General features: G+C 39.7%; 5 protein-coding genes across 9 annotated transcripts; 2 read left to right on the top strand and 3 right to left on the bottom strand.

Moving 5' to 3' along the window:
• Positions 1-27,624: 27,624 nt before the first annotated feature.
• LOC135673917 (uncharacterized) lies at positions 27,625-28,134 on the bottom strand. The gene has a single exon (XM_065183317.1). The coding sequence runs from the start codon at positions 28,132-28,134 to the stop codon at positions 27,625-27,627; it is 510 nt and encodes a 169-aa protein (XP_065039389.1).
• Positions 28,135-38,210: 10,076 nt separating this feature from the next.
• Positions 38,211-39,035, bottom strand: LOC135673916 (uncharacterized). Its single transcript, XM_065183316.1, has one exon. The coding sequence runs from the start codon at positions 39,033-39,035 to the stop codon at positions 38,211-38,213; it is 825 nt and encodes a 274-aa protein (XP_065039388.1).
• A 938-nt stretch (positions 39,036-39,973) lies between these two features.
• On the top strand, positions 39,974-41,433 carry LOC103985276 (33 kDa ribonucleoprotein, chloroplastic). Its single transcript, XM_009402928.3, has 4 exons — positions 39,974-40,426; positions 40,500-40,601; positions 40,704-40,976; positions 41,127-41,433. The coding sequence occupies exons 1-4, from the start codon at positions 40,040-40,042 to the stop codon at positions 41,178-41,180; spliced, it is 816 nt and encodes a 271-aa protein (XP_009401203.1). The 5' UTR covers positions 39,974-40,039; the 3' UTR covers positions 41,181-41,433.
• A 1,512-nt stretch (positions 41,434-42,945) lies between these two features.
• Positions 42,946-50,888, top strand: LOC103985277 (uncharacterized). Of its 4 annotated transcripts, none has more exons than XR_671712.3 (11): positions 42,946-43,238; positions 43,326-43,385; positions 43,459-43,506; positions 43,654-43,786; positions 43,870-43,946; positions 48,622-48,717; positions 48,801-48,871; positions 49,089-49,179; positions 49,283-49,415; positions 49,845-49,981; positions 50,552-50,888. XR_671712.3 is itself a non-coding variant. In XM_009402929.3 (10 exons), exons 1-9 carry the CDS (start codon positions 42,981-42,983, stop codon positions 49,391-49,393), a joined length of 945 nt encoding a protein of 314 aa, XP_009401204.2. In that variant the 5' UTR covers positions 42,946-42,980; the 3' UTR covers positions 49,394-49,415; positions 49,845-50,066. The 4 variants fall into 4 exon arrangements, 1 of the variants encoding a protein (XP_009401204.2); XR_671711.3 differs by having other exon boundaries at positions 50,545-50,888; XR_010513489.1 differs by having other exon boundaries at positions 50,145-50,888.
• Positions 50,889-52,088: 1,200 nt separating this feature from the next.
• On the bottom strand, positions 52,089-55,695 carry LOC135674054 (uncharacterized). 2 transcript variants are annotated; one of them, XM_065183484.1, is made up of 2 exons: positions 54,170-55,695; positions 52,089-52,423 (listed from the first exon to the last, which is right to left on the bottom strand). In XM_065183484.1, exons 1-2 carry the CDS (start codon positions 55,601-55,603, stop codon positions 52,397-52,399), a joined length of 1,461 nt encoding a protein of 486 aa, XP_065039556.1. In that variant the 5' UTR covers positions 55,604-55,695; the 3' UTR covers positions 52,089-52,396. The 2 variants fall into 2 exon arrangements, with proteins under 2 accessions (XP_065039556.1, XP_065039557.1); XM_065183485.1 differs by lacking the exon at positions 52,089-52,423 and adding an exon at positions 52,470-53,287 and having other exon boundaries at positions 54,170-55,694.
• Positions 55,696-71,786: the final 16,091 nt, after the last annotated feature.

Below are 71,786 nucleotides of genomic sequence, written 5' to 3'. Positions count from 1 at the left end.
TTAGACAAACAATTGACAATTGACTTTATCATCAAAATCCGAGATTCAACAATCTCCCCCTTTTTTATGATGACAATCAATTGATAATGGAGTTAACCTTAACTCCCCCTGTCTATATGCCATACTTCTTGAATTTAAAACCTTTATAAATTCAAGAGACATATTCCCATCATGATTCCTATCAAGATGTATCTCTTTGAAGATGATGTCAAGGCTTGACATTCATTTTCAAATATAACAAGTTTGAATGATGGTAATTGTAGCAATTCATCATATTGTAAGATATCGACATGTAAAGCTGTGAAGCAAGATTTTGATATCATTACATGATATACACATTTCGAATATTTTAGCAAGTGTAGCATTGCATCACATGGTAAGATATCAGTTCGTACGATGCAAATTTTTGTTTGATATCTTGATACAGGGCATATAGCAATCATATATTTCTTGGTGATGCAAGTATAGCCTAATCATAGCAATGATAGCAATCATATATTTCTTGGTGATGCAAGTATGGCCTAATCATAGCATCAGAGATAGCAACCATATCAACATCAGTGATAGCAAACATATCAGCATCAGTGATAGCAAACATATCAATTCATATATTTCTCCCCCTTTGTCATCAAGAAAAAACATGGTAGATGTGATTCCAAGAGAACAATATAAGCAGGTTATCAAGCACATAAAGGAAGGCATGACACGTATAATGCTTTGAATACCTCTTCTCCTTGTATGTTATAATTCTTTGTGCATGAAAGAGGAAACGCATTTTTCCAAAAAAAAATTTACATAAGAGTGTACAGGAAAATTCGATTTTTAGCATTCAAATTGTTAAGCAAATCCGAAAATGAAATAAACTTTTCCATGCATTCGGACATAATTTCCAACATGTTATTTGATCAAGTGATACCAAGGCATGTAATAGTAATCAAGTAATTTGATCATTCAATAAAGTCCGAAAAATAATTTTAACTAGTTTAAGTATTCGGACACATCAACATTCCTAATTCTCTTCTTAAAAAATCAAATTGTTCTTCACTTAGAGGTTTTGTAAAGATATCAGCTAGTTGATGTTTCGTATCGATGAACTCTATGATTACATCATGATTCGTAACATGATCTCGTATAAAGTGATGTCTAATATCAATATGTTTTGTTCTTGAGTGTTGTATAGGGTTCTTTGTTAAGCATATTGCACTTGTGTTATCACATTTAATGGGAATATTTTTAAGATGAACTTTATAATTTTCTAAGGTGTTTTTCATCCAAACAACTTGTGCACAGCATGCACTTGCTGCAATATATTCAGCTTCGGTTGTTGATAATGCAACCGAGTTTTGTTTCTTAGATGACCAGGAAACAAGGGCATGTCCTAAGAATTGACATGTTCCTGATGTGCTTTTTCTATCTAATCTACAGCCAGCGAAGTTCGCATCAGCATAAGCAATTAACTCAAGATTCTCTGATTTTGGATACCATAATCCTAGATTTGTGGTACCATTAAGATATATGAGTATTATTTTAACTGCTTTGAGATGAGATATCTTAGGGTTTGATTGAAATCTTGCACAAAGTCCTACACTGAACATGATGTCTGGTCTTGTTGTAGTGAGGTAAAGTAAACTTTCTATCATACCCCTATAAGTTTTTTGATCGAAGCTTTCTCCACTTTCATCAATTTCTAACTTAGTGGAGGTGCTCATAGGAGTGTTAATGGCTTTTCAGTTCTTCATATTAAACTTCTTTAGTAAATTCATAGCATATTTAGTTTGACTAATAAAGATGTCATTGCTTAGTTGTTTGATTTGTAAACCTAAGAAGAATGTTAACTCTCCCATTAAACTCATTTCAAATTCAAGACTCATAGTTTTAGCAAAAGATTCACAGAGAGATTCATTCGTAGAACCAAAGATAATATCATCAACATAAATTTGAACAATGAGAAAATTATTTTCAAGATTCTTGATGAATAATGTAGTATCAACCTTGCCTTTTATGAAATTATTTTCAATAAGAAAAGAACTAAGTCTCTCGTACCAAGCCCTTGGAGCTTGTTTTAAACCATAGAGAGCTTTAGTTAATCTAAACACATGATTAGGGAGACTATTATTTTCAAATCCAGGAGGTTGTTCAACATAGACTTCTTCGGAAATAAAGCCGTTAAGAAAAGCGCTTTTAACATCCATTTGAAACAACTTAAAATTATTACTACTAGCGTAGGCAATGAGCATCCTTATGGCTTCTAATCGAGCCATAGGAGCGAAGGTTTCTTCATAATCGATACCTTCTTCTTGGTTGAAACCTTTGGCCACTAATCTAGCCTTGTTTCTAACCACGATACCATTTTCATCTTGCTTGTTTCTAAAGACCCATTTAGTACCAATAACTAAATGGTCATTTGGCCTAGGAACAAGCATCCACACCTCATTTCTCTCAAATTGATTCAATTCATCTTGCATTGCGATACTCCATGAATCATCTTTCATGGCTTCATCAACACATTTGGGTTCAATTTGGGAGAGAAAAGCGGCGTTGGCACAAAAATTTTTAAAATAAGATCGGGTTTGAACCCCCTTTGATGTGTCCCCTAAGATTAGGTCCTTAGGATGAGCATCTACATACTTCCAATCCTTGGGTAAGGAAATCTGGGAAGTGGATGCATCCAAGTTGCCAGTTGGAGACGGGGTTTCATTTAAATTCAAGGAATCAAAATTAACATCATCATCAAGGTCATTTTTCCTAATTTTGGAAATCTCATTGAAAGCAACATGAATGGATTCTTCAATAATTAAAGTTCTTTTATTGAAGATACGAAAAGATTTAGAAACCGAAGAATAACCAAGAAAGATTCCTTCATCGGATTTAGCATCAAATTTTCCTAAGTTATCCTTTTCATTCAAGATAAAACACTTACACCCAAATACTTTAAAATATGAAACATTAGGTTTTTTGTTATTCCATAACTCATAAGGAGTTTTAGTGAGTAGGGGTCTTACTAGAACTCTATTCAAAATATAGCATGTAGTTTTTACGGCTTCGGCCCAAAAATATTTGGGTAGGCTATGTTCATTCAGCATGGTTCTTGCCATTTCTTGTAAATTTCAATTTTTTCTTTCTACTACCCCATTTTGTTGAGGATTTCTTGGAGTAGAGAAATTATGGTTGTATCCATTGAGTTCACAGAATTCTTGGAAATCATGGTTTTGAAATTCTCCACCATGATCACTTCTAATTGATGAAATCATAGAACCCTTCTCATTTTGAACAAGTTTACAAAATTTGGTAAAATATCTAAAGCATTCATTTTTCTGTTTTAAGAAGTAGGTCCATGTATATCTGCTATAGTCATCAACAATGACAAAGGCGTATTTGCTACCTCCTAGACTTGATGTAGAGATTGGTCCGAACAAGTCTATATGGATCAATTGTAAGGGCCTAGAGGTGCTTATTTGATTCTTAGTCTTGAAACTACCCTTAATTTGTTTACCTAATTGGCAAGCATCACATACATTATCTTTGATGAACTTGATATGAGGAATTCCTCTTACAAATTTTTTAGATGATATTTGAGTGATTAGTTTCATGCTAGCATGACCTAATCTTCTATGCCATAGCCAAGCATCCTCATTCAAAACCGAAAAACACATTTCATTACACAAATCATTTATGTCAATAGTGTATACGTTATTTTATTTTAATGCAATCATGGACATGTTTTTATGTGGTTTTTCAATGATGCAAGCATTAGATTTGAATTTGACAGTGTATCCTTTATCACATAATTGACTAATGCTCAAGAGGTTATGTTTTAAACCATCAACTAACAAAACATCTTCAATAAAGAAGTTGGATTTGTTACCTATGGTTCCTTTGCCAATGATTTTACCCTTGTTGTTGTCTCCGAAGGTGACATAGCCTTCGTCTATGCTAGTGAGCTTAGAGAATTGAGATGGATCTCCGGTCATATGCCTTGAGCATCCACTATCAAGGTACCATCTCTTGCTCCTAGCTTGCGATGGTGTGGGTTTCTATAAGAAAGGATGATTTTTAGGTACCCATTTGCTTTTGGGTACCTCAAAGATAGATCTACATTGTTTATCATGTTGCATAGACATTATCATGGTTCCTTTAGGAACCCAAGTCAGTTTGTTTGGACTTATTTTCTTGAATGGACAATAATGCGTCTTGTGTCCAAATTTGCAACAAAAGTAGCATTTGGTTTGGTGTTGAACATGTAAGATGGGGCCTTTTATGAAGGTGGTTGGATTTAGGTGAGGACTTCTCACAAATCCAATTCCACTCCTTTTTGGAACGTGACCCTTGTTTGCAAGGATCATGTTCAATGACTTGCTACCAACCTCGAATTTCTTCAAGGTGTCCTTAAGTAGCAGGTTTTCTTTTTGGAGAGTTTCTAGATCATGGCATTTAATACATGAATTTAAACTATCATGATATTCAGTTTTTAACTTATCAAAATCATAAGTAAGATTATCATGCTCCTTTTTTAGCAATTTGTATTTTCTATTGATAATCTTGCATTCATCAAATAAGTCATGGAAGGCATTTAATAATTCATCGAAAGATAAATCAGCATCTAATAAATTCGTTACCTCATCTCCGATGGCCATTAAGGCGTAATGAGCAACTTGCTTGGTGTTGGACTCCTCTTCTTCGGATGCGCTCGAATCATCCCATGTTGCTTTGAGCGCCTTCTTCTTTGTTGTTCTCTTTTTGGCTTGGGGACAGTCACTCTTGTAGTGTCCTGGCTTTTTGCACTCATAGCAAATAACTTGGTCCTTCTTGGGTTCAAGTTTATTTTTAGTGTCATTTTTAAACATGTTTCTTTTAATGAATTTTTTAAATTTTCTTGTTAGAAGTGCCAAGTCAGCATCACAGTCCTCATCACTTGAGTTTTCTTTCAAGTGGTCTTCCAAAGTTCTAAGTGTCATATCCTTCCTGTTCTTTGGAAGGATGTCTTCTTGCTCTTCATGAGCTTTGCAAGTCATCTCGTAGGTCATTAATGACCCAATTAGTTCTTCAAGAGGGAAGTTGTTTAGATCTTTTGCCTCTTGAATAGCAGTGACTTTAGGATCCCAACTCTTAGGAAGGGATCTTAAAATCTTATTTACGAGCTCAAAATCCGAAAAACTTTTTCCGAGTCCTTTTAGACCGTTGACGACATCCGTGAAACGGATAAACATGTCGCCAATAGTCTCACTCGGTTTCATTCGGAAAAGTTCGAAGGAGCGTAATAGAAGATTGATTTTTGACTCTTTCACTCTACTTGTGCCTTCATGAGTCACATCGAGTGTGTGCCAAATATCAAATGCAGTTTCACAAATCGAAACACGATTAAACTCATTTTTATCAAGTGCGCAAAATAATGCATTCATAGCCTTTGCATTGAGAGCGAAAGCCTTCTTCTCCAAATCATTCCAATCGATCATTGGAAGAGAAGACTTCGAAAAACCATTTTTGACAAGATTCCAAAGTTCAACATCTATAGAGATAAGAAAGATCCTCATTCGGGTCTTCCAATAGGTGTAGTCTGTCCCATTAAACATGGGTGGACGTGTAATCGAATGGCCCTCTTGGTTTCCGGCGTAAGCCATCTCTCTTGGGTTTTAATCCGTTTGAGAGTTAACTGGGCTCTGATACCAATTGTTAGGATCGAGAGCACTAAGAGGGGGGGGGGGGGGGGTGTGAATTAGTGCAGCGGAAAACTTTCTGCGATTAAAATCGAAAGCTGCATTCGAACGATAAAAACAATTTCTGTATGAAAGTTGATAATAATCAAGGTTAAAGTCAAACTAAGCAGCCAGTTTGCAGCTATGATGAAAACCAGAATATCGGCGCAAACTGAAATCCGACGTTCATACGAAGAAACTGATTTACGTCTAAATGCTGATTCGTAAATCACTTGATTAGATAAGACGCAGTTTAAGCAGGAGTATAAAGGCAGTGTGCAGTATTGGTAAAGCTCAAAACGTAAATGCAATCTGCAATATGATGATCATACGAAAAAGCAGATTTACGTCTAAACGTAGATTTACGTCAAAACGTAGATTTACGTCTGAACGTAGATTTACGTCTAAACGTTGAAACTTATTCGTAAAATCATAGAGGGCAGTAGCTATTGAGAAGTTTACAGTGAAGGTAAAATGCTCAAAGGAAATGCAAACCGAGATTTAGAGTGGTTCGGTCAATCTTGACCTACTCCACTTTTGGCTTCCTCCACCGATGAGGTCACCGACGTCAACTAGAGGCCTTCCTTCAATAGGCGAAGGCCAACCACCTTCTTATAGATTCACTCCTTTTGACGGGCTTAGGAGACAACCCTTACAGAAGTTTTCTCTCCTCTCTTTACAACTCAAACTTTGAAGAACAGAAAGAGGAGAACTAGCAGTTTTGAGCTCCAAGAACCACAGAAAGACAGCAAGATTTCGAGTGTGTGTTCTGTGTTTTCAGTGCTGAATGGGTTGGGTATTTATAGGCCCCAACCCAGTTCAAATTTGGAGCTCAAATCTGTCAATTCCCGGAATTCCGAGATTAGGCGATTGCACCTCCTGACTGGGGCGGTTGCACCGCTTGGCAGAGCTCGAAGACTAAGCCTCTGGGCGGTGCCACCTCTGTCAAGGGCAGTTGCACCTTTATGCCAGAGCTCGAAGACTAAGCTCAGGCAGTTGCACCGCCTGACTGGGGAGGTTGCACCTCCTGGCAGAGCTCGAAACTTGAGCTCTGGCGGTGCCACCTCTTGACAAAAGAGGTTGCACCGCCCAGTCTCGCTCGGAGACTGAGCCCGGGGCGGTGCCACCTCTTGGCTGGGGCGGTTGCACCGCCCAGTCTCGCTGGGAGACATAGCCTGGGCGGTGCTACCTCCTGGCTTGGGCGGTTGCACCTTCCACAGCAATCAAGGTCCGAATGGGTTAATCCATTCAGCCCAATTTGATTCTTTCAGGGGCCCAATTGCCCCAAGATTAAGCTAATGGGATCACCTCCCATTTCTAACTTAATCAATGTGCTAACTACGATTATTTCCTAAGACATATTCTGCAGCTTGTTCCGGTGCGTCAATCGCTTCTTTCGGTGCGTCAATCGCTTCTTCCGGCGAGTTTCCGGCGAACTTCCGTCGATCATCCGACGAACCCTCGGTGATCCTCCTGCGGACTTCCGGCAAACTCCTGGACTTGCAACGATCCACTTGGCAAGTTCCGACGAGCTCCTTTGGCAAGCTTCTGGACTTCTCGGATTTGTTCCCGCAGAACCTCCGACGACTGTCCGAACTTCCGTCGAGCTCTTGAACTCCCAACGTGATCATTGTCATGACTCCGGCCCAACTCCTACCGCATGTCTTACTTTCATTGTAGTTAATCCTGCACACTTATCTCAACACACAGATTAGACAAACAATTGACAATTGACTTCATCATCAAAATCCGAGATTCAACAGTTTGCAGTTAAGATAGAAATCAAACGTAAACGCAAACTGAAATATGATGATCGTACGAAAAACAGATTTACGTCTAAACACTGATTCGGAAAGTGCAAAGCTTGAAACCCGATAGTATATGCCCAGAAAATAGTAAGCTTTAGAGGAGGTTTGCAGTAAAGATAATATGCTCAAAGTAAATGCAAACCGAGATTTAGAGTGGTTCGGTCAATCTTGACCTACTCCACTTTTGACTTCCTCCACCGACGAGGTCACCGACGTCAACTAGAGGCCTTCCTTCAATAGGCGAAGGCCAACCACCCTTTTACAGTTTCACTCCTTTTGACGGGCTTAGGAGACAACTCTTACAGAATTTTCTCTCCTCTCTTTACAACTCAGAACTTGGAAGAACAAAGGGAGAAGAACTTTTGGCCTTTACAACATTTTTGAGCTCTAAGAATCACAGAAAAAGAACAAGATTTCGGTGTAAGTTGATTACCTTTCAGTGCTGAATGGGTGGGGTATTTATAGGCCCCAACCCAGTTCAAATTTGGAGCTCAAAACTGTCAATTCCTGAAATTTCGGGATCAAGCGGTTGCACCTCCTGACTGGAGCGGTTGCACCGCCTAGCAGAGCTCGAAGACTGAGCCTCTAGGCGGTGCTACCTCCTGTCAGGGGTGGTTACACCTCCTGACAGAGCTTGAAGACCGAGCTCAGGCGGTTGCACCGCCTGGCAGAGCTCGAAGACTGAGCTCAAGCTGTGCCACCTCCTGTCAGGGGAGGTTGCACCGCCCAGTCTTGCTTGGAGATTGAGCCCCAGGCGGTGCCACCGCCTGGCTGGAGTAGTTGCACCTCCCAGTCTGGCTCGGAGACTGAGCCCAGGCGGTGCAATCTCCTACCTTGGACGGTTCAACCGCCTGATAGAAATCAGGGTCCGAATGGGTTGATCCATTCGGCCCAATTTGGGTTTTTCAGGGGCCTAATTGCCCCAAGATTAAGTTAATGGGATCACCTCCCATTTCCAACTTAATCAATGTGCTAACTACGATTTTTCCTAAGACATTTACTGCAACTTGCTCCGTTGCGTCAATCGCTTCTTCCGGCGAGTTTCCGGCGAACTTTCGTCGATCATCCGATGAACCCTCGGTGATGCTCCTACGGACTTCCGGCAAACTCCTGGACTTGCGACGATTCACTTGGCGAGTTCCGACGAGCTTCTTTGGCAAGCTTATGGACTTCTCGGATTTGTTCCCGCAGAACTTTCGATGACTGTCCGAACTTCCGTCGAACTCTCGAACTCCCAACGTGATCATTGTCTTGACTCCGGCGCAACTCCTGCTGCATATCTCACTTTCATCGTAGTTAATCCTGCACACTTATCTCAACATATAGATTAGATAACAAATAACAATTGACTTTATCATCAAAATCCGAGATTCAACAATCTCCCCCTTTTTTATGATGACAATCAATTGATAATGCAGTTAACCTTAACTCCCCCTGTCTATATGTCATACTTGAGATAAGTCATTCTTGAATTCAAAACCTAAGAATTCAAGAGACATATTGATAAGTTAAAATCATTTGAACTTATCAATACTCCCATCATGATTCCCATCATGATGTATCTCTCTGAAGATGATGTCAAGGCTTGACATTCATTTTCAAATATAACAAGTTTGAATGATGGTAATAGTAGCAATTCATCATATAGTAAGATATCAACATGTAAAGCTGTGAAGTAAGATTTTGATATCATTACATGATGTACACGTTTCAAATATTTTAGCAAGTATTGCATTTTTTCACATGGTAAGATATCAACTCAAGGCATAATACAAATTAATGTACGGCATCTGTTCATATATCTCTTGGTGATGCAAGCATGGCATAATCATAGCATCAGTGTTTATAGCATTAATTCATATATTTCTCCCCTTTTGTCATCAACAAAAAGCATGGTAGTTGTGATATCAGCAAATTATCAAGCATATAAAGGAAGGCATGATACGTAGATTGCGTTGAATACTTCTTCCTCTTTTCTGTTATAATCCTTTTTGCATGAAGAAGGAAAGTCATTTGTGATACCAGCTATTTGTGAATTTACTTTGAGTCAAGATGTGTGTGAAACAACTTTTTGCAAGTAAAAATACTATAATCCATATTTCAAGATGGAATTCATAAGCAGGAATTATTTCATCAAATTAATTTCAGAAGAAATATTTTTCATAAGAATGTATGAGAAAATTCGATTTTTAGCATTCCAATTGTTAAGCGAATCTGAAAATGAAATGAACTCTTTCATGCATTCGGACAAGACTATGCTACAGATTTTCAAATACAATCATGAAGACAAAACATTTTTGTATTCAACACATAATTTCCAACATGTTATTTAGGCATGTAATGGCAATCAAGTGATTTGATCATTCAATAAAGTCCGAAAAATAATTTTAACTAATTTATGTATTCGGACACATCAACATTCCTAATTCTCTTCTTATGAAATCAAATTGCTCTTCACTCAGAGGTTTTGTAAAAATATCAGCTTCTCAAATTATATTTATCATGGAAATCAAGGCACAAGGTTTTCAAAACATTTAGTTTCAATATAAAATCCGAGATAAACAATGAGAGATGTTTGTAACTCTACATATGCTCACAAAATAAATCAGGTAACCATATCAAGGATCAAGGCAAAGCCTATCATGGTGAGTAACATAAGGAGTTTACAATAACAACAGATGATTGTGTTCATACAAGCTCATTCATGAGGTGGAAAATTAAAGTGCCTAAATAAAGAGTCAAATTGTCGATGAATTTGTTGCAGCTCAGATAGGATTTGATCTTGTCGATGTTCAAGTCGTTCTTGTATTTGTTCGAATCGGTCCATCCGAATCCCAATATCTTCGACAGATGATGTATGAGTTTGCTTAACTGGATGTGTTTCCTCAAAGGGACGGATCGGAGGAGATTGGGTACCCCTAAATACTGGTGTTTCCAGTTCTGGTTCAGATTGAGGGGGATCGGTTCTTCTAGGCATTCTAACCCAGTTACCGTTTCTATGAAAACATCTTAATCGATGAAGTAGTTTTTTATTTATTATGCTAAACCTATCTACTTTTATTACTTCTTCTTCCGGTGGTATCAGAATATCGTAGGCTTTCATTATTCTAGTGATTATACCACCATATGGGAGCATCATGTCTTTCTTAGATAGTTCTAACATGTTTTATTGGATAAGATAACCAAGACAGATGTCATGTCCTTTCATGATCAAATACATAGTTCGTAATTCTAATTGGCTTACTTCATCAAGATGGTATTGTTTAGGGAGAATGATGCTAGTTAGGATATGATGAAGTACCTTAGTGTTTAGAGGTAGTAGATGTTCACAACTTTTAGGAACAAATGTTAAGTTGGGATTGGCAAAAATTGTTCCTAAGGCTTCAACATATGTTGTTCCAACAGTTTCATCATCCCATGATCCTCTAAAGTAAAGTCTTCTACTTTTTATGAGAATGCCTATCATGTCGCAAATGAATTTATCCGTAATGGAGATGTGTTGTCATAAAAGATAGGTAGACATTCTTTCTTCTTCATCTATTTGTATGTTGTTGTAAAACAATCTAACAAGTCTTGGATAGATGGGTTCATTAATTTACAAAATAGGGAGTAGATCTAAGTTTGCAAACCATTGGATTGTCTCTAAGTCTCTTAGTTCATTTAAATCTACATATTTTCCCTTATTGACACTCCTAAGTTCGAAAGAGGAAAACTTTTCAGCATGGTATTTTGAATCGAAAAGGGTGAGATCAAAATCTTCTACTAATCTCCTCTTTCCTTTGTCCCTTAAGGATCTTCTAGATCCCATAACTACTGCTGTTTAGAAGAATAGTGATGAGCAAGAGTAAATGAATCAAAGACAGAATTTAAGGGCTTCTTAGAGAATACCTTAGTGAGATCTTCAAGAGAGGGAAGGATTGTTGATGTTTTGCTCCGAAATGAGGGGTATTTGGATGCTATGAGGGGAGAAATGGGGATGGAGGAGCTTTGGAAGAGTAAAGAGGGGAAGGGAGTGAGTTGGGGTCGGTTTCACCACCGGCCCTAGCTTGGGTTAAAAAGGGTAGAGTTGCGGGCGGTTGCACCTCTGGCTGGGGCGGTGCAACCGCTTGCAACACATGACAGACAGAGGTGCTACCTCCAGCTGGGGCGGTGCCACCACCTACAGGCGGTGAGCACTTGTTCTGATCGCAGTGTGATCTGATTTGAGAGTTTTTGTCTTGAGAAGAAATTTCATTCAAAGCAATCAATTTTACTTACGTAATTACGTAAGAGTTTTCTTTTTAAGACGAGGACTTTTGCACGATCAAGATAGATCTTTTAACGTGCATACTCTCAATGTCGTACACATGTTTGTGACAGTTTGTTCAAGTTGGTAAGCCTTGCAAGTTCATGACAAACTTAGTTAGTTCATGATATAGAGTTGGATTCGAAAGTTATGAACGGATGAAACTGATGGGTTCGAAAATCCAAAGGATATGTGAATTGAGAATCATGCGTTTCTAATTCTGAAAAATCAAATAGAATTGTATCTAAATCGCATTTGTGATTTCTAATCTTTATCTGTTATGTAGGCCAGAGAGCATTGCGAGTTATTTTTGGATCTTGGGTCATGAATATCGAGAATCCAAGGAGAAGAATATTATGTCTTGCTCCAGCTTATAATTTTTTATGTCTTTATAGGAAAGGATGATTTTTAGATACCCATTTGCTTTTGGGTGCCTCAAAAATAGATCTACATTGTTTATTATGTTGCATAGAATTTATCATGGTTCCTTTAGGAACCCAAATTAATTTATTCGGACTAATTTTCTTGAATGGACAATAATACGTTTTGTGTCCAAGTTTGCAACAAAAGTTACATTTGCTTTGGTGTCGAACATGTAAGATGGGGCCTTTTATGAAGGTGGTTGGATTTTGGTGAGGACTTCTCACAAATCCAATTCCACTTCTTTTGGGAACGTGACCCTTGTTTGTAAGGATCATGTTCAATGACTTGCTACCAACCTCGAATTTCTTCAAGGTGTCCTTAAGTAGCAAGTTTTCCTTTTGGAGAGTTTCTAGATCATGGCATTTTGTGCATGAACTTAAACTATCATGATATTCAGTTTTTAACTTATCAAAATTACAAGTAAGACTATCATGCTCCTTTCTTAGCAATTTATATTTTCTACTAATAGTCTTGCATTCATCAAATAAGTCATGGAAGGCATTTAATAATTCATCAAATGATAAATCTGCATCTATTAAATTTGTTACCTCCTCTTCGATGACCATTAAGGCATAATGAGCAACTTGCTCGGTGTTGGACTCCTATTCTTCGAATGCGCTCGAGTCATCCCATGTTGCTTTGAGCGCCTTTTTTTTTATGTTCTCTTCTTGACTTGGGGACAATCACTCTTGTAGTGTCCCGGCTTCTTGCACTCATAGCAAATAACTTGGTCCTTCTTGGGTTCAAATTTATTTTTTGTTTCATTCTTAAACTTTTTTATTTTAATGAATTTTTTAAATTTTCTTGTTAGAAGTGCCAAGTCATCGTCATAGTCCTCATCACTTGAGTTTTCTCTCAAGTGGCCTTCTGAAGTTTTAAGTGTCATATCCTTCTTGTTCTTTGGAAGGATGTCTTCTTGCTCTTCATGAGCTTTGCAAGTCATCTCGTAAGTCATTAATGACCCGATTAGTTCTTCAAGAGGGAAGTTGCTTAGATCTTTTGCCTCTTGAATAGCAGTGATTTTAGGATCCCAACTCTTAGGAAGGGATCTTAAAATCTTATTTACGAGCTCAAAATCCAAAAAACTTTTTTCGAGTCCTTTTAGACCGTTGACGACATCCGTGAAACGGGTAAACATGTCGCCAATGGTTTCACTCGGTTTCATCCGGAAAAGTTCGAAAGAATGTAACAAAAGATTGATTTTTGACTCTTTCACTCTACTTGTGCCTTCGTGAGTCACTTCGAGTGTGTGCCAAATATCAAATGCGGTTTCACAAGTCGAAACACGGTTAAACTCGTTTTTATCAAGTGCACAAAATAAGGCATTCATAGCCTTTGCATTAAGAGCGAAAGCCTTCTTCTCCAATTCATTCCAATCGATCACTGGAAGAGAAGGCTTCGAAAATTCGTTTTCGACAAGATTCCAAAGTTCAAAATCCATAGAAATAAGAAAGATCCTCATTCGGGTCTTCCAATAGGTATAGTCCGTCCCACTGAACATGGGTGGAAGTGTAATAGAATGACCCTCTTGGTTTTCGGTGTATGTCATCTCTCTTGGGTTTTAATCCGTTAGAGAGTTAACCCCGCTCTGATACCAATTGTTATGATCAAGAGCACTAAGAGGGGGGGGTGAATTAGTGCAGTGGAAATCTTTCGACGATAAAAAACGTTCGAACGATAAAGATGATTTCGGTGTGAAAGCCGATTCTAAGATTACTTTAACTTAAGATCAAGCGAGATGATGTTAAAGTTAATCTATGAAGGCAGTTTGCAGTTATAATGAAAACCAGAATATAAGCGCAAACTGAAATACGACGTTCCTACGAAAAAACTGATTTACGTCTAAATGCTGATTCGTAAATCACTTTGATTAGGCGAGATACAGCTTAGGCAAGGATATAAAGGTAGTTTGCAGTTAAGATATAAATCAAACGTAAACGCAAACTGAAATATGATGATCGTACGAAAAACAGATTTACGTCTAAACGCTGATTCGGAAAGTGCAAAGCTTGAAACCCGATAGTATATGCGCATAAAGCAGTAAGCTTTAGAGGAGGTTTGCAGTAAAGATAATATGCTCAAAGTAAATGCAAACCGAGATTTAGAGTGGTTCGGTCAATCTTGACCTACTCCACTTTTGGCTTCCTCCACCGACGAGGTCACCGATGTCAACTAGAGGCCTTCCTTCAATAGGCGAAGGCCAACCACCCTTTTACAGTTTCACTCCTTTTGATGGGCTTAGGAGACAACTCTTACAGAATTTTCTCTCCTCTCTTTACAACTCAGAACTTGGAAGAACAAAAGGAGAAGAACTTTTGGCCTTTACAACAGTTTTGAGCTCTAAGAATCATAGAAAAAGATCAAGATTTCGATGTAAGTTGATTACCTTTCAGTGCTGAATGGGTGGGGTATTTATAGGCCCCAACCCAGTTCAAATTTGGAGCTCAAAACTGTCAATTCCCGGAATTTCGGGATCAGGCGGTTGCACCTCCTGACTGGAGCGGTTGCACCGCCTGGCAGAGCTCGAAGACTGAGCCTCTGGGCAGTGCTACCTCCTGTCAGGGGCGGTTGCACCTCTTGACATAGCTCGAAGACCGAGCTCAGGCGGTTGCACCGCCTGGCAGAGCTCGAAGACTGAGCTCAGGCGGTCCCACCTCCTGTCAGGGGAGGTTGCACCGCCTAGTCTCGCTTGGAGACTGAGCCCCAGGCGGTGCCACCGCCTGGCTGGAGCGATTGCACCTCCCAGTCTCGTTCGGAGACTGAGCCCAGGCGGTGCAACCTCCTGCCTTGGGCGGTTCAACCGCCTGACAGAAATCAGGGTCCGAATGGGTTGATCCATTCGGCCCAATTTGGGTTTTTCAGGGGCCTAATTGCCCCAATATTAAGTTAATGGGATCACCTCCCATTTCCAACTTAATCAATGTGCTAACAACGATTTTTGAATGGGATCACCTCCCAGTTCGAGTTCCGACTGTTGAATCTCGGATTTTGATGATGAAGTCAATTGTCAATTGTTTGTCTAATCTATGTGTTGAGATAAGTGTGCAGGATTAACTACGATGAAAGTAAGACATGCAGGAGGAGTTGGGTCGGAGTCATGACAATGATCACGTTGGGAGTTCAAGAGCTCGACGGAAGTTCGGACAGTCGTCGGAGGTTCTGCGGGAACAAATCCGAGAAGTCCAGAAGCTTGCCAAAGGAGCTCGTCGGAACTTGCCAAGTGGATCGTCGCAAGTCCAGGAGTTTGCCGGAAGTCCGCAGGAGGATCACCGAGGGTTCGTCGGATGATCGACGGAAGTTCGCCGGAAACTCGCCGGAAGAAGCGATTGACGCACCGGAGCAAGCTGCAGAATATGTCTTAGGTGTTAGGATCGAGAGCACTAAGAGGGGGGGGGTGAATTAGTGCAGCGGAAATCTTACAGCGATTAAAAACCAAAAGCTGCGTTCGTTCAAAAACTATTATGATGCAAAAGCAAATTCTCAGTTTGTATCTAACTGCAGTTTGCGTCTAAGCGCAGTTTTGCGTCTAAGCGCAGTTTACGTCTAAACTCAGATTTACGTCTAAACGCAGTTTTACGTCTAAACGCAGATTTACGTCTAAACGCAGATTTACGTCTAAACGCAGATTTACGTCTAAACTCAGATTTACGTCTAAACGCAGATTTACGTCTAAACGCAGATTTACGTCTAAACGCAGATTTACGTCTAAACGCAGATTTACGTCTAAACGCAGTTTTACGTCTAAACGCAGATTTAGGTCTAAACTTTGAAACTTGTTTGTATACTCGCAGAAGGCAGTATGCAGTTGAAATCAAGACGTAAACGTGAACTGAAATCTGATGATTGAGCGAGGAAAGCCGATTTACGTCTGAATGCATATTCGGAAGAACAGCAATTAGAACTTGTTCGTGAAAGCGCAGAGAGCAGTAGCAATGGAGGAGGTTTGCAGTAATGATAAAGTGCTCGAAAATAAACGCAAACTAGAGATTTAGAGTGGTTCGGTCAGCCTTGACCTACTCCACTTTTGGCTCCCTCCACCGACGAGGTTGCCGACGTCAACTAGGTGCCTTCCTTCAATGGGCGAAGGCTAACTGCCCTTTTACAGTTTCTCTCCTTTTGACAGGCTCAGGAGACAACCTTTACAGACCTTTCTCTCCTCACTTTACAATTGAAAACTTGAAGAACAGAAGGAGGAGACTTAAAGGCTTTACAACACTTTTGAGCTTCTTAGAATCACAGAAAAGATCAAGATTTCGGTGTAGGTCTGTATCTTTTCAGTGCTGAATGGGTGGGGTATTTATAGGCCCCAACCCAATTCAAAATTCGAGCTCAAAATGATCAAATCGATCAAATCCCAGAATTCTAGGATCAGGCGGTTGCACCTCTTGACTAGAGAGGTGGCACCGCCTGGCAGAGCTCGAAGACTGAGCTCAGGCGATTGCTCCTCTCTGCCAGAGCTCGAAGACTGAGCTCGATGGTTGCATCACCTGGCAGAGCTCGAAGACTGAGCTCGGTGGATGCATCACCTGGCAGAGCTCGAAATCTGAGCTCGGTGGTTGCATCACCTGGCAGAGCTTGAAACTGAGCTCAGGCTGATGCACCTCTCTGCCAGAGCTCGAAGACTGAGCTTGGTGGTTGCATCACCTGGCAGAGCTCGAGACTGAGCTCAGGCTGATGCACCTCTCTGCCAGAGCTCGAAGACTGAGCTCGGTGGTTGCATCGCCTGGCAGAGCTCAAAACTTGAGCTCTGGCGGTGCTACCTCTTGGCTGGGGCGGTTGCACCTCCCAGCCTCGCACCCCTGGCGGTTGCACCTCCTGGCTGGGGCGGTTGCACCGCCCAACCTCACAGCCCTGGCGGTTGCACCTCTTGGCTGGGGCGGTTGCACCTCCCAACCTCGCAGGAAGACATAGCCTGGGCGGTGCTACCTCCAACCCTGGCGGTGGCACCTCTTCACTATTCCAGCTCACTTGGTTTGGCTCCAAACTTGGTCCAAACCAGTCCGAACTTGGGCCTAATTGGCCCCTACTTGGGTTATAGGATTAACACCTAATCCTAACCCTAATTAACGTGCTAACTATGAATTTAAAGACATTTTCTAAGCTATTACAAAGTCCGCAAGTCAAGACTTCTTCTAGCGAGCTTCCGGCAAACTTCCGACGGTCTTCCGATGAACTCTCGGAAACCATTCTGCGGACTCCCGGCAAGCTCCTAGACTTCACGATTTGTTCTTAGCGAGTTCCAACGAGCTTCTTCGGCAAGCTCCGATCTTTCTCGGCGAGCTCCGCGAACTCCCAACGAATCTTCGGACTTCCGTCGAACTCTCGAACTCGCAACAAATCCTTCGCGCTTGACTCCGACACTTTGTTTCGCTTTATGTCTTCATCGTTATCATAGTTAATCCTGCACAATTAAAACAAAACTTCAATCGAGACAATTAATCCTAAGCAATTAACCAAGTTGTCCGACATGTCATTGGTCCCTCGACGCTTCGTCCGATTCTTCGGCGCATCGTCCTCTCGTGCAGCCTATTGCCCAATCGGCCAGTTGACTCCGCAACTCCAATATCCTTGGCACAATACCCGCTCTTCTTGGCCCGATGCCCGAGTCCACGGCCCGAAGCCTTCTGTCGATACGTCGACCGATCCACTGGCCCGACGTCCAATCTTCTGACATGTTCCTTCGGCACAATATGATTTTCCTGCTTTAATTGTCTCATCCTGATCGAAGCATCCTGCGTCACTCAAAACGCAGATTAAATCATAAACATATATCAAGTAGTTTCATCATCAAAATACGAGATTCAACAATCTCCCCCTTTTTGATGATGACAACCACTTGATGACGGAGTTAAACTTAACTCCCGGAGTTTAAACAAACTCCCCCTATCAATATGCCATATTGATAGAACCTTGAATTCAAACTGAATTCAAGACATTGCAATATTCATCATGAATACTTGCAATACGTCAACATGAACTTATGCATAAACTTATGCATCACATGTCATGTCATCAACATACTTCTCCCCCTTTGTCATCAACAAAAAGGAGAAGTACTACAATCAAGTGTGTGTGATATTGGTTCAACTCATTGCATGAAAATCATAATATCAAGTTTTATCATCATGCAATCTTGGAGCTAGAAGATTTAGCAAGTGTTATATAATGCTTAGAACATTCATGCTATCAAGTTTTAGATATTCAAGTTTTATAACATATAAGATAGCACTTTTGGTAATGTTCAAGATAGCAAGTTCTATATCATGCAAGCTAGCAAATTTGAGATGTTCAAGAAAGCAACTCTTGCTTCTTGATATATGCAAATTTGTCAAGTTTTGCTAGATGTGCAAGTTAGCATTTTTGCCTCTTGAGATAGGCAAGCTAGCAATCAAGTTTTTTCATCTTCTTGACTTGTACAAGCTAGCTATCTCCCCCTTTGTCATTGTCAACAAGGGAAAAACCCTTTACATCAATTTCTAAATCATGACAAAGGTAAGTAATCATTTTTATTTGTGCATCATTATAGTTTCAATGCACAGATTCATTAACATTACATTTCAAAAAATTTATGCATGATACCGAAAAATCAATCATCATCATGAGCATATCAAACATGATATTCAAGCATTCGTGATATATCATTTTGGCAGCATGATCATAGATATTCAAACGATGGTATCTAGAATTCATTACATCCTATTATGCATGATTATTAACTCCTCATTTGTATTTCATGCATTATTTCATTTCATCTCATAAGGAATATCAAGAAGAGTTATTGGATGATGAGATAAATATTTTATGAATACACAGAAAATCATAAGTGTTTCATGTATTCATATTATCACATGAAGCATATTATCATTTTTAAGATTCATAACATGAATAACGTTATTACTATTTCATCAAAATCAGTTTCGAGATTCACATAATATCATGAAATCATTAATCTCGATAAAATGGGAAAAACATTTTCTTTTTAAGTGATTCTTTTAACACATCATAAAAAAGAAAAACTCATTCATAATTCAAGTGATTTACAAGATATCATAAATGAATTTATCACTTGTATTTCACCAAAATCGAAAACTCTTAGAGATAGAAAATGATTGAAGCATTTAATCTGATTGAAGAATGATTCATATTTAAAGTGTAGCATTTGTCAGATCTGAAATCATCAAGTATAACTTTAATATTTTCATTGCAACATTAAGCAAGGTTTCATTGAACATAATTTTGAATGATTCTTATAAATGCCTAAAACTTCTTTAGTTTTAATTTATGATTGACTTTATAATAGCATGCTCAAATCTTTATTTTTATGTCAAAACCATACATTATATTTAATAAACAAAGACAATGAAAAATATCAAGCCTTCCAGACAAAAGCCATGTATCGTCATTGAAAAGCAATATGAAAATCATCAAAATATACATTCTTGCTTCTCAAGCACATAAGATTAATCTCACTAGGTGTAAAATCATTAGATTTCTATCTTGCATTAACATAAGACATGCAATTTTCATTATCATTTTCAAGATTACAAGCATGATCATATTTTTGCATTTTCATTGTTAAATTATTAAAAATATAATTTTCAAGAAAATTTAAAGAAAAAGAAAAGTGCATCATGAAAAGCATCATGTAATTTCGAAGTAAATTAGGGGGATTTCGATTACCTCATCATTGTAGGCTGTTAAGGCGTAGTTTGCCGCCTTGCTTTTGTTGACTTTCTCTTCTTCGGAGGAGCTCGATTCATCCCAATTTTTGTTCTTCTTCTTGCGTTTAAAGCAAGTAGTTCCATTCTTTTTGCTTTTTAATTTTCGTTTCATTTTAAGTTCACCATCACTTGAGCTTATGCTCGAGTGGTCTTCAAATGTTCTATGTCCCAAATCCTTCCTGTTCTTTGGAAGGTTGGTTTGTTCATCATTGTCCTCATCACTTGAGTCATCGCTCAAGTGGCATTCATTTGTCCAGAGTTCCAAATCCTTCCTGTTCTTTGGAAGGTGGTTCTCAAGTTCTTCACGTGCATTGCACGTCATTTCATATGTGATCAATGAACCAATTAGTTCTTCAAGTGGAAAATGGTTCAAGTTTTTCGATTCTTGAATAGCAGTTACTTTTGAATCCCAAGTTTTAGAAAGTGAGCGCAAAACTTTGTTAACGAGTTCAAAATCCAAAAAGCTTTTACCAAGTGATTTTAAACCATTGACGACATCCGTAAAACGGGTGTACATGTCAACAACGGTTTCGCTTGGTTTCATATGAAAAAGCTCGAAATCAAGCAGTAGAATATTAACTTTCGAGTCTTTGACTCTACTAGTTCCCTCGTGCGTGATTTCAAGAGTGCGCCAAATATCGAAAGTCGTTTCACACGTAGAAATCCGATTGAACTCATTTTTGTCCAATGCGCAAAATAAGGCATTCATAGCCTTTGCGTTTAAAGAAAAATTCTTCTTCTCCAAAACCGACCATTCGTTCATCGGTTTGGAGGGAAGTTGAAAACCGTTTTCAATGATATTCCATAAATCCAGATTTAGAGAAATTAAGAAAACTCTCATTCGAGTTTTCCAATAAGTGTAGTCCAATCCGTTAAAGAACGATGGACGAAAGACCGAACAGCCCTCTTGAAAAGTCATTTCTCTCGGGTGTAAATCCGAAATGAGAAAAACCCCGCTCTGATACCAATTGTTAGGATCGAGAGCACTAAGAGGGGGGGGGGTGAATTAGTGCAGCGGAAATCTTACAGCGATTAAAAACCAAAAGCTGCGTTCGTTCAAAAACTATTATGATGCAAAAGCAAATTCTCAGTTTGTATCTAAGTGCAGTTTGCGTCTAAGCGCAGATTGCGTCTAAGCGCAGTTTTGCGTCTAAGCGCAGTTTACGTCTAAACTCAGATTTACGTCTAAACATAGTTTTACGTCTAAACGCAGATTTACGTCTAAACGTAGATTTACGTCTAAACGCAGATTTACGTCTAAACTCAGATTTACGTCTAAACGCAGATTTACGTCTAAACGCAGATTTACGTCTAAACGCAGATTTACGTCTAAACGCAGTTTTACGTCTAAACGCAGATTTACGTCTAAACTTTGAAACTTGTTTGTATACTCGCAGAAGGCAGTATGCAGTTGAAATCAAGACGTAAACGTGAACTGAAATCTGATGATTGAGCGAGGAAAGCCGATTTACGTCTGAATGCAGATTCGGAAGAACAGCAATTAGAACTTGTTCGTGAAAGCGCAGAGAGCAGTAGCAATGGAGGAGGTTTGCAGTAATGATAAAGTGCTCGAAAATAAACGCAAACCAGAGATTTAGAGTGGTTCGGTCAGCCTTGACCTACTCCACTTTTGGCTCCCTCCACCGACGAGGTTGCCGACGTCAACTAGGTGCCTTCCTTCAATGGGCGAAGGCTAACTGCCCTTTTACAGTTTCTCTCCTTTTGACAGGCTCAGGAGACAACCTTTACAGACCTTTCTCTCCTCACTTTACAATTGAAAACTTGAAGAACAGAAGGAGGAGACTTAAAGGCTTTACAACACTTTTGAGCTTCTTAGAATCACAGAAAAGATCAAGATTTCGGTGTAGGTCTGTATCTTTTCAGTGCTGAATGGGTGGGGTATTTATAGGCCCCAACCAAATTCAAAATTCGAGCTCAAAACGATCAAATCGATCAAATCCCAGAATTCTGGGATCAGGCGGTTGCACCTCTTGACTGGAGAGGTGGCACCGCCTGGCAGAGCTCGAAGACTGAGCTCAGGCGATTGCTCCTCTCTGCCAGAGCTCGAAGACTGAGCTCGATGGTTGCATCACCTGGCAGAGCTCGAAGACTGAGCTCGGTGGATGCATCACCTGGCAGAGCTCGAAATCTGAGCTCGGTGGTTGCATCACCTGGCAGAGCTCGAAACTGAGCTCAGGCTGATGCACCTCTCTGCCAGAGCTCGAAGACTGAGCTTGGTGGTTGCATCACCTGGCAGAGCTCGAGACTGAGCTCAGGCTGATGCACCTCTCTGCCAGAGCTCGAAGACTGAGCTCGGTGGTTGCATCGCCTGGCAGAGCTCGAAACTTGAGCTCTGGCGGTGCTACCTCTTGGCTGGGGCGGTTGCACCTCCCAGCCTCGCACCCCTGGCGGTTGCACCTCCTGGCTGGGGCGGTTGCACCGCCCAACCTCACAGCCCTGGCGGTTGCACCTCCTGGCTGGGGCGGTTGCACCTCCCAACCTCGCAGGAAGACATAGCCTGGGCGGTGCTACCTCCAACCCTGGCGGTGGCACCTCTTCACTATTCCAGCTCACTTGGTTTGGCTCCAAACTTGGTCCAAACCAGTCCGAACTTGGGCCTAATTGGCCCCTACTTGGGTTATAGGATTAACACCTAATCCTAACCCTAATTAACGTGCTAACTATGAATTTAAAGACATTTTCTAAGCTATTACAAAGTCCGCAAGTCAAGACTTCTTCTAGCGAGCTTCCGGCAAACTTCCGGCGGTCTTCCGATGAACTCTCGGAAACCATTCTGCGGACTCCCGGCAAGCTCCTAGACTTCACGATTTGTTCTTAGCGAGTTCCAACGAGCTTCTTCGGCAAGCTCCGATCTTTCTCGGCGAGCTCCGCGAACTCCCAACGAATCTTCGGACTTCCGTCGAACTCTCGAACTCGCAACAAATCCTTCGCGCTTGACTCCGACACTTTGTTTCGCTTTATGTCTTCATCGTTATCATAGTTAATCCTGCACAATTAAAACAAAACTTCAATCGAGACAATTAATCCTAAGCAATTAACCAAGTTGTCCGACATGTCATTGGTCCCTCGACGCTTCGTCCGATTCTTCGGCGCATCGTCCTCTCGTGCAGCCTATTGCCCAATCGGCCAGTTGACTCCGCAACTCCGATATCCTTGGCACAATACCCGCTCTTCTTGGCCCGATGCCCGAGTCCACGGCCCGAAGCCTTCTGTCGATACGTCGACCGATCCACTGGCCCGACGTCCAATCTTCTGACATGTTCCTTCGGCACAATATGATTTTCCTGCTTTAATTGTCTCATCCTGATCGAAGCATCCTGCGTCACTCAAAACGCAGATTAAATCATAAACATATATCAAGTAGTTTCATCATCAAAATACGAGATTCAACATTAGGAAATAATCGTAGTTAGCACATTGATTAAGTTAGAAATGGGAGGTGATCCCATTAGCTTAATCTTGGGGCAATTGGGCCCCTGAAAGAATCAAATTGGGCCGAATGGATTAACCCATTCGGACCCTGATTGCTATGGGAGGTGCAACCGCCCAAGCCCGGAGGTAGCACCGCCCAGGCTATGTCTCCCAGCGAGACTGGGCGGTGCAACCGCCCCAGCCAAGAGGTGGCACCGCCCCGGGCTCAGTCTCCGAGCGAGACTGGGCGGTGCAACCTCTTCTGTCAAGAGGTAGCACCGCCAAAGCTCAAGTTTCGAGCTCTGCCAAGAGGTGCAACCGCCTGAGCTCGGTCTTCGAGCTCTGGCAGAGAGGTGCAACCGCCCCTGACAGAGGTGGCACCGCCCAGAGGCTCAGTCTTCGAGCTCTACCAGGCGGTGCAACCGCCCCAGTCAGGAGGTGCAACCGCCTGATCCCGGAATTCCGGGAATTGACAGATTTGAGCTCCAAATTTGAACTGGGTTGGGGCCTATAAATACCCCACCCATTCAGCACTGAAAGCACAGAACACACACTCGAAATCTTGCTGTCTTTCTGTGGTTCTTAGAGCTCAAAACTGCTAGTTCTCCTCTTTCTGTTTTCAAAGTTTGAGTTGTAAAGAGAGGAGAGAAAACTTCTGTAAGGGTTGTCTCCTAAGCCCGTCAAAAGGAGTGAATCTGTAAGAAGGTGGTTGGCCTTCGCCTATTGAAGGAAGGCCTCTAGTTGACGTCGGTGACCTCATCAGTGGAGGAAGCCAAAAGTGGAGTAGGTCAAGATTGACCGAACCACTCTAAATCTCGGTTTGCATTTCCTTTGAGCATTTTACCTTCACTGCAAACTTCTCAATAGCTACTGCCCTCTGCGATTTTACGAATAAGTTTCAACGTTTAGATGTAAATCTGCGTTTAGACGTAAATCTGCGTTTTGACGTAAATCTGCGTTTAGACGTAAATCTGCTTTTTCGTATGATCATCATATTGCAGATTGCATTTACGTTTTGAGCTTTACCAATACTGCACACTGCCTTTATACTCCTGCTTAAACCGCGTCTTATCTAATCAAGTGATTTACGAATCAGCATTTAGACGTAAATCAATTTCTTCGTACGAACGTCGGATTTCAGTTTGCACCGATATTCTGGTTTTCATCATAGCTGCAAACTGCCTGCTTAGTTTGACTTTAACCTTGATTAGTATCAACTTTCATACAGAAATTATTTTTATCGCTCGAACGCAGCTTTCGATTTTAATCGCAGAAAGTTTTCCGCTGCACTAATTCACCCCCCCTCCCCCCCTCTTAGTGCTCTCGATCCTAACACCGACGAGCTTCTTTGGCAAGCTTATGGACTTCTCGGATTTGTTCTCGTAGAACTTCCGATGACTGTCCGAACTTCCGTCGAACTCTCAAACTCCCAACGTGATCATTGTCTTGACTCCGGCGCAACTCCTGCTGCATGTCTCACTTTCATCGTAGTTAATCCTGCACACTTATCTCAACATATAGATTAGATAACAAATGACAATTGACTTCATCATCAAAATCTGAGATTCAACACCGGCAAGTCGCAAGTCGGAGATCGAACTGGAGCGACTCGGGCTATGAGACGAGCCGGCGAGTCGCAAGTCAGAGATCGAACTGGAGCGACTCGGGCTATGAGTCGAGCCGGCGAGTCGCAAGTCGGAGATCGAACTAGAGCGACTCGGGCTATAAGTCGAGCCGGCGAGTCGCAAGTCGGAGATCGAACTGGAGCGACTCGGGCTATGAGTAGAGCCGGCGAGTAGCAAGTCGGAGATCGAACTGGAGCGACTCGGGCTATGAGCCGAGACGGCGAGTTGCAAGTCGGAGATCGAACTGGAGTGACTCGGGCTATGAGTCGAGCCGGCGAGTCGCAAGTCGGAGATTGAACTGGAGCGACTCGGGCTATGAACAAGTCGGAGATTGAATTGGAGCGACTCGGGCTATGAGTCGAGCCGGCGAGTCGCAAGTCGGAGATCAAACTGGAGCGACTCGGGCTTATGGTCTAGGTGAGCGAGGAGTTGCATCACGTTGGGGCTGCGTGCCACGTGGCGCTCTGAGCGGGGCGGCGCCGGTCTTGGGGATGGGGCGCTTCTGGGTGGGATCTCCGAGATCAGCGAATCTGGGGGCCCTGAGGAGTCCTTATGGTTTCGAGGGCCGCGATTCACTTTTCTTTCCTCGGGAAGCTCGATCGTTGCCTTCGACTTATTCTATATAAGCTTCCCCCAGAAGGGTTTTCCTTATCTTTGTTTGGTCGTCGTCACTTCGTCTAGCCACTGCTGCCCCTCGTTTGTTATATCCCTCAACTCAGCCTCTTCCCTACTACCTCTATAAGTGGGGCATATCGTCGTCTCAGATGGCGCCAAACTCCTGGCGCTATTTGGTCATCTTCCTCGGGGAGTGTCGTGCGGCCGGGATAGAACCGTCCAAGGCTCTATTTCTGGCTTGCTTTCGATTGTGTAGAGGTCAAGGCGGTTATTACTTGCCTGCCCGTAGTGGGTTCAAGATCAGCGGCGCCCCTTCCAACAACAAAGGTTGGAAGAGCCGCTTCTTCTTTGTCAGTTGTAGTCGGGGGTGGGGCTTCAGCACTGGATGGACTTCCCGTACTGTCGACAATGTCCTCCCACTGCTTTAGGCAAAGAGTCAGCGGATGTGAATCGTCTGAGGAGCATTCTGTCTTCTTCTCAGGCGATCGGAGAGATGACCGAGGAGTGGCTGGCCGATGCGGGGTTGAGCCCAGTTGCTGGGGTTATGGTTGTCTTCATGCCATACATTGTTTTTTGTCCCGAGCTATCTGACTGATTGGGTTTCCTTTTGCAGAGATGGTGAACTTTCAGTCTATGAAGAAAGCGCCTCACACCAGACCTACTGCGGCCCCATCTCGGGGTGGCAACGGCTCCGGAGATGTCCCGAAAAGGGGCGCGTCTGAGGGTGCGCCGGGTTCTCCGAACACGAGTTGGCCTGCTAAGAAACTGAAGACTGCGGTTAGGAAGGTGTCTGCGAGGTCGGTCGCTCGCAAACGTGACTCCACGGGACTGACGGGAGCTATTCCACCGGGTGAGGGCTCGGGGAGCGTCAAAGGCAAGGAGGTGATTGACCTATCTGGTGGTGACCCCGCCTAGAGGGCATCGGCGCGCCCGAAGTCGATGCGGGACTTGTGCCGCGTTAGTCGGCTGGAGGGCGAGGGGTACCAGGCCTTGAGCATGACCAACCTTCCTGCTGGCACAGCGGGAGCCCCCTATGCCCCTCGGTGGCCCGACCTCAAAGCAGACAACCGCGTCTGGGCCGATGGGTTGACGGCCCAGGAGTTTATCCGGGGGGCGCTGCACCCAGCATTGGCTAAGGAACTTTACGGTTCCACCTCGGAGGTGCTGGCAGATCGGGCGATCAAATCATTGGTCTGGGTGAGTAGTGGCATTCCTCCCTTTATCTGCCCGCTATCTTATGTGGGTCTTGATATTGTTCCTGGTGTAGGGTCAACACTACGCTATGGCATTGATCGACCGAGTCCTTGACGCCGGGTGGGTGATCGAGCGACAATCGGGCACCTACACCGCACTTTGCCTCGAGAACCAAGAGCTGAGGAAGTCGTTCAGCCCGGAGGCCGTAGCAGCGGTCGAACAGCGCGCCTCGGCTTTGAACGAAGAGGTGAAGCGCCTAAAGGCCGAGTTGGAGAAAAGCTAGGTTCGCGCCCGAACGCTAGATGATGAACTTCAGATGCTCTCAAACGACATTGAGTATGCCCGGTCTTCCGCTTGGGCTACCGAGGAGGCCTTGAAGGAGGAGCAACAGGTGCTGCCCGAGCGGATAGAGAGGGTGGTTGCCGAGTACAAGGCATCTGCAGGGTTCGAGCGTGGCCTGGTAAGGTCGAGACGGGCGACGTATGAGTTCGGATATCGGGTGGCCTATGCCCGCGCCCGGTCGAATCATTTGGAATGGGAGCTAGAGCTGGATCCCTTCGCCGACCACCCTGCGGATGAGACCGTGGATATGCCGGCAAGCGTTCCCTTCGATGATGGGCCTGAAACCCCTCCCCCGTGTTGACCTGTATTTTACCTTTCTTGTTTTTGGTCGGGTTGGCTCTCGGTCTTTGTATCGCCCAATCATTGCATGTAAAGTTCTTTTATATTGGAGATGGTTCATTTTGGCTATTGTCGTGCGCGTCTTCCCGTGACACATACCTTGTCCAACTTTCTTTATGGGTAGAACTTCTTCAGATTTGTCGCATTCTAGGTCCTTGGCAGGTGGTTTCCCTCCATAGTTTCGAGTCGGTAAGTCCCTTCTCGGACCATGTCGTAGACTCTATACGGGCCTTCCGAGTTGGGCGCAAGCTTGCCTCCCGCTCGGGTCGGGTTGGTTACCTCTGCCTTTCGGAGGATGAGATCCTTGATCTTGATTGGACGGGGGCGGACCCTTCGGTTGTACATTCGCACCACAGCCTTCTTGTACGCTAGGGCGCGTAGGTGGGCCCTGGCTCTCCTTTCCTCGAGGAGGTCTAAGTGCGCTCTCAGGCCCTCCTCAGAATCTACTTGCTTGTAACCTAAGGTACGCAAGGTCGGGAACACCACTTCGGGCGGGAGGACCACTTCGGTTCCGAACGCAAGGCTGAACGGGGATTCGCCCGAATCAGTCTTTGGGGTTGTCCGCATTGCCCATAGAACGCTCGGTAGCTCTTCCACCCAGGCTCCGTGCGCGCCCATGATCCTTCTCCTGAGGCCCTCTAGAATTGCCCGATTCATTACCTTGGTTTGTCCGTTGGTTTGGGGGTGTGCCATTGAGCTGAACTTCAATTGTATTCCATACGACCAGTAGTAGGCTTTGAATTTGGCGTTGTTGAACTGAGCCCCATTGTCGGTGATAATGGCCCTTGGGATCCCGAACCGAGTGATGATGTTCTTCCAAGTAAAGCTTTGAACTTGCTTCTCAGTGATGGAGGCCAAGGGTTCGGTTTCAACCCATCTCGTGAAGTAATCGACCCCGACTATGAGAAAATGTCATTGCCCCGAAGCTGGAGGGAAGGGGCCAAGGAGGTCGAGTCCCCATTGGGCGAAGGGCCAAGCAGCTTCCATCGGGGTGAGAGGGACCGCTAGTTGGTGTTGCAGCCGGGCTTGCCTTTGGCATTGTTGGCATTGTTGTACGTACGATGCGGCGTCTCGGCGCATCGTTGGCCAGTAATACCCTTGTCGGAGAGTCTTGAAGGCTAAGGTTCGTCCTCCGATATGTTCCCCACAAATTCCCTCATGGAGTTCGGCGAGGACGGTTTTGGCTTCGAGCGGTGCGAGGCAGCGTAGGAGAGGTTGAGAGAAACCTCTGCGGTATAGCTTTCCACCAACCATGCAATGGCCTAGGTTCACCTTAGTCGCCTTGCGGCAGTCAGGTCGTCGGGCTCCGTTCCGTCTTTCTTGAAGCGGAGTATGTCCTCCATCCAGTCGGACGAGGTTTGAGTTTCGACGACGCCGTAAGACGGTATGGTCGGTGCCGTTATGGGCTCGGCCGCGGGGGTTTCTTCCAAACCTCGGGCGAAAGCTGCTTTTGCCAAGGCATCGGCCGATGCGTTCTGGACCCGGGGTATCTGAGTGATCGAAAACCGATTGAAGAGGCGGGCGAGCCGCTGCGTTTCTACCAGATATGATGCCATGGTCGAGTCTCGGGCCTTGTAGTTCCCGTTTACGTGTCCTGTCGCTAGCTGGGATTCATTGAATACCTCGAGGTTGTCCACCTGCATCTCCAGGGCGAGGCATAGGCTGTGTAGTAGCGCTTCGTACTCGGCTTCGTTGTTAGTGGCTCAGAATCGTAGCCGGATAGATCTCTCGTAGGTTTCTTCGGTTGGACTTTTGAGGACGAGTCCGATCCCGGCTGCCCCGGTGATGGCCGAGCCGTCCACGTGCAGGGTCCACGAGCGGTTGGTATTTTCCATTCATCTGCACGATCCTCAGGTGTTAGTTCGGAGATGAAGTCGGCCAGTACCTAGGCTTTGACGGCGCTCCTAGGAAAATATTGAATGTTGAATTCGCCGAGCTCGACCGACCACCGTAACATTCGGCCTGATACGTCGAATTTAGACAGGATTTGTTGCAGTGGCTGGTCGGTGACGACTTTGATTGTGTGGGACTGGAAGTACGGGCGCAACTTTCGTGCTGTCTTTATCAACGCCAGGGTCAGCCTTTCGATTGGGGAGTACCGCACCTCGACTCTAGCGAGGACATGGCTGACATAGTAAATAGGCTGCTGCTTCGACGGTGTTTCTCGAACCAGTACCGAGCTGACTGCCCGTGTTGATGCCGCTTGGTAAAGACCGAGGGTTTCTCCAGGCTCAGGGGAAGCGAGTTGGGGCAAGTGGGCAAGATACGCCTTTAGGTTTTCAAAAGCCTCTCCACACTCCGGGGTCCAAGCGAAGTTGTCGGCTCGTCGCAGGGCTCGGAAGAGGGGAAGACATATGTCGCCCGATCTTGATATGAATCTATTGAGTGCCGCCAGCTTCCCGGTAAGGCGCTGCATCTCCTTGATTGAGCGGGGCGGATGCATCTTGGAGATGGTGGCCGGAGGCTTCTCAATTAGCGACCAGAAGAACCTTGAGGGCTTCAGCCCCGTCAGGAACGTCTACATGATCAAAGAAGGGTGAGCGTCTGGATACCCACGGATCTCCGTGGCAAAGCGTGTTACAAACTGGGAGAGCGTCTCCTCCTCGTGCTATGATAGCGCAAGCAGGGTGGCCATGGAGGGCCGAGGTCGCGTGCTGACAAGGAAATTTTGCTCGAACTCCCTAGCAAACTAGTCGAAGGATGAAATTGAGGATTGGCGCAGCCGGCTAAACCACGTGCGTGCTGGGCCCCTAAAGGTGGTCGGGAATGCACGACACATCAACGCATCGGACGTACCATAAAGGGCCATCTAAGCCCTAAACGTGGCGACATGCTCCGTCGGGTCGGAGCCGCCATCATATGTTTCCAAAGCCGGCACCCTAACGTTGAGGGGAACGGGCTTTTCTTGTATTTCCTGAATAAAGGGGGATCCGCTCGAGCCGCCCTCGCTTGATTCTACCCGCGATTTCTGAAGTTCGCGTCGGAACTCATCCAGTCGGCGGTTAACTCGGGAGAGTTGCACTTTGACAAAGCTGTCCGCCGAGTCAGACGATACGGTGTCAGGCTCAGAGCGGGGTTGTGCGGCTTGGAGGGGCGCGGGCGAGTTGTGTGCGGGCGAACCCCTTTGGTCCGTAGCTCCATCTCGAGTTTCACCTATCGCGGCTTATTCCGGGCTTGGCCTTTGTTGCATCGAGTCGGTCAAAGCGTCCGTCAATCGCATGATTTGGGGAATAAGTGGGACAAAGGTCTGCATCATCTCCGCCATTGCCTGCACTTGCTTAGTGAGGCCGAGAAATGCCTCGGGAGGCACGGCCGGGGGGCCCGCGGTGGGTTCCGGGGGCGACAACCCTGGGTCGTTGAACAGGCGCCAATAGCGATCTGGCGTTGACGTCGGGATTTCTCTGTCTCCGTGGGTAGGGGGCTGATCTCCGCGCCCGGTAGAGGGGTGATTGATTAGTGGTTCCCCCTCGGGGGGGACTCCCGCAAGATGTCCTAGCGACATGCCCTCCTTCTAGCGCCAAAATGTTGCTGCGAACAACTTTATACCGTGGCCTCGGGGCTAACGCGGCTAGGTTCGAGTTCAGTCGCAACGATGGGTCACCGTTTCCTCCGGGAAAGGGGCTCCTCGCTTGAGCCTCGAGTCGAGGGCGCCTCGTCTTCGTACCTACTCACAGGTCGAGTCGGGATGCTCGACCCGACCCCTCCGACGATCAAGTTAGTAGATGGTCGCCGGGAGTTTTTTTTTGTCCTCCCTCCTCCCTCGACAGGCAAGGGGTTTTATAGTGAAGGATTACCGCTATCCGGTGTGATCGTTTGCAGGGAGCAGGGTTGTACTTCTGGTAACGTTTGGCAGCGGCGTTGGCGTGGCGTGTAGGGCCAAGCCCGAGCAGGATGTTAATGTGCCTCGGTTGGTGTTCCGGTCAGTTTGACCGAGTGCTGTCGAGTCGATCGAGGCGCGAGGCGTCATCCAGGGTAGCTGATGTTAATCAGGTCATGTCGCCTTTATTGCCCCTGTCAGAGGGCGTCCTTCCGGTTGACCTGGCTACCGCGGGATGGCGCGTGTCACCAACCGTAACGCGGTCGGGTCCCCCAGGGTATCCCTCATCAGTTTTGTCACTTGATACACTATCAGTTTTGTCACTTGATACACTGACTATTATGGTCGCTTATCTTGTGCTAGAAAGAGACGGTTTTCTTGTAAATGGATCGTTCACATGAGGTTCCAGTTGTTTAGGGATGCAAGATTATTGCCACTCCGTTAATTTTTTATACGATTTGGTAATTATGATGCACAAGACGGAGAGGCTCCGTGCGAAATAATTTCCGCATGTCGCTGGGTCTTCTGGTTCTCTGTGAAAGGGATCAAGAGCTGGCAGAACGTCTCTCCTCTTATTGTGTCGGGGTATGGTGATGGCCGCCGTTAAGAAGGGTTAGCCAGACCTGAGGGACAAGGCTATGCTTGCCCTCACCCTGAGGCAGTGGAAGCGGCGGTTCCGAGGGTATCAACTTCATTTATGATTCATTCCTTACTTCTTTATAATCATCATTGATTTATCCACTTATATTTTTAAAATTTTTCTGGCTTTTATACCTCCGCACACAATTCAAGCAACAGGTTTCATTATTCTTTATGGTTTATACTTCATGTCACTTGCATATTTATCTTGATGTAACTTTTAGCACATTATGCTTCCATCATGCAGTAATAGATTTTGTCCTTTTATGCACAATCTGTTGTAATTTATTTCAGTTTTATGGTGGCGTATATGGCATTGGCAAATCATTCCTGATGCAGCATATCGTTAACTTTTCTTTTACTGTAGCTAATATAATACGTCCCAAAAATTTGTTATTTTCTTTCTGTTTATATTGGTGCTCCTGAGGGGGTTCTCTGGATTTTAAGCTTTCTGACTTTGGTGGTTATAATCGAGCATCAAAGGAGCCTTTTGGAACTCAAGTTTTGCATGAATGTCTCTGTAAGGAAAACACATTTAAATCCCTAGTTAGTACTATTTTCATTATGGTAAAAATTCTGTTGTGTCTTCTTGTGATGCACATGTACTTGTGGAGCAAATGCATGACTTCTTATTCTTTATGCAAATAGTACTGGTTGGAGCAAACCAGTTATACTGCTGAAAATTCCAAAGTAAATGTCATAAAAATGTTGATGGCTTTTCCTGAACAAATCTATGCAAGTATTTCTTCCATCTAGTGGTGCTCTTCTATTCCACATACATTAGCATTCCATTTTTCTGCTTTATATCTGACCATCACCCCGTTAACCCTAGAGACTGGCCATGTGAAGATGGTGGTTAATAAGTGTCTTATGTCTGTGTAAATTCACTAGATATCCTCTAGTAAGTTTCTAAACTAGCCTCTGGAATCGCTTTAATATGTTGGAAGATACCGATAGTGTATTACATCTGTATAATTTGTAATTAGTCTTCATACTAGTTGACGGAGGAGATTTTTCTAGGTGAAAATCTCCTAAATTTTCTTGGAGCAAACCAATTATGTTTATAGATTCTCAAGTAAACGACACAAAAAGTCTTTGGATGTTGATAGCTCTTCCTGATAAATTAACCTTTGTAGGGAGTTCCTCCATTTTGAGGCGATCTCATATTCCATCGCCTAGAGGAGCAGCATCACTGCCATTACCTCTTGGGACTGGTCATGAGACATAAATATAAACTTTATTTAAAGTGAGAATGGTATTTAATTAATGTGTATTAAATTTTATTTAAGGTGACATCTGCATAATTTACAGGTTGCTATCTTGTAGTTTGTTTTTATATTTGTTGATGAAGCAGACTCTTTTGGGTGAAAATCCCCTTAACTTTCTTGGTGCAAACTAATTATATTTGTAAATGCTCAAGAAGATGTCACATGGAAAGTCTTTGGATGTTGATGGCTCTTCCTGAAAAGTTAACCTTTGCAAGGAGTTCCTCCATTTTGAGGTGGTCTCATATTCCATTGCCTAAAGGAGTAGCATCACTGCCATTTGCTCTTGGGACTGGCCATGAGACCTACATTTAAGTTCAAAGTGATTCTCTAAATCTATGTTTTTGCCCTTTATATGATCGCTTACTATGATTATATGTTCTTCTTAGACTTTACAATTGCCTCAGTCATTATTGATGAATTTTTTAATACATTTTCATACCTCTGCCCCTGTTCACTAGAGGCCCCTGCCACCCCGCCCCCCACCCCCTGCCCCCTGATCCCTCTTCTCCTGTTGCTACAGCTCACCCCCTTCCTCGGACCATAACCCTCTTCCCTTGTTGCTGCACCTCTTCTCTTGTTGTCACAGCTCCCCTCTTCCCTCTTCCCTTGCTGTTGCAGCACTCCCTATCCAACAATCACCCTTGTTGTTGCAGCTCCCCCTATCCAACAGTCACTGCTAGCATCTTTTCAGTCATCGGTAGCCATCCTCCTCCTATGTTAATATTTTTATTAATATAACATGTAAATTTTGTAATTGTTAGTATTTGTAATTAGATTGTTGCTACTTTTTAGTGTTTTGGATTGTTGCTGCAACTTTAGAATCATGATATATAATTTATTTTTGTTGGTGTTAGTATTTATTTTAGTTTTAGTTTATTTTTATTCATCATGATATATAATTTTTAAATTATAATATTCGGGAGTGTCTCGCTTCGTTCGGATGAGCACCTTGCATCTCGGGTATTTTGGGACCATTTTGACGTCTAACATTTTTGACAACATTGGGTTATATAATCATTTTGGACTTAGACATTGGGCTCTCAGTAATGTGAAAGAATTTTCAGAGTTATAGTTTTATTTTTTTTTATTTTTTTTTGGACAATGACTCTATCTTGTGATCCTCTAATTATCTGACAAGACTTCTCTGTCATAAGTCAGTGCATTCACAAAGTGGCCTCTGTTTGTGGGAGACAACTTGGAATCTATCAATCACAAATGCAGCTGACTGTTTGTTTGGACGTATAGTGGAAGACTGGCATTCTGGTATGTGATGTTGTTTTGTTCTGGTTATGGTTGCCAGACAGCAGTGATTTGGTCCATTAGATACAAACTTGTAAGTTCATGCAGCCTCCTCAACAAGGGAGGATGTCTTTTTGATGCTTGATGGCATCACCACATGCCAATTTATGATGCCGTTCTGAAGTATCAAAATGGTGATGGGGCTGCAGTACCAATGCTAGAACATGTATATCTTAGAGGTTTGGCTCATTCCTAGAAGCACGTGTAAGGTGGGCACCCTATATGTGCTCAAAGCACCTGTATTGGATGCCATTTCAAGGCCATTATACTAAGTTGAGAATGGATCATAGCTCGGGCCAACTTTGGGACGTGAGTTTGAGAATATCGTAGACTATTGCAATGTTGCCTATTTTGCTTGTGAGCCAAGTGTATCAGTCTTGTAGAAGCACATTTGCTGGTGAGACTGTCTCGTAAGTGGTAGTTTATAGAAAGAGATATGTGTGGTAGGAAATGTTTTGTCATAGTTATCAGATGGTGGTCGGATTGAAAAATTCAGGAATTAGACTATTAATTGGTGTCATTCACAGAATGGATTGATTGTGTCCAAACAAGAATGAACTGGTCGACCAGGTTTGATTTTGGTGAATCTGCATGACTCGACCATGACTTGATTCTGTAACGTTATGTTACTTAAATGTATTTTTAATTTAAATTGTTTTATTATTTGTTTCATAGGATGTTCATGTTAATTTTGAGAAACTGTGTTTGATCAGATCGTTTTGTTGGTTCAGTTATGACAATTGTGTTTTGCAACAATCCCTGCTTTCAAATCTATCGTGGAAAATTTTATTTCTTTCTTAAATTTGTATGAGAAATGGAAGGTGTTAATTTTAATTGAAGATCCTGGCACTTGTAGAATATCAATCTTAATAATTCAACATTGAAATAATAATTAATCCAGTGAAATAATCTTCCATTAATTTTGTGTTGCAGCTTGGAAGCCTAATTGGTCACCCTCTTGGTGGATTATAGAATATATGGTTCTACATGTTGTCATTGCTTTGTGGTAGATAAGGGATCGAGAGTAGAGTGATGGCAGAATCTTTAATCAAGAAGTAATCATAATCATATTCTTCGATCTCTATTAAAATTAAGACTGGTTTCAGGTTTTCTGTTCACGTGCGAGCATCATGAGTTATGTTATTTAATATAATGAATTCATGTCTCCTTTTCCTGATTTTACAAAGCTTATATAATTCACCATTGCTCTTCATTTTTTTTGAAGTGAAGCCTTAAAAAGTATTACTTAGAGGAGACTGTAAATAGGTCTTTTATGTGAAACATGGGTATTGTAATTAGGTCTTTTATGTATCCTCCAGGCAATCAATTCAATTATTGACTTGTTAATTCTATGTTTATTTATTTAAATTGCACATTGAGTTATTGAGATAATTTCTATAATTTTTATTACTTGCGAGGTAAATCCCAGGGCATAACGTTCTCGGTTTAATTTTGAATTATTAATGTTTTTTTATGATCTTTTTTCCAGACACTTGCTCTGTATTGGCTAATGACCAACTAGTTGTTTGGTTACACCTTAGAAAACAAAGTAAATTCCTTGAAAAAAAATTGGCATTTGTAATAGAATCCAATTAATTGGGTGAAACTCATTCTTTCGTGCAAACAAGAGTTTGGAGGTTTGCCGAGTTGATGCTTAATCTTTTTTTGCTGTATGTTCGATTTGTTTTGTTTCGTACGCCTTGATCAATTATAAAATTTTGATTTATAGTAAAATATGTGTCAATTTTCTTCTACAGATCTCTAATTGTATAATCAATCAGATCATTGTCATCAACAAAAAATCTTTAGCATGTTTATTATGAAAAAAAATTCAAAGTTGCATAACTCAATAGAATAGTTGTTGAGTTTTTAATGTCAACGTCACCGACGTTTAGATCTCCGGCCATCAATAGTTGGAGATCTTCTGTTTTAAACATAAAAGAACATGAAATTTAATCTCTTAAGTATTCTAAACCGAGCTCTAGGATCTGCAAAGGTCAGGATTTGACTAAAAGAGCTGGTTGATTCTTAGAGCTATCAATTTACTGTCTATGACCTGTCTCAAAGGAGATATATGGTATTCAATGGAGTAGGATTAATCCTTCATCCATGTATTCCAAGACTATATATTATAAGCTATAAACTATGACAAGGGTGTGAGTGTGAAGACTTTTAGGAGATTGTGTTACACTCTATCAGTAGAAATGTCATTTTGTTTTGTGTTTTTGTTGAGAGGTGCTTCACCTCCTCATGCTTTGTCTGAACACTTTTTGAATTATCAGAGTTCCCTTTCTTTGAAAAAATATATTAAAAAAGTCATATATAGATTATATAAATTGCATAGTTATGGTGCTTTTAATGCAAGATAAAAGATGTAGGAATTCGAACATGGGAGGTATGTTTTGGTGGATGCAATTAAATCCTAGATAAAAGCTGTTGGGGAAATGAGCTTATTGCTTTTTCTATAAAATTAGAATAAAATTTTTATTTATTAAATGATGTGTATAATGCTTATCGTGGATTCGAATATGAATCTATCACGTTGTGTAATAATGTACTAACCAATTTGGATGTGGAGGATGTGAGACGTATGAGTTTATTGTGATACTTACTATACTTTTCGAGAAGATATATAAAAATTATTAGTGGAATTTAATGTTAAATTACTAGTTAGGATTTCACATAACAAAGAACAAACATTACGGTGTGTTTTGAACTATAATAAAACCACTTTTAATTTTGTGAAACATTTTGAAGATCATTAAATTTTCTAGTCTATAAAAGGAGACGTTACATGCGCCAAAACTTCAAAACTAGATGGCTATGGACAAAAGATTGATCCATCGAAAGGTGTTTCCTTTTGTGCTCTAAGGAACATGGAGTAGTTTGGTACCATGATGTTAGCTTTGCTGTAATATCGAATATTGTTTTTGAAAAATAAAACAAAAAAAGTCTGCAACTTCACCAAGTTTTTCACATTATATTAATAAATTATTTATTTTAAAAATAAATTGTGAATTATTCCATTTAAAATTTTATATTTTTCATTGTTAAGACTCGGAAGTCAAAGGATCAAAACCATCTTCATCACTTGTTATTTATAATTTCTTTTCCTTAAATTTGATTGGGACATTACTTCTATAATGCATTTTCAGCACACTCTCATATTAGGAGAGTCAATATGAAATTTTTTATCTTTCCTTTTTCTTGACATTTTTGTTAGATCGAGTAAAGTCAAGTCTTGGTTTAGTTTAAATTTGTTTATCCTGACATTATTGACTACACTTGTGTTCCAATTTATTCAATGTTGTGGAATAAAGATAAACCTCTTATATATGCACTGTACGATTATCTACACTCGTGTTTCTATTTTCATTTTCTGAAGTTGCATCGAAGAATATTTTAATCTATTATTAGGTGACAATGTTCTCTTATCTTCTTTTTTCTTAACAGAAAATTCTATTTTATCTTGTGGGAGCGCCTCTAAAAATTCATTATTTGTTACGGCAGCAAATGCTTTTTACCATTTCATTTCGTTGATTATTATTATTATTATTATTATTATTTCTGAATATAATAGTTTCAGCTTCTTTGATGATCGTCATAGCTACATTGCAGACCCTTCAGCTCAGCTGGAAGCATAGAGATTCTTAGAAAGCTCATTTCAACCAACAAAAAGTAACAATGGTAACCAGCGGAAAGGAAACTAATCAATCCATCACTTCGCCGGTGTAGGAGAAGCAAGACAGCCGCCCGCTGCTCCCCCTCCTCCTCCTCCTCTTATCGCTATCCCTGCAGTTCGATCGGTCGTCCGCCTCATGGTCCGGCGTCACCTCGGCTTTCCACATCTCCAGCTTGCTCCTCAACTCCTCCCTCTCCCGCTCTTCCACGCCACTCGCCATTTCCACCGACCCGTTCCTCTCCGGCTGCCAACCGTCGCAGTCAATGGACGGCCACCTCGGGCCGTTGGATTTCCCCCGTTTTGCACCGATGAGATCCTTGTAGGCGAAGGCCGACTTGGAGTTGAGGTCGTAATACAGCGGCATGTTCTTCGCAAAGGAGTCGAGGATGGCGACGCCGAGGTTGAGGATGCCGTGGGGGCGGAGGGAGGACGGGCGTCGCACTTGGAGGGCGACGCAGCGACGGGGGCCAGCGGCAGGGCCGAGGGCGCTGAGGACGACGCGGACGGTGCCGAGGAGGTGGTCCGGGAGGGGGCTGAAGCGACCGCGGGTGGCGTGGAGGTGGACGGTGACGGCGGCCATGTCGGAGCGGAGGAACGCGTCGTCGACGCGGAAGACGAGCTTGTCGTTCCAGGTGGGGTCTGCGTGGCCGGCGCGGTCCACCCGGGTGTACAGCTTGTGCTCCGGGTCCACCCACGCGGACGCGTACGTCTTCAAGCACCGGACGGCGGGGTAGAGCTCCTGGGCGGAGATGATGGTGATCTCCAGGAGGTGGAAGGGCGTGTCCTCCGGTGTTGTCGAATGGCTGTGGCTGTCGCGGTGGCGGTGGGGAGCACCACCGTCCACCGGCTTCATGGTGGGGCTTCCGCTGGAGGAGGCACGGGTGGGCGACCGCCAGAATTGGAGTTATATTTGGCAAGGAACGGCGAGGGAGATGGTAAATGGTTGGTAACACGTGGGCGGTGGTCAAAGATTGCTGACCAAACTCGATTCCTCCTTACTTGTACCGTTTTCTTGTACCCGCTCGGTCACCTCAATGCGCTGTAGATTGGCTGGGACCGTGTCGGAAATCACGTCGCTGGTTGGTAGGTATGCCGAAATAGTGAAGGAAGGTGAATTATTTGATTTGTTACGGAGGCTTGGCTTCGAGGAGGCAAATCGGATTTGGGTTTGGACAGAATCAGGACAAACTGCGGACTTCGCAGTGCAAATCCGATCCGAACTCCAATTTCTGTTATGGCAAGCCCACGTTGAACTCGACTCTTCTTGTTTTCACTAATAATTATTTTTATCCATCAATGAAGTCAGAATTTTGATCCTTCATCAAACATGGAAGATTGGAATCGATCTGATCCATCAAGGCTTCGATGGACATGTTCCGAGGCCTTATACATTAGAGGTCACTTTTGCAAATGTAAATTAATTCTGTGCAAGGAAGGCTACAGAATGTGGGATTTCCTCCAAAATTGTTCATTCCACTTTTTCTTTTTTTAAATCTACTCAATCGATCGTATATGTAATAAAAAATAAATATCATTAATTTTTTTAATATACTCAACTAAGCTGCTTGCTTAACTCATTCAAATATCAAATAATTGATTCTATCAACAAAATAAATATATAATTATTAAAATAAAAATTAAAAAAAGGGTGAGATGCGTGATTTGGGAAGAGCTCTAGTATTTTAGTATCATCAAAAGCCTCTCCAAGGTGGAAAACTAACCTTATCCCTTCTCTTCTCTTCGTTGGATTTCAGCCCCTCCACGTCATGTTAATTATCACATCTTCCATTTCCTTCTTCTGTTCATGACCCTCGACTCTCTCTCTCTCCCCCTTACAGGACTCGAATCGCACTCCAAATGGCATCTGCGGCAGCCGTCTCCTGCTTCTCCACCACCATCCCCCCACACCTCGGCTCCAAGCTCGTCTCCTCCGACATCTTCCTTCGCCTCGCCTCTCCTCGTCCTCCACACCTACGGCAGTACTCGTCTCTAACTCTTGTTAGAGAGAGTTTCTATGCGCTCGTCCCTTCAAATAACCGGAGGACCTTCGCCGCGGTGGCACAAGATGAGGCCACTGCGGCAGTGGCAGCCCAAGAAGAAGAAGAAGAAGAAGAAGAAGAAGACACGGTGGCCGCGGCTGCCCCTCAAAACACCAAGCTCTACTTCGGGAATCTGCCTTACAACTGTGACAGCGCGCAGCTGGCCGGGATCATCCAGGAGTTCGCCAACCCGGAATTAGTGGAGGTCAGCCTTCATCTGTGCCACGATCATTAATTGCTTGTGTCTATCATGTTTTAACACTTGAATCATGATTCAGGTGCTCTATGACAGGGAGACCGGAAGAAGCAGAGGGTTCGCGTTTGTGACCATGAGCACCGTGGAAGACTGCGAGGAAGTGATAAAAAATCTTGATGGAAGCGTAAGGACATTGTTGATCTCCATCGATCAAACCCCGTGCTTTATAGATCACAAACAAACATGATGAGCATCATTTGTATATCTGTGTGTCTGTGCGTTGCAGCAATATGGTGGGAGAACACTGAGGGTGAACTTCTCGGACAAACCCAAGGCTAAGGAGCCACTGTACCCGGAGAGCCAGCACAAGCTCTTCGTTGGCAATCTGTCATGGTCAGTGACAACGGAGAGCCTGACGCAAGTGTTCCAGGAACATGGAAACGTGGTGGGAGCTCGTGTTCTTTACGACGGAGACACCGGTCGATCCCGGGGTTATGGTTTCGTGTGCTACTCCACCAAGGAGGAGATGGATAACGCCATGGAAACTCTCAACGGAGTGGTACTCTTTCTCTTGTTTGTTTAAGCCTCTCCTCCAACACTCCCAAACCTTAAAAAGACTCTTTACGATGTCTCCATAAATTAACCTGCTTGATTGCAAATCAACAAGATACAGCTGACTTGTTAGTTCTACTTGTTCCAAAATGTGCAGGAGTTGGAAGGTCGAGAAATGCGGATTAGCTTAGCTCTAGGCAAGAAATCTTGAGGATGGCCACACATGTTTTGGTCAAGAAATTTATTTCGATAGACTTCAAGTTCTTCTAACATGTAAGGGCTGCAGAGAGATTCCTCTGCTCTTCTTTCAAGTTTGCATTTGTCATGTTCCAACACTGAGATTACACACTGCAAAAGCTACAAAAAAAACAAAAAGGGTACAATTAGCTTGTACGGAGTGAGGATTGCATATGGTTTGAATTACTATGCTTCTATTTTATGCAAATACATTATGTTTGTTTGGATGGAGTGAGGCTTGCATTTGGTTTGAATTAGTACGCTTTCATGCAAATATACTATTTTTGCATTCAAAATGATATATGGCCTCACTTTAAAGGAGAATTTTGTTGGATCCTATCTATCCTCTCTAATGGGGGAACTTTTCTCCCCTTAACTTAATAAGAGTGAGGTGAGATTCATCCATTCATTTTCTAATGTGAGAATCATACATTCATCAAATTTGGAGTTTTGTTTGGAACACTATGCGGAAGAGGAGAGACAATTTAATATTTACCTGACAAATCTGAATCTTGTGAAACTAATTTTATTGAAAGACTAAGTAATACCCCTAATGCAATCTCACATCATTGATATACTATTATTTAATCTCGACTTAAATATTTTAGACTAATAATTCAAAAATATATTATAAGTTAATGAATCAGTTATATCATCAAATTGGACCGTGATGATTTAGATAAAAGAGCTTTTATATAGTTTGAAGGGACACAAAGTAGTAACGTCTAACGATATCTTTATTTCAACAATTCCATTGGGAACCTCATCTTTCTTCTGTTACTATCTTTTTCTTTCTTTCTCAATCTCTCCAATCTCCCTTAAAAAAAAAAGGATTATTCTATCAATTGAATATTAAAGCTTGATGACATTCTCAATCAGATATTTGTCAAAGATTCAAGTACAAACAATGGAGATAATAGTGATAATGGTAGACATTTATATATACATACACACGCATATTGTTACTAAAGTTTTTGGGATGCTATGATTCAACAACAGTGATGCTGATACGAATTTATTTCTTTGGGAAGAATTTTTTATGTTAGAATGCACTAATTTCATAATGAACATAACATATGGCCCTGGCCAGTCAAAAGAACAAGGATAATAAATACTCTTGAGACAAGTCTTCTCTTGTAAACACCTTTCGATGAATGCATTTCTTCCTTTGGACATTAAATCGAGATGAATTTATGTATAATGTCAAATGGATATCACATTAGTGTCATCGCATCAAAATGCTTATAAAAACATCTACTTGCAAACCAATCCATGTAGTGAATCACTAATAGAATTTTTTGAGAAATTTTGAATATACATAATATATGTGACTTGTAGTAGCACTAATTTTAAGAAGATCTCAAACTAAATTCAAAAATAAAGCATATGTATAATTAATTAGTTTAAATTTAAATAGCATGGAATATATTTGAATTAATTAAATTCAATTAAAAGATTTTCCTTTTGAAACAATATAAAAAAGAATTGAGTTCTTGAAAAAGATGGAGGAATGATTACAGTTACCTATTATTTTCACAATCTTTTTGATATTTAATTAGAATATCTTCTGAATTAATTATAAAAAAAATAGTATCTCGAAACAAATTAATTAGAATATCTTCTGAATTGACATAACAGAAATTATATATTTCTTTTTGAGGAATTTGCAACAATTCTAAAGGGAAAAAAAAAGGCGTGTAGAGTACAACTTATAAATGGATTGGGAGCGGAGTGTTTGCTTGGCTGGCGTCGCGAGACCAAAAGAGAGCTCCCAATGGCTTCTCTCCTCTTCTCCCCTTCTCGTCTTCCCACATCGCTCTTTTCCACTCTCGCCCTATTCATCTATTCCCCAAATCCCCACCGCCACCATTCCCAATCCCTTTCTTCCAATAAGACGCCCACGAAGGACCGCGCCCTCATCGTCTCATCCGCCCTCGCCGAGTCCAATTCTTCCAAATCCCTCGACGGCGGCGGCCGCGGCGAAGGCGGAAGCGACGACGATGATCTCCTCCCCCTCCTCCGAGAGCTCTCCGTGAGAGATATCCTCCCCAACCTTTTCCTTTATTCAGGCTTTCGGTTCTTTAGATGATGTCGTCTTCTGGTGGTCGATGCCCTGCAGGATTGTCTGCTTCTCCCTCCGGATTATCTATCCAGTCTTCCTCGCGATCTCCGGCTTGATGTAAGTGAGGGCGATTTGTTCTTGAGGTCAGATAATGCAATGATCTGTGTGCTGGTTTTTCTTTTTTGTGAAGTTGAATGATGCGGCATTTGATCTCTCCAACGGGCCTGTCTTGGATGACGTAAGTGGTTCTCTCCAGTGTGTTAGAGTTAGGTTTTCTCTATTCGCTTTATGTTTAAGGATGATGCCGCTGTATGTCGAGTGTTCGGAGAATTGTTTGAATCGACTCAGGGAAAAAGGCCATAAATGTTCTAAACCAAAATGACAGTGTGGTGAGGTGGTGGGCGACTTGCTTCTAAATCTTTCCAGAGCATGGGAACAAGCTGACACTTCGACTTCAAATAGCCTAGCGAGGCAGCTGCCGTCAATGGAGAGCTTTTTGACAAAAAATGTCAAAGCATGTATGGATAGTTAGTGTTTCTGAATTGTTTATTACCCCCTTTCTTTTTCACGGTTTGTTATGTTCTCCTTTTGTTGGGTGCAGCACTTGGCAAACGCTTGGTATCCGCTGCAAGGAGATTTCAGGCAATGGGACAGTATGCTGATGGAGAGCCACAAAAGGTTAAAGCTTAGATTGTGAATTTATTTTTGATGCTTCCAAGTATAGTCATCAGCAACCAAGTTATGAAAAATAGTCTTGTATGAATGGCCATGTTCCACATGTAGTGCCTAAGATTAATATTGGGGTTGGAACAGATAGAGGCATCACATTAGGGATTGGCAGAATTTGTCAAACTGATTGATGGAGTTAGAAATATTTTCAAAAATACTTTAGTTTCAAAGCATAAAATGGAGGAACACATAAAAACATACAATACACCTTTGATAGAATAAAAATACTGTACACTAAAAATTTGTTTTTCTTTGTTCCAAAGAAAATCAAACTGAAATACAAAAGATAAAACATTACATGAAACTACTATGCAATTACTAGAATATAAAGTATAACCATATTGTATAAAGATGGAGTTTGGAGTTGAAGTCCATAGCTAGTGTGTTAAGAAGGATGAGACTGCCCATGGATTAGAGCTAGAATAAAGGAAGGTTGAGAAAGGAGGCATGAAGAGCAAAGATGGAATTTGCAGTTGAATTCCAAAAGAAATGAAAGTCCAAATGCAGGTTATTACTATTTATGGATTCCAAGATTGGAAGAGGAGTAAAAGATGAGTAACCCCTTAGCTTTCTTTGAAAAGAACTTAAAGATGAATCTGTCTTTCATTTCTATTCAAGAAATGTGGAAGAATGCCTACCAATTCAGTTGATGCTAAGGGTAAATGTAGTTAAAAACATCATGTGCCAAAAAGCGCTAAGGTCCCAAATTGTTTGAGCCTTTGACGCGCTAGGCACTTCCATGAGCAAAGTGAGGTGCTTCCGAATATTATAATTTTAAAAATATATATCATGATTGATAAAAATAAACTAAAACGAAAATAACACATTAATGTTGCATTCATTTAGAGTACTAAACTATATTGTCCATATCTAAGAACAAAAATAGCAAAATAAAACAAGATTAATATCAAAGATCGTTAAAATTTAGTTCATCGTCTTTTCTTCTGCCTCGTCAAGTGATTTATATTCCTTTTGTTCATCTTCATTATAATAAGTTTCCTCCTCTTCCATAATTATAGGCAATGAGCTTGTGGCTTTTGCATTATCTTTGTTCCGTAAATTATCTTGTGTATGTTTTTATTTCTCCAATGCCTGTAGCTCTTGCTACATTTTCCCATGTTAAATTTTCATTATAGAAAACAAGATCATCTTTGGTATTTTTTAAATTTGTACCCATATCTCATCCAATCAAATTATAATGAGATTTTTATGCTTTATTATACTTAATGTACACAAGATCATGTAATTGTTGATGCACCAGTCGATTTCTTTTCTTTTTATGAATCTATCATATCATACAAATTAAAGATCCATTTATTTGTATCAATCTCTAAAAAAGAATAAGTTATTTAAACTTAAAGTATTATTATATATTTACATTCTCGAAAACACCCTAGTTTCGCTCACAACCTATAGCGTTGCTATAAGTCAAACTCAGAATTTTTGTAGCAAATTGCTACTAGTTTGATGTTTTACTTCTAAATAAGCCCCACCAAATAGTTGCAAATGTAAATTCAACTATTAATAATAACATACTTTAAAAATTTACATAATGTCAATTATATGAAATTATAAATGCCTAGGGACTTAGTAACCCTCGATCGAATTGCCTTGGGAATTCTAAACAGACCCTTAACATTCTTATATAAAGATAACTCATTTGTGATTTTGTCTTGAACTTCAATGCTGAGAACCATTCTTGCAATATGCTGATATAACCTAGATATAACTTTTGTATCAAACTTTATATCAAACTCAATTGTAGGGTTTTCTTATAAAATAATTTTGGGTTTAAATCAAGGATTGAAATATCATACCGTACCGGAGTTTCGACATTCGCTCGGTACGGTACGGTATTGTATACCGAACGGTATACCATTCGATATATATATATACATACATACATATATATACATACATATATATATACATATATATATATTTATATATATATATATATACATACATATATATATATTCTCTCTTCTCCCCCAAGCGGGGCGATGTCCCCTATATATATAAAAGTAAAAAAACTATTATATATATATATATTTATATATAAATATTTTTATAAAAGACGACATCGCCCTGTGTGGGAGAAGGGAAAGGCGACGTCGCCTTTTATTTTATATATATATATATATATATATATATATATATTATAAAAGGCGACGGGCAATCCGTGTATCGGTCTGCTGACGGACTGGTATGTACCGCCCGTATCGGATGGTATTATTCGAAATTGAAGACCTTGGTTTAAATAATGTCCTACTGCATGGAGTGGATGATGAAGTCGACATTCCCATCTTCTATCAATGATTGCAAAGATATCAGTGTATTTTTCTTAATTTTCATCAAAAGATTGTTGAATTGTTTCTCTAGCTCTATCCATAACCTCATAAATATATTTTATTATTGGCTTTTTCTCATTATCTATGAGCTGAAGAACTCAAACAAGACGGCTCATCATTTTTAATGCATAAGCTATAAGATTCGAAAATGATAGCACCGGGATGATAACACTTGCTCTCTTACATTTTGCTTCTTTTGCCTATTGTGTTTTTGCCAAAGAATACTTTGCAATGTTAGAATGAAGTGACAAGTCATGTGACACCATATCTCATCAATTCCGTATTAATTGCAAATTCTCTTATCATATTCAAAGCCCTGGTATAATTATATATAAACCTATAACAAAGATTGCATTCTCTAATGCCTCATTGATATCTGAAATCTTCTAATATTCTCTAACATAAAATAAATACAATGTGTCACACGCGGAGTTCAATACAAGTGTGACCTTTTTGCTTGTCATAATTTTCCTAAAAAAATAAAAATAAAAATGATAATTATTTCAAAACATAAAAGTAATATAATCAAAATATTTTAAAATATCATATTTGCTAAAACATAATTGCTTCCATTGTCTGTTATAACTAGAATCACATTTTGCTCTCTAATTTCATTAACAAACTTTTCAAGTAATTCAAATGGTGTTTCTTCATATTTCATGAAATTAATTGATTAAAAAATTAATTAAATGGTGTTTCTTCATATTTCATGCATCAATTGACTTAACAAACATTGTTCCCAGTGAATAATTGATTAAAAAATTAATTATTTTTCTTTGTCTCCTATAGGTCCATTTATCTGACATAATTGAACAATGATGTTTGGCCCATGCTTCCTTATGTCTCTTCATTAGTCTATTTGTGTAATCCAAGTCATTTTTCAAATATGAAACTCTTGACTCATGGTAACTTGAAAGCTTTAACTTAGAACCATATCTTCCAATTGCTTCAATCAGATGCTTAAAACTGTCTAATCAGGCTTTATTGAAGGGAATACATAAAGGAAACAAGCAATGTATTGATTTGTTCTAGCTCTTGCTTCCTTATTATAAGCATCATGTATACTTATTTGTCTTAACTTAGGTCCTTTTTGACTTTGCACTAATTATCTGGTTCTTGAAACATATATAAATCCATTGGTCCTTTCGTTTGTGGAATTTTTGGGTTAGCAACAATAATTTTGTTTCCTTTTTTACCTGATGTTCTCTTACCACTGACATTTACCTTGTCCACAGAATCAGAATCTTGAGCTTGGTTGGATGGCTGTCGGATGGTTGTCGATGATTGTTGGATGATTGTTGCTGACTGTTGGATGAGAGGAGCTTGGTTGCATGGTTGTTTTGTTAGGTGGTTGGGAAAGAGGGACGATAGGGGGCTGTGGTCTGAAAGCAGGGGCAGGGAGAGCTGCGACAATAGGGTGAAGAGGGATCAGGGAAAAGGGGGCTGCGACGAGGCGGGAGTTTGTGATGAACCGGTGTAGAGGTAGGAGGAGGAGAAAGAGAGAAATATTGGGAGGGAAGAAGCTGTTGCCGTTGTTCACCTATGGATAGGAGGACGCAAAGCTCAGATAGGAGGACGCAAAGCTCATTGGAGGAAGACGCTGTTGTCGATTGAGATGAAGTTAGTCGTCGTGCATCGAGGAAACGCTAGGGAGAAAGAGCTATTCTACATTTAGGGCATAGGTCGAGTGGGGGGGTGGTTTGGGGTGTTTAAGCGTGAGACCATTTGCTTCAATTGAACCATAGATCAATCAGGTAGGCGCCTAGTGCTTGGGCCCAAGTGAGCACTTGGGCCGCGCTTGATTGAACTTGCCCGCCCATCCCACTAATTGGGTGCTTGGGCCACATCTCGCCTAGGCGCCTAGGCGAGCACCGGGTGACACCATTCAATAGTCTATTGCTAGTTTTGGTTATCATGAACATTTTTGAATAGACAAAATGAATTACTTTTAAATATTGAAGCCTTTGTATCTTATGCTTTATGGTATAGGAAGCTTATTATGTCAACAGAATGCATTTATGGTAATTAAATGGAATACAAATCTGCAATGCTGACATGGCTCTTCTTATGATTTTCTTTCTTTTTGGTGAATTATTAGATTTCCACAAAACAGAGGGAGTACCAAATTGTATAATGACATTATTAAGTAATATAGCAACACCTTTCTATAATTTTTATTAATGTGAGATGTCATTAACCATTCATATATCTCTCACCTTGTTGTTGGTGCCAATTCTATGATAATGGAAGGATCTTGTAATGAAGTTTTGCAGATTGCCACAACAATGATTAAAATTGGAAAGCAGCTATCTAGAGGTCCAGTGGTTACAGGGGATGTGGAGCCCAAAATGGAAACCAGGACCCTGAAGGTAACTGGTTATGTAGCAAATTTACCCATCTAATATCTGTATGAAATGGTGAAGAGTAGCTATCTATAATTCTGTTTTTTCAGTTTGGTGAATTGCAGGTTGAGTTGACTTCGAAAAAGGCCTTTATTGGTGCTGGAATTGGTTTAGTGTTTGGGTAAAGTTCACAACTTCATTGTTTACACAATATTAGTAGCATTATCTTGGGACTCTTGTGATGCAAGTCCCACTGTTCAGCTATCCATCGGTAGCCTCCACCTATGCGGTGACCACATCTAACAGCTGTTTTGTGGGATTCATGATCACTTCATCAAGTGCAGTTATACTTTATTTCAATCAGTTCTATTGCTTTTAATTTTTGGATATTATTTTAGGATCCTCTCATGGCAAATAAGTCGGGGCATCGAAAACATACCAGAAAGCTCCTTAGAATATGCCAATGATAATGCATTGTTACTGGCAAAGGTGCTTGATATGCCAATTTTTCTGTTTTGTTTGTACTTGGACTTCCCGTCGTTTGATAATATGTATGAGACCTGATTCTGTTGAATTTGGTTTATGCATTCAGTCACTAAGGGGAGCTCTTCTTGCCTTATTCTATTCATCTGCGGCTTTATCAGTATTTACTTCAATAGGGCTTGTTTTGTTAGGAAGACAACTGAGCTCTGAAAGCAAATGACAGAAAATGTTGTTGCTTAGAGGTACGCAGTTAATTTCATATGATTCCACTACCAGAACCTTGTCTTTTTGGTACAACACAATCTTGAATGAAAAATTCATATCTTTGCTCTCTCTAGGTGTACATGTATCAGTGCTTTACAATCCTTTTATGTACATATACATCTTTACATAAGTGTTGAAGACTGCTCTGCTCACATTTATTAGCATGATTTCCTTCATCACTTTGCATGATGTACTTTACCGAGGACCAAAATGTTAGGTACTAGGGATTTCAGAAAATTATCCTAAAACATATCTCCTACCATCGCCTATCATTTTTCTTGCTAATTAGCATTTATTTCAATCAGTAGAATTTTTCTAAATAGTATTAATTTCTGTGTTATATCACAAGTTTCTTTTGACTGTTTTTGAAGAGTAATAATTTTAAGTGACTTTGCTTTCATTTGCAGATGGTATTAGTCTCTCACCTCCAAGTGCATTCTTAGTGAACCAATATGTAGGAGTTGTTTGCAAACGCAGGTGGCGAATCAAACATGTCTAGTAGGACTTTTATTGGGTTTATCAAACTACTGTGGAATTACTCAATGTAAGTGGCAAACATCTGATATGTTATTGGTCACTTCCTCTAGTAGACTATTATTTTCTTTAGTTTCTTAACTGAATTTTTTTCATGGTAATGCCTTCCAATAATTATCTATTTTGATTCTTAGTCTATAATTGGCTCACTTTTTTTTTCCTTAATGATTCAGAAAAACAATTCAAGGGAACATTTTATAGGAAAAGTCAAATGTATTTAAATTACACAACTCAAATTGTTGGCTGTGATGGTCAAGAAGAGCCAACTCAACAGAACAATTTTTTCATCCAAGTTCAAATACGGCAAACCATAATTCTCATTTTCTAAGGAATAAGCCATATAATCACATCAGCTTCCCACGTGGCATGGTCCACCAGCAGTTCTTGTATCCTTTCATTAGATAGCGGAGATCATCTTCAACTTTCCCCATTACCTATGTGTTTAGTACTTTTAACTTACCCATCATTGGCCTTTGAAGCCTGCAATAACAAATTTCTTTTACTATCAGCGATCCTTGTGTTTCATGATGCCCTATTAAATAAATCTTCTGTTGTACATCATGTGTGTGTAAGTTTCCAGGAATTTCAGATATTGTTCGCTTTATGGAGGCAGTTATCACTACTCCGAGGAAGGAATGATTACGGAAGAGTATTAAAGTGTATTTATTCTTCGGAAGTAGTTTGGATCATTTTATGGGTGGTCAAATGAAATCCATAGCTTGTTGCTTACTTATTTATGCACAAGCTTTTTATGGCTTCTCTTTATATTTTTTTTCCAAAGTTCTTTTCTCTCTCTTAAGGTTGATGTTACCCGCCATTGTTTTGATGCAAGAGTCGGTTGAGATGCTTGTGTTTTAAAGTAGTTTAGTTCAATAGACCCACAATTTGGGGATGAATAAAATGGGTTTATTTTTTCAGTGTTATCACTGATAGGATTGATAATGTTGACTTGATGCTACATTTTGCCTGTATGTGGTGACGATAGAGCGTCCATGATGATATGTGAACCACAGGCTGCCGTAATAGTTGTCGCAAAGGTGACATAGGATGAAGGCTCGAGTACAAATGCAAGATTGCTCCAGAATTGTAATAAAATCAAATCAAATCAGTGTGCAGGTAAGTGCCTCAGCTTCTTTTAGATGACCCACTATTGGAGGTAGATGTTTGAGGCCAACTGTTGGACAAGCATTGATCAATGTTTCAGTAATGTTCGAATGATATTGGTGGCAGGCCACGAAGGATTGGTTATTCCTCTTAATATTTGTTTTCCTATATCTCAATATTTGTTTTCTTCAAATGGTTATGTATGTTGGTTGTTCTTAACATAATTTTGTTAGGTCTTCTAAGTGTTTTTATGTGTGTTTGTCCCATTTTGATACTAAATGTCATGAACTTGCTATAATCATATAGTATTCTTGGGTATTCGTTTGCAAAAGTTAGTTTTTTTGAAAGCTCCTATGATCCCTTAAAACATATAAAAGATAAAATATGTTAGATAAAATGTTTCATTCGGATCCACAAGTAATCATTTTAGTAGATATTTTATAACCATTGTAAAGTATAATCATAAACCTAGTTAACCAACTCAATTTGATTTGAACAATTCAATTTGATTTGCATAACCTATGCTATGAGTTGTCTTGCTCGAGGTGTTTCTGGAGTCTTTGGGATCACTCGAGGTGCTTCAAAACATCCATTTTGATGCACAAGTCCAACTCTCGAAATAGATTAGATGATGGAGAGAGAACGAGGTTGATCGTGCCTACGCGAGTTGATTAGAGAAATATTTCAAGTGTTGAAATATTTATAACTGAGGATGTTGGTTGATACAGCATAGTTGATTGGAATGTCACCTGTTGATATAGCGTGACGTATATTTCACATTTAGAGTGCTTGGTTACGCCGATTAGTATGTCTCATGTATAAGTTTAGGTTGAAATCAAGTCAAAAGTTTGGTTACACTTTCATGGTATTCTTAATTTATTAGTTTGGGGAGGGAGATTAAGGTGAATGGAAAATAAGGTTCATCCAAGCAGTTAGTCTTCTGACTATGATGTATCGGACTCAGCTTCCCTTCACTACTTACCACTTTAATAAACAATTTTGAAATGCAACAGTAAACAAAATGTGCAAACTTTTATTTCAAAACAATAATAACAATCCCTACCTTATAAAACTACAAGAAATTCCAATGAATCCTCAGATGTAGAAATGGAGGTCCAACGTTGATATATGGATCTTCGATGCATCGAAAACTTTCACAGGCCGATGGGAGAGCTTTTGCGGTAAAAAACAATTATATTTTGGATCCCAGCATGATGGGTACTTCCACACCTACTACCATAGTTTGTTCTAACATCACCAAGTAGATCTTCCCAGCATTTTAATCCAGATACAATGCGCGTGAAACTAATTGCTGGCCATCTCATGTTCTCAATTCCAATTGACCCCCCTGTAACACAGTTTGCCAATAAAGTAGGGGAATGAACAATGAGAAGCTACATATAACAATTTAGCAGAATTCGGGTTGCTCTGTGTGCTTAGGAATGCCATGCATGCATTACCGAAATGTCAGGAAAAAAAAACAGAGATCCTGCTACTTACATCACCAACTCACAGAGAAATAAAAATCACAAATATAATAGTGATTTGCTTTTAAATGTCGAGGTTTCCATAAATCACTTGTCAGAGTTGTATGCATAACAAGTAGCTATAGTAACTAAAAATAATTTTCTAATAGCTATTTTGGAGTACAATCTTCAAACAGTGCTGCTCATCACTAGCTGACTTACAAACAGAAGTAAAGAAACATATTCATTTAGTATGAGAAGCATATCTTCGTATGCATGGACCAAAATCAATTTCATTTTGTATCTCTAATTACGCACTGCTACAGATGATTATTTTACAAAACAAACTGTGCTTTCAGCTAATTTTTCGGAATCATGTGGCATGCCTCAAAATATTTTTCTTTTTGGCGTGCAGTCCTCAAAATATTAGTGAACACCAACACCACAGAAAAGTAAAATTTAAGGTCATTGCATGGATCCTGCTGAAGGACTCAGATTTGATTTACAGGGAAGAGTCTCACTAATAAACTCTGACCATCTCTTAAACTAAAAAAAAAAAGAAAACAAAAATATCTACGAGCGCCATGCATCACCAAAGTGCCACAGACAGAGATCTTGCTAATATCCAAGGATAAGATTTTCCTTTTTCTCATAAACTCAACTTTCAGCACTAAGGTAGCAATGGAGTTCTATCCTTATATGCCATTCACAAAGACAGTGAGCACCAACATGCATTCCCATGCAAACTGCAATCATTTATAAGTGATGAGAGGACTAGAAAACCAAATCAAATTACTTATTTCTTTCTGTGGAAGCTCAGTTGAATAAGATTTTGAGATTCATAAGCGTGATCTATACACAAATTAACCCTAAAGATCTGAAGTGTGAATGCTATAACAAAGGGTCACCAAAAGGTAACATGCATTGGCAACAGAATAAGATCGATGGAGGACACGGAGTAGAAGTGTGTCCAAGTACTGATATCATAGAAACATTATTGGGTATCAATAGGAATTTAGCAAGTGTAAAGCTGCCAGAATATAATGTTCCTAGTAAAAACAAGAACTTGAATTGGACTTGAACAAGAGATCAGATGTAACCACACATAAAGGAACGACAAAAGAATAAGTTCAAACTACCAAAACTTGGATAAAATCATCAAGAATTGTGTGGAAGACAAAACATGCAGAAGCATTCACAAAGGTCGGGATTTTCTCACATAGTAAATGGAGCATTTTATAGATGGTACGGTTACTTGAAAAATGCGGCTAAACTATGAAAAAAAAAACCATATGTGGTATTCTCGAGAGTGCAAAATTTCAAAAAGGAATGAAGAACCAAATTGGATAATATCAAAATTATAGAAACAACTAACTCATATCTGCCAACCACAAATGATGTTTCAGATCAGACTTGGCACTAACTAAAAAACGTTCATGTATCATGAAATGTCATTTCTGTAGATAATAGTATATGGGTTGTGACCAATGTTGGTAGCCACCGTAGGCCTTTGTCTCCTGTCATTATTCGGAAAAATGTCCATGGAGCTAGAATTAAGCATGGGTTTCAACCAAAACTATGAGGATAAAGAAATTAAAAATACAAAACATGCTAATACCAAGTTTTACCTTATTCTGCAGCTTTGCCACACTATTTTGAGGTTTCCTTTTGGCATATGAGCTATTCCAGTCCCCTCCATCTTGTGAATAATAATCCATTGGATAATCTGCTTGTAGATCATCACTCTTGCAATTGCAACCGGATGAATTAGCCCGACAACAACCAGAAGTTGAGCAAGTCTCCTCTTTCCTAGCGACTGGCTCACCATCAAAATTATCTGATACTCTCATCCTTTCCTTCTCCCACCAACCTGGAACATATCCCAGCGCAATGTCTAACTCAAATGTTGTCAGCATTGGCTTGGTGAATCCCTCCCCCCAGTCGATCGAAAGCCTAGGACATGCAATTTGCACCCAAGCATCCACGGAGTCCCCAAATAGAGCAATCCTCGCAGGTGAAATCTCCGACATGAGTACCACGGTCCACTCCAGTGCCTTCTCCTCCATGTGCTCCACCACTCTGTCCAAGACTCGGGAGTTGCCCTGCCTCCCGAGCGTCCCAAGGATGACACCCCACCGTTTGGCTTCCCGGGCTGCCAAGATTGCGTCTTTCCTTGCTGTCTTCATGCCCTTATGGTCGTACTCCTCAAGAACGAGGATCCCAAGATATGGGTCGTAGCGGAATGCCGGGACTCCAGGATTTGCAATCATGAACGCCTCAAGGTGGAACCGGCCGTCGGCCACAAACACGATGGCCTCAATCCCCTTGGATCTGGGGATTGTGGGGGCTGTGCACCCCAGAACCTCACCGGCAGAGAGCGGCTTGGCCTGCGGAACCGTGATATCAAAGCCCTCGGCTGAAAGGAGGGATTTTGCGGCTTGCACGGCGGAGACAAACTGGATGGTGCCAGCAAGGGCGAGTTTGGAGGAAGCGGGGAAAGTGGAGAGGACAGCGTCGACGAGCCGATCGACGTCGACGCGAATGCTAACAAAGACGTAGAGGACGGGGAGGCGAGAGGAGGGAACGGGGACGAGGCAGGAGTGGCCGTAGTGGATGAGCTGGTCGGCGGCGAGGGCGGAGGCGGCGTAATCATCAAGGCAACAGGCGCCGTATGTGGGGTCAGCGAGGATGAGGACGTCGTCGAGGCAGAGAGTGGAGGCGGAAAGGAGGATGTCGGCAAGGGGAAGAGCGTACATGAGGAGGCCATCGGGGAGCTGGAGGGCGGGGCGGCGCGAGGCGGCGGATGCGAGGCGGTGGACGGTCTTGTGGACCTCGAAGTCGTAGTTGGAGGGGAGGATGGCAGCAGCGGAGTTGATGGCGGGATCGGAGAGGATCGACTCCGGTATCTGCGACTTCACGAAGCGCTTCGGAGCGGCAGCGGCCTTTTTCCGCTTCGAGGCGTCGACAGAGACATTAGAGTTGGAGTTAGGGTTCGAAAGGTTGGAGAGGGAAAGAGAAGGAGGAGCGGCGGCGGCGGATGAGGACACGTCGTCGGTTTCCATACCCAGGCCGCCAGTGACGAAGGGTTGCAGCGACGGACTAGGGGATCGAGTTCGGGGGTGTTGGGAACAAGTAAGCGTGAGGGTTAGGCGTGGGATCCACTCCGGCCTGTACAATAACCACACGGACACGAAGCACCAGGAAAGTGGATCAGACGGTGGCCAGCAGCGTTATCATCGAATTCTAAATAACAGTAAGTGATTGATTTCATACTCATACGTGGGGATCACACAGGCAAGACTACCTATCAAATTCACGTTTTGGTCGGTATAAAACGTGTTGTTACGCGTAGCCATCCAAGTTTTGAGAAATTTTAACAGAGAATTTCTTATTTAAAAAAAATTTCTTAAAACATCTCAACTATCAAACATTTTATAGATAATCCTAAATTTTCAAAATAGCAAAAGAATCCCCCAACGAGTTTTATCTTTTTTTTTTTCTTCCTTAAAAATAATTATTTTTCTCTCCTTAAAAGTTAAGTTACTATTTTTTTTTCTATCCACCTTTTTAATAAACTAACCCATATAACTAAATTGGTTCAATTAATTAATCTAAGACGTGAAAAGGTTCAAAATATTTACTAATATATATCGATTAATTTTTTTTTAATAATAAATTTAAAACTAATTTACCTAACTATAAAGTTAAAAGTAATATAATAATAATATTTATCCGTTTTAAAAAATAATATTTAAAAATATTTAAGAAAATAAAAAATAAAATTGAAAGGTCCGATCATTATTTTTATTTTTATTTTTTAAAAAATAGTTTAATTACTAATTTTAACCCTTAAAAATTTAAATTTATACAAAAAAAATCAGAAAATATATATCATCCTAATATCAAAAATAAATTATATTAAATAAATTACTGATATATCATTTTTATTATTAAAATAATAAATAAATATAAAATATAGTAAATTATAAAATAATAAAAATAAAATTTATAGTTAATACATTTAAAATTAACTATAAAGTAAATAATAATATAATTATAATAATTATATATTTTAAAAATAAAATATAAAGGGCTTAGAAAATTTTTAGGAAATTTTGTGAACCAAATTTTTAGGATAGTTTTCTAATCGATTTAAAAATATTGTGTGGAGAGATCATATTTTTGTTATAATTAAAATTTTTTAAAAGATTAGAAAAAAAAATTCAAACTATTCAGATGCTGAAAATAACAAAAAATATAAAAAAAAACATAAAATAGAAAAAGTGTTATGAACGTGAATCTAGGTGTCATTCGAAGGTTTCATGAAAACTTCACAGCATTTTTAGGCTAAATTTTTACCAAAGATTATTCTTAAGCATCAAAAACATTACATAGATTCAACATATTCCGATGGAAATAAAAAAAAAGAGAAAATAGGAAAACCATAAACTTTTCAGATTCTAAATAAATAAAAAATAAAATAATTTTAAATAAGAAAAATATGATAGATGTTCATCTAAGAACAATGCAATGCTTTGGTAAAACTTTTAGAGTATTTGGATCTGAGTGATGCACTAATTTGATTTAAACCCAAAAACTGTCCATTAGATATCATAACTTAACTTTTTTTTTGACCAAATTTTTACTATAGATTGTCTATTTATTTTGAAGTTCAAATATCAAAAGAATATTACATAATTTATTCAAATAAATCAAAAAATCAAAAATTTCTTTAAAATTATTAAAACTATAATAGATATCCATTTGGGTCCAATTTAAAACTTTCATAAAGATTTCAAAGTATTCGAACCATCCTTTTATGCGATACACTATTTTTGATTTAATCCAAAAAAAAATAATATATCAGTTATCAATGTAACACCTTGCTCGTAAGCTCATCTATATCATCCTTATATGTGTAAATAAAGTAGGATGTTACTTTTCAGTTCTTTTATGATAATAGGAGTGTAGGAAAAAAAGCGTATGCCTGTACAATATGTCTAAAAGTTATATATATACAAATGTTTATAGGTTATCGTATATATCTATATGCTCACTTTCCAACCCAATCACTTGAACGAGGTACTAATATTCTTATATGCAAGTAATTATTCAGCAAGTATAAGCTTTTATAGTTTTATTTAGGTGAGTATTTATCATGTCATAGATATAATATTTTATAATCATTAATATAAAATATTTAATGGTAAACATCTTGTCCTACATCTTCTTTAGCAAGCATAACCATACAACATAACATATGCAAAATACAAAAATAAAATTTTATGTCAAAATAATTATATGCATATGTAAGAAACATAACAAATTCATAGATTTCTATATCTATATCTATTTCTATACTTAGATGAGGAAATTTCTAAAGAGATTCCAGCAGCATTTCTTTGCTTTTAGACTCTATGCTTGTGTGTTTTAACCAGGGATGAGAGAGGTATTTATAGGCTTCAAGTTGATTTAAACTTGGAGTCTAAAACTTTTCCATCTCGAGTTCTCCGGGCACGAGCGGTACCACCGCCTGCGTTGGGCGGTACCACGACCCAGTGTTAGTCTGACACTAACACTTCCTTGGGCGGTACCACCACCCAGGTCTGGTGGTACCATCACCTGGGGGGCAGTGCTGGGCGGTACCATCACCTAGACTAGTGGTAGCACCGCCTAACACCTTGCCAGGGGTGGTACAACTGCCCAGACTAACGGTACCACCGTCTGACACAATCTCGAAGACTATGCCATGACGATGAGACTTCTTGGGGCACTGTTTGGGTCTCTTATTGGGCCCAACATAGTCATTACATGGGCCTAGCTGGCCCCTAATTGGATTAGCCTAAATCTAATTACATGCTAACTATGAAATCTAAGACATAATCTGAGCTAAACAAGTCCGTAAGTCTATTCTTCCGGCGATCTTCCAGCGAACTTCCGACGATCTCTCAGTAATGTTCCGGTGGACTCCTGGTAAGTCCTGGACTTTGTGATGATCTTCTTATTGAGTTCCGATGAGCTTCTCTGATAAGCTCCGAGACTTCTCGGCTGGTTTCGCCAGAACTTCCGACGAATGTCAGAACTTCCGACGAACTCTCAAACTCCTAACAAAATTGCGTCCTTGACTCTGGGACTTAATTTTGCTACATACCTTGCTATCGTAGTTAATCCTGCACATGTAAAACACACTTCAATCTAGATAATTAATACTAAGCATTAATCAAGTTGTCCGACATGTCATTGGTCCCTCGACGCTTCGTCTGATTCTTCGACGCTTCGTCCTCTCTTGTGACCTATTGCTCAATCGGCCAGTTGACTTCGCAACTCCGATATCCTTTGCGCAATATCCACTCTTCTTGGCCCGATGCCCGAATCCACGGGTTGAAGCCTTCTGTCGATACATCGACTGATCCTCCGGCCTAACGTCCAATCTTCTGACATGTTTTCCCCCAGCATAATATGATTATTCTTGCTTTAATTGTCTCATCCTGATCGATGCATCCTGCGTCACTCAAAACGCAGATTAAAACATAAATAATTATCAATTGGTTTTATCATCAAATTTTGAGATTCAACAATCTCCCCCTTTTTTATGATGACAACTAATCGATGATGGAGTTAATCTTAACTCCCGGAGTTTAAACAAACTCCCCCTATCAATATGGCATATAACTCTTGGATTTAAAAATTCAAGCAAACATGTCATGATAAAATCATGCATGATATCAACATACTTCTCTCCCTTTGTCATCAATAAAAAGGAGAAGTTCAACTATTCATGTGTTTGGAAATATAAGTTTAACTCATTGCATGAAAAACATAATATCAAATTTTATCATTATGTAATTTAAAGCTAGAAAATTTAATAAGTGTTACATCATACTTAGAACATTCAAGCTATCAAGTTTTAGATATGCAAGTTTTACAACATACAAACTAGCAAATTTAAAGATGTGCAAATTGACATATTTACTTTTCTTTGAGATATGCAAGATAGCATTTCTTTATAATGTTCATGATTGCAAATTCTACATCATGCTAGCTAGCAAATTAGAGATGTTTAAGAAAGCAACATTTACTTTGTGAAATATGTAAGTTTTACAACATACAAACTAGCAAATTTAAAGATATGCAAGTTGGCATATTTGCTTTTCTTTGCGATGTGCAAGATAGCATATTTTTGCATCTTCTTGAATTTTTGCTTTCTTCTTGAATTGTATTAGCTAGCAAATTTGCTTTCTAGCATATTTTGCTCCCCCTTTGTCATTGTCAAAAAGAAGGGAAGACCCTTTACATCAATTTTTAAATTATGACAAAGATAAATAGCATAGATGAAAATTCAAGTCATACAAGTTAAAGATAAATAGCATAGATGACAAAGATAAATAATTATTTTATCACAAATATTTCATCATCATTATCATAAGTTAAAGTATTACATACATAATACCAAATCATCATGTATATAAAATATAAAATCATCATTACATGCATGATTCCAAATCATCATTCTAGAGTATTATTTCAGAAAATGATAATTATTGATTTTCACATTATTTTAAAAAATCATAGTGTTGCATATATTTTTATCTAAGGGAAAAATAATAGTGTTGGATGCATCATTCTAAAACATTTCAAGTCATACAAGCCATAAATAGAAAGACATCATATCATAAAAGATAAGACCTCTTAAATTACAAGAAGAGATCTTTAAAAAAAAATCTTAAATAAGTCCAAGAGATCAAGATCATGATTTGAATAAAAACTCATTCAAATTCAAATCGTCAAATCAAAATCATTTTCAAGAGATTCATAAAAGCATAATATACATGTTTTCATTAATCTCCTTTTTTTTGGAAAAAAATCGATAAAGTAAGAAAAATAAATTTTTGAAGGAGAAACCTTTCATCTTTTTAGTTGTTTCAATTTATGTGATCTATTTCATTCAAGCATGTCCTTTTTTATTTATATCACATAACAACATGCATCAATTGTTTAAAAATTGAAAAAGAACTTTCATTGCAACAAAGATCAATAAGACAAAAATCATCGTGCATAATTTCGAAATAGAAACTCATTAAGCATAATTTTAAATCAATATACTCAAGTTTTTGTATGAGAACCATCCATCTTGTTTAACACTGAAAAAGTAATATTTCATCATGAATAACTTCAAAGTCTCATGCATAGTATAAAATCATCCAGCATGATTTCATTAAACATAAATCATCTTTAATCAAAATCATGAAATCATCAAGATATACATTAATGCTTCTTAAACTAATCTTGTTAGGTGTACAAGCATTAGATTTATATCTAACCTTTTATTGTATTATTACATCATTAAAACATCATGATTTTATATTTTCAATCAAAATTGTTTTGTTTATCATAAACATGTAATTTTCATGATTATTTTCAAAATTACTAAAATGATAAGCATGATTCCTAATTTTTTTATTTTCATTATTAAACATGTAATTTTTAAGAAAATTAATTCTAAACTAAATTTTTAAAAAATGAATCATGAAAAGCATCATGTAATTTCAAAATAAATTAGGGAGATTTTGATTATCTCATTGTCGAAAGCTGTTAAGGCGTAGTTTGCCATCTCGCCTTTGTTGATTTTCTCCTCATCTTCGGAGGAGCTCGATTTATTTCATTTGTGTTCTTCTTCTTGCGTTCAAACCAAGTAGTTGCATTCTTTTTGTTCTTTAATTTTTATTTTATTAATTTTTTAAATTTCTTAGTGAGTTCAAGTTCACCATCACTTGAGCTTATGCTCGAGTGGTCTTCAATTGTTCTATGTCCCAAATCTTTCTTGTTCTTTGGAAGGTAGTTTTGTTCATTATGTTCATCTTGTGCATTGTGCACCATTTTATATGTCATCAATGAATTGATAAGTTCTTCAAGTGGAAAAATATTTAAATATTTTGTTTCTTGTATTGCCCTTACTTTTGAATCCCAATTCTTATTAAGAGAATGTAAAATTTTGTTTATAAGTTCAAAATCTGAAAAACTTCTACCAAGCACTTTTAAACCATTGACAACATCTGTGAATGGGTGTACATGTCTCCAATAGTTTCTTTTGGTTTCATATGAAAAAGTTCAAAATCATGCATTAAAAGATTAATCTTCGAATCTTTTATTCTACTTGTGCCTTCGTGTGTGACTTCTAATGTGTGCCAAATCTCGAAAGCCGTTTCACAAGTAGAAACCTCATTAAACTCGTTTTTGTCTAAGGCACAAAATAGAGCGTTCATAGCTCTAGCATTTAAGGAAAATGTCTTCTTCTCCAAATCATTCCAATGGTTCATTAGAAGAGAAGACATTCGAAAATCAAATTCGACTATGTGTCATAAATCGAGATTCAAAGAAAGCAAGAAAACTCTCATTCGAGTTTTTCAATAAGTGTAGTCTGTCCCATTGAAAAAAGGGAGGACGAATGAGAGAGTGACCCTCTTGAAAATCGAAAAGAGTCATTTCTCTTTGGGTGTTAAACCAAATAAGAAATAACGAGGCTCTAATACTAATTGTTAGGATCAAGAGTCAGCACTAAGAGGGGGGGTGAATTAGTGCAGCGGTAAAAATTACATCTTCAATAGTCTCGTTTCGATAAAACCATTTATGTTAAAAACCGATCTCAGAAATATCTTAACTTGAAACACGTTCATAAATGAATTGAAGGCAGTAAGAACTTAAAGAGGTTTGCAATAAGGTAATAGCAAGAATAAAATGCAAACCAGAGAACACGGCAGTTTTAGAGTGGTTCGGTCAACGTGACCTATATTCACTTTTGACTTCCTCCGCCAACGAGGTCATCGGCTTCCACAAGAGGCCTTCCTTCAATAGACAAAGGCCAATCACCTTTTACACTCCTCTTCTCCTTTTACCGAGTTTAGGAGATAACCTTTACAAGCACTCACTCTCTTCTCTTAAACATAATTCTAACACTTAGACTTGGAGGAGGGAATTTCTAAAGAGATTGCAGTAGTGTTTCTTTGCTTTTGAACTCTCTATGCTTATGTGTTTTAACTAAGGATGAGGGGTATTTATAGACTTCAAGTCGATTCAAACTTGGAGCCTAAAACTTTCCAATCCCGGGTTCTCCGGGCATGGGCGGTACCACCGCCTGGGGGCAATGCTGGGAGGTACCATCGCCCAGACTAGTGGTACCACCGCTCAGACTGGCAGTACCACCGCCTGACATAGTCTCGAAGATTGTACCACGATGGTGAGACTTCTTGGGGCACTATTTGGGCCTCTTATTAGGCCCAACACAATCCTTACATGGGCCTAGCTGGCCCCTAATTGGGTTAGCCCAAATCCAAATCTAATTACGTACTAACTACGAAATCTAAGACATAATTTGAGCTAAACAAGTCCGTAAGTATATTCTTCTACTGAGCTTCTAGCGAACTTTCAACGATCTCTCGACAATGTTCCGGTGGACTCCCGGCAAGCTCATGAACTTCACGATGATCTTCTTGGCGAGTTTCAATGAGCTTCTCTGGTAAGCTCCGAGACTTCTCGGTTGGTTTTGCCAGAACTTCCTACGAACGTCCGGACTTCCGAAGAACTCTCGAACTCCCAACGAAATCGCGTCCTTGACTCCGGGACTTCATTTTGCTACATGCCTTGCTATCGTAGTTAATCCTGCACATGTAAAACACATTTCGATCTAGACAATTAATACTAAGCATTAATCAAGTTATCCGACATGTCATTTGTCCCTCGACGCTTCGTCCGATTCTTAGGCGCATTGTCCTCTCTTGCAGCCTATTGCCCAATTGACCAGTTGACTCTATAACTCCGATATCCTTAGCGTAATATCCGCTCTTCTTGACCCGATGCCCAAATCCACGGCTCGAAGCCTTCTGTCGATATGTCGATTGATCCTCCAGCCCGACATCCAATCTTCTAATATGTTTTCCCCCGGCACAACATGATTCTTCCTGCTTTAATTATCTCATCCTGATCGAAGCATCCTGCATCACTCAAAACGTAAATTAAAATATAAATAATTATTAATTGGTTTCATCATCAAAATCCGAGATTCAACACCTATATGTAGAAAAAAACTCTCTCCGTAGTGTAGCATGATAAGAAGCGCCTATATCAATCATCCACTCAAGATCCTTACACACACAAGAAAAAAATATCATCAGAAGGAGACAAAATCAAATAATCACCACCCTGCACTGTAGTTGTAGTATTATCCTTTGACTTTGTAGACTCCACTTCTTTTTCCTTTTTCTTGTTCTTCTTATGTTATTTATATTGATTCTTATAATATCCTTTCTCACCACAGTTATAGCAAATAATATCTTTTCTTGATCTTGACTTGCTTCTACCGATGCGTAAACTGCTTCTAAACTTTGACCTTCCTCTGTTCTCTGAGATAAGTGCATGTGAATCATTCTGAGATGTTGCTGAATTCTTTCTTCTCAACTCCTCATTCAACAAACTACTTTTTAGTAACAATGCCTGCAACTCATAATCAAGAGATGTTTTAATAGAGGATAACTAGTTAGTGATATACTCTGCATTTCATTCAAATGCTTAACAATAGAAGCACCCTCTCTATATTTTAGGTTCACAAGTTTTCTAATAAAAAAAACTTTGTTGCCAGTTGTTTTTCTTTCATAGAGGCCTTCCAACTTTCTCAAAAGAAAATATACAGAACTTTTAGTACAAACATGGTGAAAGACACTATCATCAATCCACTATCGAATAAACCCAACTGTTTTTCAATCTAACCTCTTCCACTCATCATCTATCATAGTTGTGGGTTTTGTATTATCCCCCTGCAAAGGTCCATATAAATCTTTGCAATACAAGAGATCTTTTATTCTTAGTTTCTATATCATCCAATTGTTTTCATTCCAACTAATCATGCGAAAAATATTACTGGCCTCCATGTTCAAACACAAAAGTTAAATCACCACAATCCTGCTCTGATACTAGTTGATAGGATATAAAGCGAAATAAACTTTTATATATGAACAAATACTAGTAGGTCATAACATGCAGCGGAATTAAATGGAATTACAATCAAATAGAATACTAAGATTTACGTGGAAAATCTCTCCAAAGTGAAGGGTAAAAACCATAAGGCAAACTAGAGATAATCCACTATGAGAATAATAAATATATAAATCTCAATCTCTTGCCCTAAACCCTAGCAATAATCACAAGAGAATAACTGGGATCCAAGGATCATGTCACTATTCACAATATCCAAATTCTCCCTTAAGTAATCACAGGAAAAATCTACTATAGATTTAATCTAACTTGAGATGAAAACACTACTGGATGATTAAGAATAGTCTCACTACGTTGTCCTTGTCTTCTTTCCTTTCTTTCTCTTATTTTTCTATCTTGTTCTGCTCCTTATCTTCGGAATCATGTGGCTATAGTATTCTCCTCATTACTATAGTTTTTTCTCCTCTTTTTGCAGCCCCCATACTCTCCTAATATGATTTAGGATTAGGTTAAGAGAGGAGATGGGCTGTGGGTTGTACAAGCCCACTATAGGCTGAATCTAGTGGGCTATCAGCCCAACAACCTCCTCCTTCAGCCTATAAGGGAGGCTGTCTCATGACTCTTCAATGTGAAGTCATGTCGACTAGCTATCGGCATATCTCCTGTCTTTTTTTTGGTAAAGTATTTGTCAATATGTTTGCTCCGTTATCATCTGTGTAAATTTTTTGAAGCTGTAACTGCTTCTCTTCATGTATATTTCGAATCTAGTGGTATCTGACATCTATATGCTTTGACTTGGAATGAAAAGTTGGGTTCTTACACAAATGGATGACACTCTGGCTGTCACAATTCACTACATAGTTTTTCTATTTCAACCCTAATTCTTGTAAGAATTCTTTCATCCATAACATTTCTTCATATACCTCTATAGCAGCAATATATTCTGCCTCTATGGTGGAGAGAGCAATACACTTTCGTAATCTAGATTGCCATGACGTAACTCCCCTACAAAAGTAAGCACATAACCTGAAGTGGACGTCCTCATATCTATCTCTTGCCATATCTGCATCTGTGTAACCTGTCAACATAGGTGGTCCACATCCAAAGCTTAAACAAACCTTATAGCTTGCTTTGAGATATCTAAAAATCTACTTCACTACTGCCCAGTGCTCTTTGCTTGGATTTGTAAGAAATATGCTAGTAACACCAACTGCATATGCGTTGTCCGGCCTTCTACATACCATCGCATACATTAAACTTCCAACTACTGAAGCATAAGGAACCTTTCGCATTTTCTCCTTCTCCTTATCACTTGATGGACTTTGTTCTCAGCACAACTTGAAGTGACCTACAAGAGGAGAACCAATTAGCTTTGCATTGCTCATACTGAACCTTTCCAATACCTTGTCGATGTATTTCTCCTATGACAACTAAATCTTTTTGGTTTTTCTGTCACGGGAAATCTGCATGCCCAGTATTTGCTTTGTTGGCCCCATGTCTTCATTACAAAAAACTCACTCAATATCTTCTTCAACATGTCAATTGTAAACATATCTTTCCCAAGAATAACCATGTCATCAACATAAAGTAAGAGAATAAAAAAAATTTCACCAAACCATTTGATGTACACACAATGATCTAAAGCCATTCTTTTGTATCAATTTTCTGTCATAATTGAATCAAACTTTCTATACCACTATCTTTGAGCTTACTTTAGCCCAGACAAGCTCTACTTCAGCTTGTAGACAAAGTTCTCTTTACCTTTAGCTTTTAAGTCTTTTGGTTGCTCCATATAAATTTTCCCCTCCAAATCACCATGAAGGAAAATTGTCTTCATATCTAACTACTCAACCTCCAAGTCCTAGTTAACAGCAATACCAAGAGCAATATAAATAGAAGAAATTTTAATTATAAGAGAAAAAATATATTCAAAGTCAATACCTTTCTTTTGACTAAAACCTTTCACAACCAATTTAGCTTTATACTTTGATTGAGAACAATATTCTTAAGTCTTCAAACTAAAAACTCACTTGTTCTTTAAAGTCTTCATTCCATTTGGTAGTAACACCAGATTATAAATGTGGTTCTTCTGAAGAGCATCCATCTCTTCCTACATAGCAACTAACAATTTCTTTTTCTGCTCACTTTCAACTATTTTCTAATAATTCTTTGGTTCACCTGCATCAGTAAGCATCACATACTCATCTGTAGAGTATCTTCTAGAAGGTTGACGTTGTCTAGAAGATCTTTTCAACTGAGGTTCTACGGGAAGTTACTTTCTAACTTCTTCTTGCTCAACATTTCCTACATGTAGATCAACATTAGGTTCTACACTATCTTCCTGCACATCTCCCTCATCACATTGATATATTGGAGGAGTAACTGGGTCACAATATGCTAATCCTTTTATAGAAGTATTGGCTTGTGTTTTCTTCTTCAAATCTTCAAAGGTTTGATCCTCAAAGAAGACCACATTTCTACCTTTGAACACCTTCTGCTTTTCTTAATCCCAACGCCTGTAATCAAACTGATCATACGAGTAGCCAAGAAAAATACATTCTTTAGTCTTACCATCTAACTTGGACCTCTCATTATCTAGAACATGTGCAAATGCATGACAACCAAAGACCGTCAAATGCTTGTAGGAAACATATTTCCCTGACCATACACACTCTACAACATCACCATCTAGGGTAGTACATGGTAACAAGTTGATCACATCAATTGCAGTCCTCAATGCCTCATCCCAAAACTTTTTGGGTAGCTTGGCCTGTGAAAGCATACATCTAATCTTTTCCATGATAGTGTGGTTCCTCCTCTTTGCAATAGCATTATACTGAGGTGTACCAGGAACTGTCATCTCATGTTGGATGCCATATGATATGCAATAATCATTAAACAATCTTATATACTCACCAACATTATCTGATCTTATGCATTTCAATTGTCTTTCTGTCTCCCTTTCAACTCTAGCATGAAATTCTTTGAAGATATTAATAACCTGATCTTTAGTCTTCATATCATAGGCCCAAACTTTTATGAAAAAATCATTTATAAAAGTGATAAAATAAAATGCACCATTGATACCAAAAACAATAATAGATCCACTAGGAGTTTTTGTCCTCAAAGGACCACATATATCTGTATAAACATGGTCTAAGGCATGCATTTTTCTAGATAAAACAAGACTAACAAATAAAACTCTATGTTGTTTACCAGCCAAACAATCAATACAAGAGTTCAAATGTGCACCTCTGAGGTCTGGCAATATCTCTCTCTTGGAAAAAGCTTGCAACCCCTTCTCGCTCATGTATCCCAATCGCCTATGCCACAACTCCATACTAAAGTATTTCTCTGTAGCATTTAACTACTCATCATAAGTTTTAGCCTACAACCTGTATAAAGTGTGACATTTCTTTCCACTCGTCACAATAAGAGAACCCTTACTAAGCTTCTATTACCCTCTGTAAAATCTGCTATCATAGTCTTCATCATTTAGTCTTCCAACTGAAATTAAATTCAACCTCATGTCAATCACATACCTCACATCCTTAAGCACCAACTTACAGCTAAGGTTGGTTTTTAAATGGATATCACTCATGCCAATGATGTATGTCGTGCCATAGTTGCCTATCTTGACAATACCAAAATTTCCAGACCTGTATATAGTAAAAAACTCCCTTCATAGTGTAGCATAATAGGAAGCACCTATGTTAATCACTCACTCAAGATCCTGACACACACAAGAAAAAATATCATTAGAAGGAGACAAAATCAAATAATCACCACCCTACACTAATTGTAGTATTATTCTTTGACTTTATAGACTCCACTTCTTTTTCTTTTTTCTTGTTCTTCTTAGGTTGCTTACATTGATTCTTGTAATGTCCTTTCTTAGCACAGTTATAGCAAATAATATCTTTTCTTGATCTTGACATGCTTCTAACTATGCGTGAACTGCTTCTAGACTTTGACCTTCCTCTGTACTCTGAGATAAATATATGTGAATCATTCTGAGATGTTGCTAAATTCTTTCTTCTCAACTCCTTATTCAACAAACTGCTTATTACTTGACTCATGGTGACAACACCATCTGGCATAAAGTTACTAAGGGAAACCATTAATGTCTCCCAACTTTCTAGTAATGAACTGAGAAGTAACAATGCATGCAACTCATCATTAAGAGATATTTTCATAGAGGATAACTGGTTAGTGATACTCTGCATTTCATTCAAATGCTCAACAATAGAAGCATCCTCTCTATATTTTAGGTTCACAAGTTTTCTGATCAAAAAAGCTTTATTGTCAGTTGTTTTTCTTTCATAGAGATCTTCCAATTTTTTCCAAAGAGAATATGCAGAACTTTCAGTGGAAACATGGTGAAAGACACTATCATCAAGCCACTGTCGAATAAACCCAACTATTTTTCGATCTAACCTCTTTCACTCATCATTTATCATAGTTATGAGTTTTGCATTATCCCCCTACAAGGTTTATACAAATCTTTACAATACAAGAGATCTTTCATTCTTGGTTTTCATATCATCCAATTGTTTCCATTCAAACTAATCATGCGAGAAACATTACTGGCCTCCATGTTCAAACACAAAAATTAAATTACCACAACCCTACTCTAATACTAATTGATAGGATATAAAACGAAATAAACTTTTGTATATGAACAAATACTAGCAGGCCATAACACACAGCAAAATTAAATGGAATCACAATAAAATAGAACATCAATATTTATATGAAAAACCCCTTCAAAGTGAAGGGTAAAAACTACGGGACAAACTAGAGATAATCCACTACCAGAATAATGAATATACAAATCTCAATCTCTTGCCATAAACCATAGCAATAATCACAAGAGAATAATTGAGATATAAGGATCACGTCACTATGTATAATATCTAAATTCTCTCCCAAATAATCGCAGTAAGAATTTACTGTAGATTTGATCTAACCTGAGATGAAAACACTACTGGATGATTGAGAACAGTCTTACTATATTGTTCTTATATTCTTTTCTTTCCTTCTTTTGTTTTTCTGTCTTGTTCTCTTCCTTGTCTTTGAAATCACGTGGCTACAGTATTCTCTTCATTACTGTAGTTTTTTCTCCTCTTTTCGCAGCCCCCCACACCCCCCTAATATGATTTAGGGTTAGATTAAGAGAGGAGATGGGCTATGAGATGTACAAGCCCACTATGGGCTGAATCCGGTGAGTTGTCAGCCCAACACAGACATCTCTAATCGTTTGATGGCTCTTTATCTGCATACGCAAACCTGCTAAATGCAACATAAGCTTCAAATTCATTAATTACTAAACCAATTATTCTAATTTTTATAAGATAGCTGAAGAAGTTTGAGATACTCTTCTTGTAAACCAACGTGGATGGTTTTGCACTCCTATATTTATCTTTATACAAAAGCTGAAAGAGATCAAAACCAAATTAAAGATATTGACAAACAAGCTCGTCAACCACAATTTTTTCTTTCTTTCACTATCAATCAGCAATATCTCAAGGCTAAGCTACAATCGTTATTGGGGGAAGAGGAATTTGCTTTAAGATGAAAATTTAGATATTTGTGACTTACTTTAAGTAATTTTTATATGTCATTGAATACTTGATGCAACAAAAATAATATTGTATCTGCCCTAAATGTGAAAAGCTAGCTTGTTTAGAGTGAGCTAATGCATGATGTGGTAACATTATTCTTTCAGAATCTACTTACCCCTGCTATTGTTGATATCTTGTATGGTTCTATTTTTATCTCTAAAATTATTTCTACAACTTTTTACCAAATTCTCTAAAAGCTTGTTTCCGACTTTAATATTAAAGATGTTGTATTCAACTTAAAGCCAAACAAATATCGAAGTAAATGGTTTTAATATCTTTTTTAAAAAAAATTATTAACATATAATCAAAACGATCTTGTGGTCGCTATTCAGATCTTTTTCTTTGGTGAGGTTAACACCACCTCCTTTTTTTATATATTTTACTAGGATTAAGATTTTTTTATTTAAATTCTCTTCCAATATTTTGACATTGTTGTCATCCGCTATCTGTGCAATATTCTTGTATAAATGATGGAGTTTATATAAATAATAAGAGGCTACGAGGGCTCTGACGATCAAACCACTGTGTCTACTCTAACAAAGTTATAGGTAACTTTAGTAATTATCTTTTGCTCTATCAAAAATTAAAACTGCAAAAATAAAATTGGTTATGGTATGTTCAAAACTACTATTGTACTCTAACTGTCCTTTTTGACAAAAAGGTGTCATAAAGATGCTTGTTGGCCTCTTAAATAATAGCCCTGATACAATTCGTATGTTGTATGATCTATTCATTCATTTTATGTGATAAGCTTTATTCGGCAACATTCCTCGACAAAATATTGATTAGAAAATATATAAATAAATTTTCAAACAAAATTTTTCAGAAGAAAATCATAGTGATATGCAACTGCATTAGTTTTGTTAGGACCAAGTCGATACTAAGAGGTGCGGTGATTTAGTGCTTTCGTAAAATCACGTCAATTCAAAACTTTGTTTGATGAAATCGTATCAGAAAGACGTTTAAATTTAAAATGTTTGTAAGAGTAGTATTGAGCAGATAAAGCGGTAAGAAAATAAGTAAACAAGTAGAGAAAGGGAGGCACACCAATTTTATAGTGGTTCGATCGTTGTGACCTACATCTATTCCCGATTTCTCTTCACTCGAGGCTATCGGTTTCCACTACCGATCTTCTTTCAACGGGCGAAGATCAACTACCCTTACAACTGTTTCTCATTTTCATAGGTTCAAGAGAGAACCTTTACACTTCTCTCTTTTATACTTACTCACTTCTCCCTTTAGAAAAACTTCTAAAAGGTGATTCTATACTAAGAGAGATTTACAACTTTTTTTCACAAGGATTCTTTCTCTCATTTTCAACTCAATTTCATGCTGCACCATGCAGAAATATCTGGGGTATTTACTACTACTTACAACATTGATACTGAATGAGTCAAACAACAGGCCCAATTTAGCCCTGATTTAGGCCTAGTGGCCCCCTAATTGAGTTGACCTAATTCCAACTCAATTACAACTTAAAACTATTTCGATCTAGACAATTATTACAAAACATTAATCACATATTGTCCGGCATGTCATTGGTTCCTTGGCGCTTCGTCCAATCCTTCAGTGCATCATCCTCTTTTGGGGCCTTTTACCCAATCGACATGTTGACCTCCACAACTTCGATCTCCTT

Source organism: Musa acuminata, chromosome BXJ1-5 (assembly GCF_036884655.1).
Source record: "Musa acuminata AAA Group cultivar baxijiao chromosome BXJ1-5, Cavendish_Baxijiao_AAA, whole genome shotgun sequence".
Taxonomy (NCBI): domain Eukaryota; kingdom Viridiplantae; phylum Streptophyta; class Magnoliopsida; order Zingiberales; family Musaceae; genus Musa; species Musa acuminata.
The sequence above is the reverse complement of the archived record's forward strand: the minus strand, read 5'-3'. Positions and strand labels throughout refer to the sequence as shown.

Coding starts and splice junctions, on each gene's coding strand:
- LOC135673917 (XM_065183317.1), bottom strand. CDS start 28,134: ATGAATCGGGCAATTCTAGAGGGCCTCAGGAGAAGGATCATGGGCGCG.
- LOC135673916 (XM_065183316.1), bottom strand. CDS start 39,035: ATGAAGCCGGTGGACGGTGGTGCTCCCCACCGCCACCGCGACAGCCAC.
- LOC103985276 (XM_009402928.3), top strand. CDS start 40,040: ATGGCATCTGCGGCAGCCGTCTCCTGCTTCTCCACCACCATCCCCCCA. Junction 40,427..40,499: donor CCAACCCGGAATTAGTGGAG/GTCAGCCTTCAT, acceptor ATCATGATTCAG/GTGCTCTATGACAGGGAGAC. Junction 40,602..40,703: donor TAAAAAATCTTGATGGAAGC/GTAAGGACATTG, acceptor TGTGCGTTGCAG/CAATATGGTGGGAGAACACT.
- LOC103985277 (XM_009402929.3), top strand. CDS start 42,981: ATGGCTTCTCTCCTCTTCTCCCCTTCTCGTCTTCCCACATCGCTCTTT. Junction 48,872..49,088: donor GGAATTGGTTTAGTGTTTGG/GTAAAGTTCACA, acceptor ATATTATTTTAG/GATCCTCTCATGGCAAATAA. Junction 49,180..49,282: donor ATGCATTGTTACTGGCAAAG/GTGCTTGATATG, acceptor TTATGCATTCAG/TCACTAAGGGGAGCTCTTCT.
- LOC135674054 (XM_065183485.1), bottom strand. CDS start 55,603: ATGGAAACCGACGACGTGTCCTCATCCGCCGCCGCCGCTCCTCCTTCT. Junction 53,288..54,169: donor TGGCAAAGCTGCAGAATAAG/GTAAAACTTGGT, acceptor AAATGATTGCAG/TTTGCATGGGAATGCATGTT.